The 72,089-nt window shown below is 33.9% G+C and overlaps 4 protein-coding genes and 3 pseudogenes across 4 annotated transcripts; 5 read left to right on the top strand and 2 right to left on the bottom strand.

The window, feature by feature from the left end:
* Positions 1-8,171: 8,171 nt before the first annotated feature.
* Positions 8,172-8,633, bottom strand: LOC116119264. Its single transcript, XM_031405195.1, has one exon. The coding sequence runs from the start codon at positions 8,631-8,633 to the stop codon at positions 8,172-8,174; it is 462 nt and encodes a 153-aa protein (XP_031261055.1).
* A 4,075-nt stretch (positions 8,634-12,708) lies between these two features.
* Positions 12,709-15,438, top strand: LOC116119265 (O-fucosyltransferase 31-like). Its single transcript, XM_031405196.1, has 4 exons — positions 12,709-13,192; positions 14,451-14,513; positions 15,158-15,220; positions 15,322-15,438. The coding sequence occupies exons 1-4, from the start codon at positions 13,052-13,054 to the stop codon at positions 15,436-15,438; spliced, it is 384 nt and encodes a 127-aa protein (XP_031261056.1). The 5' UTR covers positions 12,709-13,051.
* A 3,195-nt stretch (positions 15,439-18,633) lies between these two features.
* Positions 18,634-21,440, top strand: LOC116119277. Its single transcript, XM_031405206.1, has 5 exons — positions 18,634-18,923; positions 20,303-20,417; positions 20,576-20,665; positions 20,793-20,891; positions 20,984-21,440. Exons 1-5 carry the CDS (start codon positions 18,856-18,858, stop codon positions 21,083-21,085), a joined length of 474 nt encoding a protein of 157 aa, XP_031261066.1. The 5' UTR covers positions 18,634-18,855; the 3' UTR covers positions 21,086-21,440.
* A 6,192-nt stretch (positions 21,441-27,632) lies between these two features.
* On the bottom strand, positions 27,633-27,986 carry LOC116119266 (proline-rich extensin-like protein EPR1). Its single transcript, XM_031405197.1, has one exon. It carries the CDS (start codon positions 27,984-27,986, stop codon positions 27,633-27,635), a length of 354 nt encoding a protein of 117 aa, XP_031261057.1.
* A 2,686-nt stretch (positions 27,987-30,672) lies between these two features.
* LOC116119267 lies at positions 30,673-34,082 on the top strand (annotated as a pseudogene).
* Positions 34,083-45,353: 11,271 nt separating this feature from the next.
* On the top strand, positions 45,354-46,447 carry LOC116119261 (annotated as a pseudogene).
* A 16,198-nt stretch (positions 46,448-62,645) lies between these two features.
* On the top strand, positions 62,646-68,393 carry LOC116119268 (annotated as a pseudogene).
* The last annotated feature ends 3,696 nt before the right edge of the window (positions 68,394-72,089 follow it).

Below are 72,089 nucleotides of genomic sequence, written 5' to 3' on the forward strand. Positions count from 1 at the left end.
TCCCTTGCTGTAAGCTTAATTCGTGGACCTTCTCATGAACTTGGTCCTCTGTTCTATACTCGGCCTCAAACTTTGCCTGAACTCTTCCCAAGTCATTGCTACTCACATCATGATGTTTCTTCCATTAATTCCCACCAAATTTGGGCATCACCCCGAAATAGAAACTCGCATACCGGATCTTCTCCTAGTCTGACATGGGAAATAAACCCGTGGCTCGTTCTACTGACCCAAACCTTTCTTCTACTATTACTGGATCCTAGTACCCTTAAACTCTAAGGGTTGATGTTGACTGGATAGAACCATAAATCGGTTCAACTCTGCTCTGTACTGGGGGAGGTACGGTTGTCTCTTTTTGACATGCGCAACTGGCGGTGTACGGGGGTTTCAACTCTCCCTTGGGTTTCTGCCATGACTTGCTGTATAATTCCCCGAATTCTAGCTTCATCCAAGGGAGGGGGCGTAGACTCTGGTGGGTTTAGAGGTTCTCCTTCATTCACCACACCCTTACCACGATTCCGATAACTACGCCCATCTACAAAATAATCACACCAATGAACTCGAGAAACAATTACTGTAAGGAAAGAATTAACTCACACAGTCGTTTATAGCTGTCGTGGCGATGAGAATGTACACTGTTCAATCCCAAAATCTTTGCTCTGATACCAAAAATATACAACTGTTATAAACTAGTACAATGTATGCATAATACCAATAGAAAATGGACCCAAAACTTTTCTTTTATTATATGTATAAGTCTTTTATACACAAAGAGCATCATTTACAAAAGCCATTTAAAACAAAAAACAGGGGAAACAGTATAGCTATTGCTCCTCGCTTGCCAACGCCCCTCCCACTGCATCATCACCTAGATCCTGCATCCACAAAGGAAAATAACGGGGTGAGCACAAATAATGCTCAGTAAGTAAACCCTCTATCTGTTTATCCCTGTATGTATTTCTCTTAATTCTTTCCTTACACTATTTTGTTTCTACTAAACGTCATGGCCTCATCTTACCGGTCCGGGTGGCGTTCACACAGCACCATCTCACTCTTCATGACTGTCGGCTGGAGTTCACACAGCACCAACCCATTCTGTGACTATCGAGTGGAATCACGAAGCACCTACTCGGTTTGTAACTATCGGGTGGAGACCACAAAGCACCTACCCGTTCCTCATGACTTTCGGGTGACGATCACAAAGCATTAACCCTTTCTAATCACTGTCAGGTGATGATCACAAAGCATCAACCCATTTCTAATAAATATCAGTGATGATCACAAGCATCAACCCCTTTCTATATAACCGGTGATGATCACAAAGCATCCACTCGTTTCTAATACTATCGGTGATGATCACCAAGCATCAACCCATTTCTAATAACTATTCGAGTGATGATCACGAAGCATCAACGCGATTCTCATAACTGTCGGGTGATGATCACAAAGCATCAACCCATTTCTATACTCTTCTCATTCACTCTACTCTAGCACTTCTCATTCTCTCTACCCTTAGAGTAGTTGCTCCACAAAGTTCTCTACTCATAGAGCAAGTGCATACACAAAGTTTCCTACTCTTCTCAGGTCACTTCTCAATGCACATTAATGCCTAAGATGGTTTCATCTCCACTAATGCACTTATGAAATGCCAACATGCAATGTTGCAAGAATTAAGGTTCACTTCTCATACTCAAACCTCTATTAGGCATTTCATCAAACAACTCAAGTGCATAATAAAACTCTACTATAACAATAATTCTATGTCTTTCTCTAACCATCCAAAATGGGAGAAACTCCCTCACATAGCCATAATTCCTGCCAAAGAAAGACACTTCCAAAAAGGATTTCTCAATATCCTTCATTCCATCTCAACTACCTTTCCAACCCACTTTCTCACTTCTTATACTTGAAATGTATGAACATCACAAAAGCAATAATAATCTCCATTTAAGACTCAATAACATGGCATATAACATGTATATAACATACATACATAATTGCTATAAAAACCCTAATTAAGAAAATTCTCAATCTCAACTTGGGTTGGGATTTACTTACCTTGTTATGGAGAGATTTCACTAGCTCTTCCTTCTCTTTGTTTGCTTGACTTTTTCTCTACTCCTTAAAAAAATGAACAAAACCCAATATTCATATACTCAAAATCTCACAAAACTTCACATCCAAAGCAGAATCATTACCTTAGGATGTCGATAATTTTCTACCCCAACATCCTCAAAAGCCCTCTAAAAATCCTTGAACAAAAGAAAGAATTTGAGAGAAGTAAGAAAGGAGAGTGGCGATGGAGAAGAAGAATGAAGGGTTTGCAATGACTTAATTCCTTTTGATGAAATTTATGCACCAGCATTCCCATTTTGCCCTTACTCTTCCTTAGGAATTCCATCTATATCCTTTGATTCATTACAACCACACCCCCATATCAACATATTCTCCATGAAAATTCCTTACATTTTACTCCCCACTTGTCCCACTAATTGGGGTAGAATGGTCCAATTGCCCTTGGGGAAGAAAATATCTAAAACTAACAAACATTTTGGTTGGCACATCGCCGCGGAAGGAAGCTTCTGTCACCGCGTGAAACTATCGGCAGCTTCCCGTGGCTTCAACCCCTCTTCGTCGCGGCGAAGCCTGGACACTGAACTTCTTCTATTTCAACCAATTTCAGGGCAAGTATTCAACACACCACTCAATCAAAGGTCACCCAACAATATACTAATAAACCAACTCAAATAAGAGCCAAAGAAGAAACGTTAGCTACGTTGGGGCGTTACACATGAGGAGCATTATGAGTTCCTAGTCATGCCATTTGGCTTGACCAATGCCTTTTCCCACCTTCCAGCATTAATGAACTCTATATTCAACTAGTCTTAAGGAAATTTATACTGGTTTTCTTCGATGACATACTCATTTATAGTCGTGATTTAAAGACTCACTTAGAGCACCTTAGACACACCTTCCAAATCCTTAAAAGAATGAGTTGGTAGTCAACCACAAGAAATGTTTGTTTACACAACAAAGCTGGAGTATTGGGCAATTTGATTTCTTCTAATAGGGTGGAGGCTGATCCAAAGAAGTTGAAACTATGTTGTCATGGCCAGTTCCATTGACCATCAAAGGTTTGCAGGGGTTCTTAGGGCTAATAGGTTACTATAGGCAATTTGTAAAAGATTATGGATTGATAGCTCAACCTTTGACAACAGCTTTTGAAAGGCTTCCTTTGAGTGGAATGAAAAGGCATAACAACTTTTGTGTCCCTTAAAACACAATGACATCGGTTCTTGTCCTAGCAATACCAAACTTTAACCTACCATTTGAGGTTCACACAAGCATCAGGGCAGGGCAGGGTGTTGTACTGGTCCAAATTTCGTGCCCATTGCTTTTCTTAGTAAAGTCTTCTCCTATCAGTCAAAGCAGAAATCGTGTATGAAAGGAACTCATGACTATAGTTTTGTAGTCCACAAATGGAGCCATTACATTATCGGGCGTAAATTCATTTTAAAACTGATCACATAGTCTACAGTTCCTAACAAATCAGAAAGTGAAGACTCAAACAACACAAGTGGATTTCCAGTTCATAGGTTCTCTTTCGAAATCCATTATCAACCTGGCAGCTCTAACTAGGTAGTTGATGCCTTATCTATAAGAGAATAAGGAGTTGAGATGGCTGTCATTTTCATGGTAAAATTCTCAGATTTTGATGATTTAGCTTTTGAAGCACAGCAGGATCCTACCTACAACCCATTATCCAAGACTTTATTTGATCCCACCAGGCAACCTCATTATCGCCTACGCAAAGCTACCTTCTCTACAAGACAGGTTAGTCTTACCTAAAACTTCCATTTATTCCCAAATTGTTGGAAGATTACACAGTAGCCTAAAGGGGGCATTCATTTTTTTAGACCTATAAGGGTGATCATATAGTATTTTGGGGGATTAAGAAGGTTTCAAGAGTATATGCAAAAATGTATGGTATGTCAATTAAATAAGCATTCTGCCCTAAAACCATAGGTCTTCTCCCATCCTTTACCCATTCCCACACATGTTTGGAGGATGTTAATATGGATTTCATTAGGGGGTTACCTAAAGTTAGGGGATAGGACTCATTCTGTGGTATGGACATACTCATGAAACACAACCATTTCACATCCCTTGTCACCCTTATAGTGCTAAGGATGTGCTACGGTGTTGTTTTTTTACATTGTGAAGCTTCATGGATTTCCAAAGTCGATTGTATCCATAGGGAGGGGTATTTATCAGTCATTTTGGCAGGAACTTTTCAAGGTTGCCAATACACATTAAAGTTCATTTCTGCTTACCACACTCAAACCGATGGCCAAACGAGGTGGTCAACTGTGTTTGGAAGCTTACTTGTAGTGTTTTTGTTATACTCAGCCCAAGCAATGGCCATGTGGCTAACTTGGGTAAATTTTGGTACATATAACATACCACAGTTCAACCAAGATAAACACCCTTCAAGCCTTATATGAAAGGATCCCCCAACTCTAGTCTAGTTCACAACTACCCATCTTTTGTGGAAGAGGTAAACCAACAATGCACACTACTCAATTTATGAGCTAAGCATAACTTGGTTGTAGCCCAGGGGCATATGAAAGAAAATGCAAATTTACACCAAAGGATGTCATATTTTAACCAGGGATCAGGTTTTTTGAAGCTACAACCGTATAGGTTTAAGTCTTTGTGCCAATAAAATTAATAAAAATTTGAGCCCAAGGTTTTGTGTCCTTTAAACCATATTGGAGAGAGTGGACAGTTGCCTCACAACTGGATTTACCACCTACAACTAGGATTCATCCAGTTTTCCACATCTCTCACTCAAGCGCAGCTTGCACAGTTCGGTTCCCATCCAGCCTCTTCCACCTTTTCTCACCGAGGACCTAGAATTTCAAGTCCAACCGAAATCAATGTTGGCAGTCCACAATTTAGTAGATGGCTCTAAAGAGTGTTCTCATTCATGGAAGGACCTAGCTCCATTTGAGGCTACTTGGGAGTCTTACGATGTCATCAAGCTTTAATACCCTATTTCCACCTTGAGGACAAGTGGCTCTTCAAAAAGGGGGGGTGTTGTTTATTAATAGACCTTCTACTAGTAAAGTCTACCACAAAACGGCATAAGGGTAGTAGGTGTTGGTGTGTGAGTGTGCGTTTAAGAATATTTGTGTTGGTGGGGGAGGCGAAGTATTGATAGACCTTCCACTAGTAAGTCTATTAGCTAAAAGGCCAAAAAGGACAGTAGGTGTTGGTGTGTGCGTGTTGTGTTTAATAATATTTGTGCTAGTGGAATTGTTTGGAAAATATTCACTGATTGGGTTCAAGTTGTTTAGTGGAGGGAATATTCTAGTTAAGAAAGTTATATAAAGAGAGATCGTTTTAGGGAAGGTTTAGGCATATTTTTACAAAGATCATTAAAGAGGTCCCTCCTCGAACTGCTAGGAATTACTGTTCTTAGTTTTGCTTGGTTGCTAACCCCATTTCTTGTTAACAATTCTCTTATTCAATACAGTATTGTTTAATTCCATATTTGAGTTGTCCATTCTTTTGCATTTTTTGATTGTTTGTGGCTGGATTTGTTCTAATTTGACAGGGTTCCCATCAAGTGCCCATTTAGAGTTAACTAATTATTGTGATATTAATTTATGATCATCCATCCATATGCAAATATACTAGATAAAAATTATTAATGGGTATGAAACTTGCGTCAAAATTAAGGTTGACAATTTTTGGGTATGGGAACGAGTAGCGGCTTCCCTCCCGTCCCCGCCCCTGGACACCAACGTAATCCCTAAACCCATCTTCATCCCCGAATTCGGGTACTAGGGATCGGGCAAGTAAACCTACACCAAAGAGGCAAAATTTGTTCTCGTGCCCATACCCATCTCTTCCATAGAAATTTCAATATATTTTTCTTCTTTTTAATTTTTTTTAACAAAAAAAGAATAATGTTAATAATCTTTGTTTTTATGTAAACTTGGAATTTGTATGAAAAATAAAAAATTACATCCTTGGAATGGGGACTCCCTTAGGCAAACAACCTTGGCAAAGCCCAAGGAAGCAACAGAAGAAACCGAAGGGAAGCAAAAGGTTAAACACATCCTTTACAAACTAAAAACAAAAAATTCCCCCCCCCCCCCCCCCCCCCCCCCAAAAAAAAAAAAATCTTCACCAAACAACAGATTGTACAAAAAAAACACAGCCTAAACCAAGTCTAAACTCTAGTCTGCCAACAACTAGCCTAGGCGCACTGATGGGCCATTAAAAGGTAGCCACCCAAACAAAGTTTTCCAACACCGAGCCAATCTGTGATCCTCTTCCACCATAGCCCAACCCACTGAGAGAAGATAACCCCTAGTAGTAAAGCCCCAAACTAGGGGTGAAATTGAGTGGAGTATAGTCGAGTCGAGTAATTCGGTACTCGAACTCGACTCGGTTGCTATAGTACCGAGTTCGAGCCTAGTCAAGCCTAATGAATCGAGTTCAAATTCAAACTCAATAACTAAATCTCTAGTTTGAGCTCAATTAATTGAGTTTTAGTCGAGCTTTTTGAGTTTAATCGAGTTTTAGTCAAGCTTTTCAAGCTTAATCGAGTTTTTCGAGCTTTTCGTACAGTGATCGAACTTGACTTGTGGGATTAATTTAGCTACTCAACTCGACTAATGCCAAGTTGAATTCGAGCCAAAGCCGAGCTGAGCCGAGCTCGAGCCGATCGGCTCGGTTTTCACCCTTAGCCCAAACATTACAGTGGACTAAAATTTGAGTCCAAGGAGACAGGCCCAAACGGGCCCAAAATCTTAAGATACAACGGGTTGATCCAAGACGCTAAAAACAAGCCCATCTGAGGAGTCCTTATAAATCCAGAGGCGAGGCCCGGTCTCCTGTGGCCCAACAAAGAAAGATTCACAATGGGGCAGCATCTACACTATAATCCCAACCCATACCCAATAGCGTCACCATCCCACTTAAACACAACCAGATGGGGCCATTTAAAATGAGAGAATAAGGTCATCAACGAGGCCCCATCATAAGAAAAGAAAGACTCCTAATAAACCCAGGTTCGAACAGAAAGCATCCCATAGCAGTAAACACTCCATGTAAGAGGCCTTGCACTCTTGGAAACAAACCAGCTCTCATAAGTAAAGATAAATCTCCTTTCCACTCTTTTACAACCTGGAGAATAAGAATTGAAGAACTCCTCCACATAAACACAATCTATCCAAGGAAACCACTGCTCAGGGAAAAAGCCACACAAAGCATAAGTTCGTATGGCCAAGATGTTGTTAGATGCATTGCATGGCCACCTACCCAAAATAAGACCTGCACGCAAAAAAATGTTAGAAAGAATTTTGGGACCTACTGCCCACCCTTCACAGTAGAAGCCTTAAAAAAATTCCTTACGTCTTTAGTCTCCCTCCAAGGTCCATAGCCTATATAGTTTGAAAGTGGGGCTCCAAAAAAACAATGATAGATTCAACTAGAATAGACCAGCCCAACACCAGCTCAATTATAGACCCTATAGGGGCTGTGAAACACCAACCAAGGAGGCATAAGGAGAGTCTATCAGTACCACCACCCTTATCGAAGGAAACCCCATGCATCCACAAAATCACTCAAACTAGAGCCCACCTACTCCAGATCATGAAAAATGCCATTTTCTCTTGCTGTAAAGCCAAACAAAGAATGGACTTCCTTGTTTGCCATAATCATTAATCTAAATTTCTGTGCCCACTCCCAATACAACTATGGGGAAGATCCCACATGTCCACCACCTTAATCACCGCAACAATATTTTTAAACTTTACAGTTGTGGAGTCTAAGCCCAACTTCCTCTATCAAATACTGTTCCACACAATCTTGGGTCCTACGCTTACTGTTGAATAAACGCAGATTTCTCTCTTGCCATATACAATAAACCACAGCCCCAAACAAAAGACGAGGAATATAGCCCACAGACCTTTCCCTTTAAATTTCCCAACACAGTACTCAACAATGTTCTGCCAACCATTATATTGGCAATGAAATCTTCCCTTGGCTTGAACCTTTTTCTAGAGGAGATTAGTAAAAGAGCAAGCGAAGAACAAGTGGTCATGGGAGTCAGGTGGTTGTTCATCACAAAAGACACACCAAAGCTCAGTTGGGTTCATTTAGAATTGCATTTTATCTTGGGTAAGAAGCTTTTGCCGAATTGCTAGCCAAAGGATAAATGAATGCCTTGGAATGGATGTGCCAATGCACACAATTGAACTCCATGGAACCGAATTACTAGCAGGCGCAATGTCAAGCCAAGCCTGCCGAGAATAGAACCTCACATTCCTATCATCTGAAGATCTCCATACAACCACATCTTGAGGCAGGTTTGAAGGAATAATTGCGGCTTGGTTAACAACCTGGGGGAAAGCCTTCTGGATAGTTGTCGGCCACGTCCACTGCCCCTCCACAACAACGTCACTCACCTTGGCTTGATGGCTCAATCTAGATTCATAAACAATTCTAGAAGCAATAATATCATGCAAGGGGCGAAGGGGGTGCCACGTATCATGCCAAAGGGATGTTGACTTCCCATCTCCTACTCTGACCACAACATGCTTTTTGAGACTCTCGCTCATATTGAGGAGCTTTCGCCAGCTCCAACTTGTGTTCCAAGGGAGGGATGCAAACTCTCCAAAAATTAGAACCCCGAGGTGTATTTTATTATTATTGGAAAGTTTTTGGACTAATTATGGGTCATTGTAACATGAAAGGAAAAAAAAACAATTTTAAACTTTGTTATTAGAAACTAATATTATTTAAATTAAAAAACCATACCCAACATTTATGTTAAACAATTATTCAATATATTTATAACCGTTTCTTCCAATTTTGGTATATAAATGATGAAAAACTTATAGAAGTCATATGTATATAACATCTATTCAATTAACTAAATGAAAATTATTAATCTATTAATAAATTATTAACTAAGGATAGGTACGGGTATGAGTTTTCGCGTGTAGACAACTCTACTCACCCCGGTACCCGTCCTCGATATCTGGGACAAAAACCTTTCCCACCCCCACCCCAAACCCAAAATTTTTTGAGTAATCCTCATTTGATGAGAGCAGGTTTTTCCAGGTTGCCATCCCTAGTCGAACTTCCAATATAAACAATAATTAAATTAAAATAGTGAGTTTACTATTGATTAATAAAAGGTAAATGTAATTGTACAAGTGGATCATTTAAGAGGATTTATCCAACTGTCAACTTCAAAGTTCTAGGAGATTAGTTGAGGTACGCACAAACTGATTCAGACATCCTTGGTCACAAAAAAAAAAAAAATAATAGTTATAGTAATCTAGAATATGGTAACCTAATTTTTGAGTGTAAATTACTAGTTGAGATAACTTAATATTAATATTTTTGAGAGATACACAATTCTAAAATGTAACTGAAAGTGCATTAATTGGCCACCATCTCCTCCAAAATAGTCTTCAATTTCTTAAAGAGTGATTTTATTTGCTCCCCATTAACTAAAGAAGCCCCATATATATATATATATATCCATTTAAAAGTTTTAAAAACAAATTATATTCTTATAACACTCCCTAAATTTCAAGAATGTTCTTCATCTATTCTAATTTTCAAAACCTAGCTACATCTCCACTTTTTGTTATTCTCGGCCAATTATAATTAATCTCAAAACATTATTTTAGTTAAATTGAGAATTTGAAAGAATTTAAGCGCATTATAAAAATCGAGTCAACCTACATTAAATTAAGTAATTGTAAAATAAAAAAATTAAATTAAAAAAGTTTAAGAAGCTTTTAAAAACTTAATAATTTTGTAATGCTGTTAAAAACCTAATGTATCACCTTTCAAAACTTAATTCTCCATTATAAAACTCTCTTTTAGTTTCAAAACTATCAAAATATAGTTTGAATTAATAATATAACCAATTTAGGGTTTATGTAAAGATAAGTGAGTGTTTATAAAGAGGAATAAATTAAATGTAAACTTAATGATTTAATTAATCATAAAAAATATTAATGGAGCATTAATTACTAGAATCCATTCATTCATTATTCAAAATAAGAAAGAATAAGGAAATGGATAAGACTAGACAAAGGCCTATAAAATAGTAGTTAAAGTGCAGCGAGGTTTAGGCCCATTTATACTTAAAGATGTATGGGCTGGATCTATCTTTCAAGGTCCATCACCTATTAAAATGCCAATCACATAAACTAGTTTTTGTTTATAATAATAATAAATCATTCGAGTTTAAAAAATATATATTAATATTTATTTATGTAAATCATCAGGAAGCATAAACTTTTGGCATTATAAAATATAAAGCACCCTCAACCTATTAACCTTTAACCTTAAACTATGTAGAATCCAGCTCAAAAAAAGAATGCAAAAGCACTTCTCTTTTGTTTATTAAAGTAATCTTTATGACTATTTAGTTGAATAAAGTGTATGTCTTGAATTATGATATTGTTGGCATTAATCGTAGAATCTTAATCCCTCGATGTTCTTTTCAGAATTTACAGGCTTGTTTGTTACACTTTTTGAAAAACGTTATTCCTAATCAGTGTTTTAAGTTGAATTGAGTTGAACAAAATCGAATCGAATTATATTTAAATATAAAAATGTGTTTAGTAAAATATCTGAAAATTATATCAAAGTTAGATAAAATGTTGGATAGTTGTTTGATAAATTTTTTTAAAAAGGTTTTTAAGATAAAATAGTGTTTGATACATTTTACGAAAATATTTAGATTATTTTTTAACCCACTACATTTGTTTATTTAGCTAAACACCCTACAATAAAAGTTTAAAAATTAACTAAAGCACCCTGCCACCCAAAAGGACAGTTGGTCGTCGGCTGCCACCACCGAATGGTAGTTGAAGGTTGTCAGAATGATGCATGATCGGTTGGATCTAGCCGATTGTGAGTCGATATAGCCGTTTCCAATTAATCGGCACACGACTGACTAAATCTGGTTGGTCATGTGTCGTTTAAGCCATGTTGGCCAGCAGTGGTGGTCTTGAGTTGATTAATTTTCAAATTGGAATGAGAGAAACATGAGAATGAGAGAAAGAAAAATGTTTTCGTTTGAATAGAGTTAGATAATCTGAAAATAAGTCTGACTTTTTTTTCATTTTAGATAAAAAATTTTATTTGAGTTGGATTAATTTTCAGATTGGATTAACCCAATAAATAAACAAATACATATCATATTTTGTAATGCAAACAGGATAACAGAATAATAATTTAGGATGGTATAATAAACAAGGCTACAATTTCATAACTCAAAGTGAAAATGGGTATCACATTTAAAAGAATGAACATTAATTTCATAACATTAACATTGCAGCATATAACAAGTCAACATCTAATATTAGACAGGTCACGTGTTTTGTTAAAAGTTTTGCATTACGATGATTAATCAATAATGAATGATGTTTACTTGTGTCCCATATATACGAAATAAACGCCTTTAATATATCAAATATTCAAATATATCTGAAATGTATAATCATTTAGAAAAAATTAATGCAACAAAATTTGGTTAATATAAAGTATCATATCATGTTTAGGGATGATAAAGATTGCCATCCCCAACCCCACCCTCAAATTGAATAGAACCTTAAAGGTGAATGTAATCCCCACATGGATCCGATTCCCAAATATAAAAGAAAATAGGAATTAACAATCAACATAAAAAATGAAGTTAATAATTACATTAAAGATTAAGGAATATTTAGACTGATTTTGTTTAAGTTTTTATAATAGTATTATATTATTTAACCAAGTAGGGTAGGATTCTTTTGATACTGTTTTGAAAATATTTAGATTATTTTTTTAATCTCTTATATTTGTTAATTTAACTAAACATATCCACAATAAAAATTTATAAATTAACAAAAACACTTTAACATATGGTCTGTCGGTTAGCAATAGTTGAGGGTGTGGGGGTGTTTTTGTTGATGAGAAAAATAATTGTTAAATGTTTTGAATTGAATTAAATAAAAATGGATTTTGAATTGAATAATCAATATTAAAAAATTATATATATATATTATTGGATTGGATATGATAGGGTTTAAAAACTTAAACAAACGCAGTCTTAAATATCCATCGATAATCACATGTTGATACATTTTTCATATAAAGTTTACCATACAAACACATTTTAGGTATATAATTTAATTAAAAACGCAACCAAATTCATTATAATCACATATTAAAAATTGCAAACAACACAGGAACAAATGAGGCCGTCCTCGCTTGGAAAATTCACATCTCTAATCATTCTAAGTTCAAAGGGTAATTACTTATTTCATGTCCAAATACAGTTTCTATCTATAACCTTGTGAAGATATATCAAAATAATATCCGAATCCAAAGCATTAATGTAATAATATGGGGCGGATCGAATCCGAGATTTCGGGCATCCATGGCTATCCACATCACAATCCATCCACCGACTTTGATTCTTGTTCATAGAGATATGGTCCATACTCTCTCTCTATAATTTCAAGTTACTGTGACTGTCGGTGCTCAGAGAAAAGTTAAAAACTTTAATGAAAACAGGAACACGCAAATACCCAACGGCACAATTCAAGTTAAGCTCTCAACTTTACCAAAAAAATTAACCTGAAAGACTTTTTAAAAGCATGTGGGCAAAAACAACAACACAAGACAACTTCATTACCGGTTTTTTTATGCGATTATAATTCCAAGGTTAACTTACACAATCTTTAAGCTCTTGTTTTTTCCATCTGGGCCCCTTTTTGAAGTGAAATAATTAAGTGCAATTAAGGGGCCAACTGCAGTTTCACAAGTGTACTGGATGCCTTGTAACAGTGACACAAAGAGAGTTGGAAATGATGGTGGAGAGAGAGAGAGAGAGAGAGAGAGTGAGAGTCTGTTTGATACATGTGATTATTTTGGCTGTTACTTTTCTCTACCCTTAAAACCTCAATTTTCTTGGGTATATTTTGTGTTTTGACACGGTCTGAGATCTGAGGTTGAGGTTGTGACAATGAAGTTTCACTACAAGAGTTCTTATGGTTATCAGACTCAAAGAGGAGGAGCTCTTGCGGGGCTTTTTGTGCTTCTTTTTCCAGTTTTATTGCCTAGTTTGTTCAGTCCATTAAGCCATGCTTCCCCTTCTATGTTCTCGGTATGCTTTCTTTCCTTTCTCTATATTTGCTTCTTATTTTTTCTAATGCGAAATGGGTATTTTTTTTAATGTTACTTTAGCCTATTAAAGTTTGGGGAAATATTATCTCGTTTACTTTTTGTTTCTTCTTATATGATAGAAATTACGGTCCAATATCTAGTTAAGTGATGGAATGAAAGTGGAACTCTTAGGTTAAAAGTATGGATGGTTACTTGAAATACACAAAAGGGATTAGTGTCAATTGTCAACACATATGATTGGGGAGAGTTGAGCTTTTTACTTGCTGGGTGTAAATTTAGTCATAGTGTGGGACAAGTTGAGATGAGGTTTTGTTATATTTATGACAAATTGGATTTCGTTGATTGGTTACTGTGTGGGTTTGGTAAGTTGAATTGTTCGACTTTACTTGACTGGGGTCTCTTGACACCATTCTTTGATGAGATGTTGCATGAAAAGTGTGGCTTATTGTTGTCTGCAGGGCTCCTCATGTGACGCATTTTGGGGTTTTGAGTTGGTTTATGGATCATACAAGATCTTTCGTGTTCTTATGTTCTCCTGGAAATTAGAAGGCAGGAAAAGATGAGATAGATACCTAAAGAGGGAAACTTGGTAGAATGGTTGAATGACTGCTATTGCAGTGATCTTAAATGGTTATGCTAACTGTGGTTTGGAATGGTTTTTTTTTTTTTTTTTTTTTTAATATATCAAATAAGTCTAGCAACAATTAACTAAGAAGGCTATGAAGTGCCGACAAAATACCTTGGAAGCTATTTTCCCCACAAGAAGCATGACTTACATCTGGAACACCCTGAATAAGACTCAAGTTAAATTGGATCCTTGCTCCAATGGTTATAAAAGAGAATAAAGTCATTTTGGGAGGTATCTTTGCTCTGAGCATTGACATCTCAATTTGTTTATCTTTAATCCTTGCATCAAAACGATAATGACCCAACACCATAAATCCTGCAAGCTGTTTTCCTAGAAAAAATTTAATTTACATTTGAAAGTTCCTTGAAAAAGATCCGTGTCAGGAAAAAGACGATAATGTGGTTCTTGTTTTTGTGCTTAGCATTAGAATCAGAAATTATTTAGCTTTTTCTTCCTTGGAGAACTTGTGTACATTTGTATTTAATAAGATAAATATGTTGTGGAACAATGATTGCTCATTTCATGTATAACGATATGCACATTTCCATTTATTACTCTCTGATATCCAAAGTCATGCTACTTTATTTGATAAATTGGTTGTTTTATGCAGGAATGGAATGCTCCAAAACCTAGGCACTTACCTCTACTCAAGAGTGCTTTGCAGCTGCAAAAAGTGAGTGGCAGTCTACTGAGCAGATGTGTCTAGGAGTGTTGTTTAGTAACGATGCAATCATATGTTTCCATCTGATTGATTTCTTCATGCTATACTAGTATAGGAGTGTTGTTCATGAATAAGTCAGTATGCATGAGACAGCTATAAAACATGGACAAAGATAACTTGTATGATGGTAACGATGGCACTCAAGATTGTATCATCTTGGAAGCTAGTTTTCCTGCACAAACCCAAATGACATCTGGAAGTCTCTGCATATAAGTGAGTTAGAGTGGAGGTGGACCCTTGCTCCATGGGTGCAAGAGACGGCAAAGTTATTTGGGGTAGTATTTTTGCTCTGAACATATGCATCACAAAACATTTCACTTTGTAATTCCTGGAAAGCATATGGATGTACAGAACTTACCAAGCTAATGCGTTTTATTGTTGGGTTGTTCAATACAATGAAGTAATATTCACCTTCCAATTGGTCTGTATGCCACTTCTGTGCTCTCTGATGTGGCATGTGCTTTTCAAAATAATGCACATATTCATGTACATCAGAACGTGCCTGTAACTATTCTATGTTGGTTTGGTACCATATCTATGAAGTTTACTGTTTCTGGGTAGTTGTACTGCTTTAGTGAAAAGGTATTATTGTGCAGGATCCAAATGCTCCAAAGCCAAGGCACTTACCTTTGTTCAAGAGTGCTTTGCAGCGTGAATATGTAAGTCAAAGTCTTTCAAGTGGCGTCTATTTTTTCCTCATAATTTTATGTTTTCACTTGAAAAAATCCCTTCTTTGGTTCCCTTTGTGCATCTCTTTCAGGCAACTGGAAAGCAATCTGATCTTTGGGTTCCTTTGGCTGATCAAGGATGGAGACCATGTGTTGAATCTGCAAAAGCCCCTTGTAAGTTTGAAGAAATCNAACTAACAATGGTTTGAATATATATATATTGTGCAGGGAATCCATAGAGGATAATTCCCTATTATGAGAGAAGATATTTATATTGGCTCAGTTTGAAAGGAAAATATTTAGATTGACTTAGATTCCAACTAAAGTGGTTGAAGATCATGCAACTTCATAATCTTACATATTTGAATCTTACTTCAAGTATATCATGTAAATGGGTGTTATATAAACCCCATCAAAACTTGTTTTATGGGGTGGGTTAGTAATTTGTTATAGGCATTCTATTTATTTTTCTCGTAAGCTCTCTAAAACAATAAAAGAATAGTAGACGTAGGCTTAAGTTTTAACTTGCCGAACCACTTTAAAAATTGTTTGTGTTCTTTACTTTATTCCATTTTTTATTACATTGCTGATTTACATTAAATCATACACACATCGGTTTCGATTCCGTCAATATCAATCGGATCTCTCTGGTTGGTACGAGTTTTGGTATCAACACCTTAGAATACTTTATCACATTTTTCATTACATTTTGCTAGAAAGCTCTCAGATCTCTGAAGCTCGCAAAGAGGTAATTTGACTCTGAATCAAGTCGACCCAGAATTAGTATGATTCAAAGTAAGCTCGATCTAGTTGAAGCTCGTCACAGTGACCAAGTCTAACATCTGTTCGACATAATTAAAGATAAGCTTCAATCTCGGATATTTCGGAAGGAATAAGATAAACACTGTTGGCAACGCAATCTCAACGCTCAATCACGAAGATCACGGGATTGCATATCAAGTCTAATCGCAATCCCAAATTTATCTCTCTTTCTTTTTATCAAAACTTGTATAAATACCCCCCCAAACTATGAGAGTGGGGTTAGCAAATATTTTTAGGCAATTTACATTATTTGTAAGCTCTCTAAAGCAAATAAGAAAACAGTGGACGTAGGCTTGAGTCTGAAACTTACCGAACCACTTTAAAAATTGTTTGTGTTCTTTACTTTACCGCACTTTTACATTATCATCGCTGATTTACATTAAGTCACGCACACACTTGTTCCAATTCTACCAAGGTTAATTGGATCATACTGATTGATACGAGTTTTTGTATCAACAACGATAAATCAAATAATATTCTTATCATAAATCTATTCATTCATATATATATACAAGGCATTGTGGGGATATATGTGTCTTTCTAAACTCCAACCTTCAACTTAATTCAAGTAATAGGACTAAACTGTTACTTTTTGAAAGGTTGGGACTAGAAAAGGCGTGTAATTTATATCAATATAAACAAAAATGGTGAGAGAGCCAGAGAGGTATAACAGCTCATTTGTTGATAAATTGATGCGGTATCACGTGAAGACAACAACTCACATAAATCTGCATAGCATAACACAAACATTAAAGCAGATCAATGAGATGCTGCTCAACAATAATTTACGTATTTATTTATTTATTAATGAGCAATTGAATAAGTCAATATTTGCAATGGTCTGACTAAATCGCCTGCTTTATGTCGATTAAATAACCGAGTAAACGACATTTTCCTACCCAAGGTTTGCCTTAATGGTATCTCTCACCTAGAAAGTTTAAAAATACCACTTTTCCACCCATAGTTTATATTCTGTTAATATTCAAACTACATTTCACTTTCTCAGCCGGTATTCAGTGAGTTACCAAGAGCTAGGGTAAGAGTAGAGGCTGCCAGGCTGGAACCAGCTAGAAATCAGTTAAAAACAAGAAACCCTAACTTTGTAGTGGTTGACAATCAGTAAGAAATCAGGTACCGAAGTGAAAAAGGTTTTGTAGAGAGGAGACTGGAAGTTCAAATGGTGATGACAGAGAGAATTTGCATCGTCGGAATTGGCTTTGGATAGTAACAGAATATTAACTTTGAGTAGAAAAGTAGTATTTTAAAAATTTTTTGGGTAAAAATGTGTCATTAAGGCAAACCTTGTGTCGAAAAAGTAGTTAACTCCAAATAACCTCTGTCTTTATTTTTCATAATAAATTTTATCTGAATAAATTGTCTATCAATGGTTGTTTTGGAAATCCAAAGGGTCTTTAAATTTAATTTTAACACATAATTAAGTAGAGTTGTTAAAAACCTAATCAATCAAGTAGTGACATATGCACATACATCTTTAATTTAATTTTCTTTATTTTAAGATTCGTTCAACAGAATATATTTGTAGAATTCAAAGTTCGTGACAACTAATTATTAGACTAAAACATGATAGCTAATATATATATAATAATGTTATCAACCTTAGAAGCAAACTTAGGAATGTATTCAATAGCATTTGATTATTAATAAGAGTTTTATTATGAAAATAAACTATGATAATTTTTAAAAAAATATTGTTAATGATTATTAGTTCATTATAATGACTTACAAATGTGATATATAAGTATAATACAGACCATTTTCCAATAACTTTAAAACGTGTCACCTTTAGGTAAGTTGTATATGCATTTGTACTATTCACTCTAAATAAAATATCACTCTACTTATAATTATATATTAAGCATTTTTACAAGTTATATATAACAAGTAAAAAAACTCTAATTATATGATAATAAAATAAAGGAAAATGCAAGTTAAATTAAATAAATTACTGTTGAAGTTGTGTTTTATCATGCTTTAAAACTATTGAAAGTCGTTTGGTTCGTTTTTCGAAATACTATTATTAGTATTCTAAAAAAGTTAAACAGTAAAATATCATTATTTCCAAAATATTATTCTACATTTTTCAATTTCTTTTAAACCTCCTAAATTTATTAATTTAACTAAACACCCCTAAATATTTTTTTTAGAAATTGCAAAAACACTCTGGCCACTCTCTGGCAATGATGGCCGGCTGTTCGTATTTAATGGATGGATTAGGGGTATTTTTGTTAATTTTTAATATTTTATTATAGGGATATTTAGTAAATAAATAAACATAAGGGATATTTTTATTAATTTTTAAATTCTACATCGTAATACACGTCTAATTTAATTTTTTTTAAAAACTATTCTAAAAATTATAGAAGAATGAACCAAACAGACCCCAGTATATTTGTTTTCCCAAAACTCATCCTATTGGGTGCTCTTTGTTTTTTCATGAAATATACTGGGGTTGACTAAATCACTTCATATATTTGTATGCGTCAGCGTTACAGAAAAAGAATAATCTAAACCTAATAATAAGTTCACAGCAATAAGAATATCCTTAAAAACTATCAGCTAATTGCGTGTCCATCTAAACTAGTTATGTTCTCTCTCGTCTCTTTAAGACTGTAATATTTTATATTAAATGACCGATTTAAGACATCCCCTACCCAACCCCGAACACTTAACCGGAAACAAGAAACTCCATTTAAATCTTGACTTCTCAGTTCTCTCTTTCGAGGAGAACAAAGAAACCCGACCCGAGATTCACTCTTTACTTTCTGCCGTGAAAAACGACGCAAATGGGTTTCTTTTCGTTCCTCGGACGAGTCCTTTTCGCTTCTCTCTTCATTCTCTCCGCCTGGCAAATGTAAGCTCTCTCTCTCTCTCTCTCTTGTGCTTTTCTTTATTTAGATCTACTCAAGTATGAACTACTTGTAATGTTTTTAATTCGCAATCGTTTTCTAATTGTTTTAATATGTTAGATCTGCTAAGTGTTTGGTCTTGTTATATGATTTTGTGATATTTGTTTTTGTGTTGATTAATCCTTTGTTTGATTGGCGGGTTGTGCTTGCTGAGAATTTTAAATTCAGTGAAACAATTTTTTTTTTTAATTTTTTGGGTGAAGTATTGAAGTGTTTAAGTTAGCGATGGTAAAAAAATAAAATATGGGAGGTAATTGTTAATTTTTGTGATATAATTTGAATATTTACATAAGTTCTCGGTGATTGTGAAACTGGTAAAATATTTGGAATTAACGGTCGGTGACTGTTATGAAACCGTGCGTTTTAACGTTAAGGTGGTTGAGATTTACTTATCAAGGTAGTGAAGCTGGAACTTGGAAAGTTATCCGAATTATTTTATTAGTTTCTTGATGGATGAATCCACTTCCTTTAGCTTTAATGTGAAAGGAATCCTGAGAAATTGTGTGTTATTATAATGCATATCACGTGTAATAGTTGCTGGTTATCAATAGTTGTATGTGGAATACATTCTTTCATGGCTAGTGGAAATGGAATTGGTATGATATATATCTTACAACCTTGTTGCAATATAACTTTGGACGTTGCTCTTGTTGGCTAAATTCCTCTGACTAGGGCTGTCTTTGTACCATTCAACAATTTTTAGCTGATAAAGTCCTGCTTCATTGTTTGAAGTATGCAATTTTCGACAATTAGCATTTTTGAAGAATAAGAATAATGATCCAACTGTAGTTGGCTTTTTGGATTGTTGCCTTGATTGTAATGCTCTAGTTGGGAATCGTCTTTTGAGATCCATCTATTCCATATTCAATAGAATTATGGGAAGATTTTAGATTTAAAATGATTGTAAAATGACAGAATTTTCATGTAATGGATCTCTGAATATGGAATTTATTCCAGTTACTGATATAGATGAGGTTATTATTATTTTTAAACATTCCCTTTGATAATCTTCTCTGATTTTCTAAATTTTTTATTTAACTTTTTTTATCTGCAAAACTGTAGATTTACATTCTTTAATTTAAAGAAGAAAATAATGCTATTTTTTGTCTCAAATTGCATGACACTTTGCCTTGCTTGAGGACTTTTGGTTTTCCCCTTTTTTTTTCTTGTTGACATGAATGTTGGGTGGTACAAGTATATAATGGTGTTTCCATTTGATAAGCCAATCTCCAGTTGATTTACTCTTGCACAGCTTTCTTACTGAGATGGGTACACTATATTAATGTTGCGTTTTCAAAACTTACAACAAATGCTCATGTTTTAGGTTTAATGATTTTGGGGTTGATGGTGGGCCTGCGGCAAAGGAGTTGATACCCAAACTTGCCGTTGCTAGGAAGCACCTATCCTCAACATTAGGGTTAGGAATACCTGATATAGAAGTAAGTATTTTTCCTCCCATTTTTTTTTTAAATTTCAAATTTTTATTTTTTTGACATTCAACTTTTCTGGTTTTCTAAATCTGCAGGACCAGTTAGATCTTGATGTCATCTTGTTTTGTGTTAATTTGCTTAACTGATTCAGAAGTAATTTTTTACAGGTTAGACATATTGTTGCAACTACTATCTTTCTGAAAGGAATTGGAGGTATTTTATTTGTAATTGGCAACACCTTTGGAGCTTTTCTCCTGGTGAGAATTTTCTTCCTTTTGGTTCACTAATTAATTACCTCCGAACATGAAGTTACAACTGAACTTCACCTTGTAACTACTGCTGTTTCCAACAGTCAACAAACTCTAATGTCCCCTATTTTTGCAGCTTGTCCACTTGGTGCTTATCACCCCACTTCTGTTTGATTTCTACAACTATGGTCCGATGGACCCTGAATTTGTTCCTCTCTTAAATGAATTCTTGCAGGTTTGTATGAAATTCAAATTTATGGTGTTTTTCAGCATCTCTGTGCATTCAACTTTTTGGAATGTTAAATTCATTTTTTGTATTTCTGGCAGAACATTGCACTTTTTGGTGCATTGCTTTTCTTCATAGGAATGAAGAACTTAATTCCTAGGAGGCAACTCAAGAAGAAGACTCCGAAAGCAAAAACAGGTTAGGTACACCAGAGAAGCTATTTTCCACTGTTGGGATTGTTCTTTCGGGCATGCCCAAGAACTTGGGGTTACCACTGTCAATGCAGCATCAGATACTGTTTTTTGGAGTTTTTTCAAGTCAAGGACCCAAAATTTTTATATTCTTTTCCTTTTCTAGAGATTGTTATGCTGACAGTCCCTGCTCACAGGGTATATTGTCATTTTGGAAAGTGAATGGATAGCAACATATTTCATTGCTCTTAGCACAATTAGGATTTCATACTGCAATTTTCGCTGATCATGGATGATAAACTGCCATGCTTTTTATTTGTAGATTAAGATCTTAGACATTTTGTTAGTAAGTCTCGAAGCCTTTAAAGCTTGTGTGTGTTTTTAAGGAGTCATAACTCATAATCATGAAGTGAAGATCCAAAAATGTTCAAAACACCATCCAGGCTGGTATCTCTAAAAACTAAAGAGTAAGTTTACTGATCGAGATTCTTCGAGGTCTGTACATGACAGGTGAAGCTCATACTGATTCTGTTTAAAAGATGATTCTATGGCAAATGCTTATTTTTATTACATTGATATTTGCTTAAGTTTTTTTTACTAATTTATTAGCAATTTAAAGCTCTGAAATTGCTTTTTCCTAAAGTAGATAATTACATTAAGCATATAGCTATAAACATCAATAATTATTATTTTATTTACCATCTTTGGAGACTTTAAGCAAATTAAAGTAGATTGAAATCTAGAGTATGTTATTGAAGTTGGAAATTTATTTGCGATTACAATGGGAAAATAAAGAGAGATGAATCATAAACTTGTGGAAGTGTAAAAATGCTGTCGAGTAATGCAAATTAAAAGATGAACAAATTAAGACGTCCAAGCAGATAAATCTAAAAAAGTATTACAAGCCTTCATTTTACAATAGAGTTTTATATCATTGTTTTAAAAGCCGGACTTGACCGGGAACCGGTCACGTGTTCGGTTCGAGTCAACCCTAAAACTGTTATAATGCAATGGATCGTGTTAAACCGTTAAAAAATCGGATATTTTCAGCGAACCTCCGGTCCAACTGAACCGACTGATAAACCGGTCCAATTAAAAATCCCTAAACCTAATACGCGCAGCCTTCTTCTCATCGCGTTCAGTTCATCTCTTTCTCAGTTTCTTACACAAATTTCTCAGCTTCTTCTCTCTTCTCTGCAAAAATTTTTCAGCTTCGTCTTTGTTGTCTGTTCTCTGCGAAGACTTCTCTCTTAAATCCCACCCAAATCGCATCTGAACTCTCTAAAATCGACGACAATGTCTTCCTCCCTCGCCGAAAATTGACGACGACAGCTCCGTTCCTCGCTGGAAATCGACGGCGACAGCTCCATTCTTCGATCCAGGTAATAAACACGCCATTCTTCGATCCAGCTTCAATAATCAATAATTTCAATTTCATTTTTGTAGCAATGTCATCCTACAAATATTCAGAAGGTCCTATATAGGATCTGTGAACAAACGAGCAGTCTATGGACCATGTACTTCATCCTTTTGATTTTTATGCATCATATATGCCTCTGATGATTAATACATAATGTGGTATCAAATGAGTGTAGCATTATTTGTCAACTGATATCTGGAATATTTATTTTAACACATTCAAATGGCATTTTGTGTTATATGTGTAGGGATGTTACTATATATGTATATTGCTCTGCGGTTTTTATTTCATCCTTCTAGTAAAGCATGCAAGACGACTAGGGTTTGTTTGTGTTTTCATTGTTTGATTGTAGAACTGAGAATGACCATTGGTTTTACTGATGCGTATATTATGTATAGTCTAATTGTTTTTGTTTTTCTCTTTTTGGAAAGTATGATTGTTAATTTGTGGTATTAGTGTTAAAGATTGATTTTTAGCTTTCTGATTAAGTCAACGCTCAACTTCCGCTTAGTTAGGTGCCGTTACGGGGCTTAATTGTTTTTTTTATTATTATTATAATCTATATATTGTTAAATATGAGACTGATTTCATAATGTTGGGGTTGCATTTAGTTGTTAATTGAATATTTGAAAATAATTTATGATGTAGAAAGTAAAGCATTCACTCCCAACTGTATCCATCTTGAACAGCTAAAATGGAATAAGCTTGCTTATAAGGTGATACCAGTTAAGTCATAAAGTACTTTTGAAACTTACAACTGGTTTGTTCATTATGAGTTTTGTTGTTTGACCTTTACATTTTTGGATTACAAATTTTGCCTGTGGATACTTGTCTGTCAACATGCATAGATGGTGGTGATGGTTATGATGATGATGATGGTGATAAATTTTGATGCTAGTGTGTGAAGCTCAATCAACATGGAGACGGATCAAAGAAAAAACACTTGCATCAAATGTTTTGTTATTAATTAGTATGTATTTTGACATTTAATATGTAAATACAACATTATGTTTGGATTTGGACTTTGAATTGTTGTTGAATTTGAACTTTGAATCATGTTGGATTGGACAGTAATTAAGTTGCTATTGTCTTATTACAAAATAGAAATCTAAAAAAAAAAGTTTTTTTAAAAATGTGTTGACATCATCATAATGTGTGATGACATCACCAATCTAACTGGTTGGACCGGTTGAACCGTGACCTGGTCATCAGTGCGGGTTGCCCTCCGGTCTGGTTTTTAAAACAATGTTATATATACCGGCTTTTCAAAAACTATTCCTTTGTTTCACTATTTTGAATCATTTTTCTGTTATTCTATTTAGGTTAAAAAGCAGAATATATGTTTGTTTGCTTATTGGGATCATTATTCTTAAAATTAATTCAAATAAAATAAGATTTTTTCTATTGAAAATGAAAAGAGTGGGAACTTTGTTTTCTATTATCTTATTCTATTCAATTCAAAACATTTAGATTTTTTAACCCCCTATATTTGTTAATTTAGATAAACACCTTTCACAATAAAAGTTTAAAAATTGCTAAAGCACCACAACTAGCAACCACCATTGGGCGTTGGCATCGAAACGACGCATAATCAGTCGGATCAGGCTGGTTGTGCGTTGATTTTGTTGTTTTCGGCCAAATATTTGGCCGTTGACGGCGGCCAGATTTTGGCTATTGTCGACGACTAGATTACCATTGACAACAGCCAAGTTTTGGCCGTTGATGGCTACTAGATTTTGGCTGTTGACGACGGCCATATTTGATCGTCGTTGACAACTTCATTTTTGGGGGTGTTTTTGTTAATTTTTAAAGTTTTATTGTGGGGGTGTTTTTGTTAATTTTAAAAATTTCATTGTGGGAGTGTTTTTTGTTAATTTTTATNTCTCCTAATTAATTTCCTTTAAATTTTGTGATTTTAATTATTTTCAGTGCATTTAAACCTAATTATTTTGAAACAAATAATTTACGATGTGAATATATATATATTTTTTTTCTAGAGATAATCTAGAAGATGACAAAAAGGGAAGTTTAAAGGCTCAACTACCCCCAGTATATACCAATTTTTTTCTAGATTAATTTAGATCACATAATAATAATAAAATAAAAAGGAACAAAAAAATGTGGAGTGGGTGGCTGAAAAGACAAACAAATTAATACGAAAGGAATAAATAGAAAATAAAAATGTTGCTTTCTATGGGCACCTTTAATAAAAAGAACATTAAATGAAAATTTATGAACAAATCCAAATTGGATTTATTCGAATCTAAGTTTCTTCTCAATTGAATGGTCCAAAATGATATATATATATTGCCTTTTTATAAAGGGAACATTTTGGCATATTTTCTTAGACATAAAATCTGTCTATAATTTTAATTAGCTAAGAAATTTATTTTTCAACAAGGAATGCTTTAATTTAAAGCAAAATTATTGAAAAGTTTTAGAAAAAGCATCTAACAATCACTTCAATAAAAGTTAGAAGTAATTATATGCGTAAACATTAAGTTGATATAAAAAGTCAACGTAATAAAGATGTGATTTTACATATAATCACTTTTAAGAAACTGTTTTTAATCATATGAAAGATTTGATGTTGACAATATAAAGTTGTATTATTGAAGATTTATTCCTTTTACTTTTGGTGGTTGAATTAGAAAAGAAATTTTGTAACAAGAGCGTCAAAAAATAAAAGATCTCATTTCCTAAGCTAATAAATGTTCCTCTCCTTTTTGCTCATTTTGACGTAAGAAGTCTTCAATCTCCTAATTTGAGTTCATTATTTGTGACGCCTTTTTTTTTAATTATTATTTCTTATTTTGAATACCTAAAATTATGTTTTCAGCATAAATAACACAAGTTATAAAATATTTAGCATACGGAAGTTCCGATTAGGAGAGAGCCCAGATTAAGCCCGCAAAAGTCCAGCTTCCAATCACTACCGGCCTTTTGCCAATCCATAAAAAATGGGCAGGTCCATTTGTTAAGGGGAATTTTTTATGTCAACTAAACACCAACATTTTATTTATTTATTTCAAGTATATACTTTTCATGTTAAAATAAGTTAAACATTTTAATTTAATTTGGTATTTATATTTATAAGATTATATACTCAAAATATTATTTATAATCATTTAACCAAATGAACATGTAAGTTAACTGTTAATTTTCATTTTCTTTTTGTTTGTAAAAACAAATTTAACAATTCATAGTATTTAGAACTTCTGAAAACAAGATCCACAGTGACTTCACTCGAAGAAAATCAAGAGGTAAGCCTTTGAGCAAAGTAGGAGAAAACCAGACTTAAGCCTTGGGTTCCATTGTTAGGAATTGATATGAAGAGGCAAAGAGTAGCAGTTCAGGATGTTGATACTGTCAAAGTATGCTGAGAGAAGAGAAAAGAGGAAAAGATTTCTGTATTTCTTATTATGTATTTATCTATACAGTGCTAATTTATACACCTTTTGTAATTGTAAAAATGGAAAACAATGAATACAATTAAATGTAATTATTCAATCAATCACATAAATTATGGATTGATTGAATGAGAGAATTGCTCCTTGATCACAACCAGCATGAATCAAGGAATTTGTGCACTCCATATTTCGTCACTCCCCCTCAAGCTTGTGGTTTGTAAATGTCAAAAACTCTAAGCTTGCTAAGTAAATATGAATGCTGTCTGCTGCACAATGGCTTTGTGAAAATGTCTGCTGGTTGTTCTGAAGTACGAATGTGCAAAGTCTTGATTACCCCTTCTTGTATCTTGTTTCTGACAAAGTGGCAATCAATCTCTATATGTTTTGTCCTTTCATGGAATACTGTATTTGCTGCTATGTCATTTGCAGCTTTGTTATCGCAGCATAAAAGGACAGGCTTTCTTACTTGTACCTTTAGATCTTCCAATAACCCCAAAATCCAGATGATCTCACATGTTGTTTTGGCCATGGCTCTGTATTCGGCTTCTGCTGAAGATAGAGATACTGTTGATTGTTTCTTGGTCTTCCAAGAAATAAGAGCTCCCCCTAACTTGATACAAAACCCTGTAAGTGACTTTCTTGTCATTGAACATATGGCCCAGTCTGAGTCACAATGAGCTGTGACAACTAATTCTTTGTCTCGGGGAAGAAGGAGTCCTAATCCAGGACATCCTTTCAAGTACTTTAGAACCTTTATTGCTGCTTCCATATGAGATTGTTTGGGTCCATGCATGAACTGGCTAAGAATGTGGACTGCATAACTAATGTCTAGATGAGTCATGGTGAGATAGATCAATCGCCCAACAAGTCTTTGATACTTTGTAGGATCTTCCAGTGGTGGATCATTTTCGGAAGATGATATCCCACTGTCATATTCTTGAGTAGTCAGCTTTGTATTTTGTTCTACTGGAATGACACTTGGCTTGCATCCTGATAGTCCTGAATCAGAGATAAGTTCCAAGACATATTTCCGTTGGCTAAGGGATATTCCTACTGGGGATCTTGCAATTTCAATGCCTAGGAAATACTTTGGCTCTCCTAAATCCTTTATTTGGAATTGTCTGTTAAGATGCTCCTTTAAGGATTTGATACATGTTTCATCATTCCCTGTAATAAGAATGTCATCAACATATATGATGAGAGCAATAAAAGTTTTACCTTTGTTCCAAGTGAATAATGCATAGTCATGTTTGGACTGAACAAATCCTATGCCAGTGAGAGCTTTACTGAATTTCTCATTCCATTGTCGGGATGCTTGTTTTAGCCCATATAGGGATTTCTGCAGATGACATACTGTGTTCTCCCCCTGTCTACGTAATCCCGGTGGAAGATCCATGTATATTTCTTCATGAAGATCCCCATGAAGAAAGACATTATGAACGTCCATTTGATGGAGAAGCCAATCACGGACAGAAGCTACTGTAAGAAAAGTACGAACAGTGACATGTTTGGCTACTAGGGAAAAAGTGTCCTGATAATCAAAACCTTCCCGCTGAGTGTATCCCTTGGCCACTAAGCAAGTTTTGTACCATTCTATGGAGCCATCAGCATGATACTTGATTTTGTAGACCCATTTACAACCAATAGGTTTTCTATGGGAGGGACGAGGCACGAGATCCCAAGTATGATTCTGAGAGAGAACAGTAAGCTCAGCAGCCATGGCTTGACGCTAGTGAGAGTGTTGAACAACCTCTGAGTAACTAGTGGGTTCTCTTTCTGCGGAGATGTTACTGATGCAAGCTCTATATATAGGAGAGAGACGATCATAAGTCACATAGTTTGAGGTGGGATACAATGGAGTTGAAGGATCTGAAATGGTGGGACACTCATAATCTGCAACCCAGATTGGTGGTTTGGGCTGACGAGTGCTGCGGTGGACAAGAACAGTAGGAGCCTGAAGAGGAGAGCTGGGTGGAGGAATAAGGGGTTTATCCGGTGGGTCTGTTGTAGTGTTATCAGTGTTGGTTGTGTCAGGGTCAATAGTAGGAGTACTAGGCTGAAGAACTGGTGGATTAGGAACCATAGTGAACAGAGGATCTTAAAGGGCATCATTGTCAGGGAACACTAGAGGTGATGGTCATAATGATGGAACAGTGTCTTCTGTGGCAAATGAAAAAATATCTTCATGAAATACAACATCTCGGGAGATCAAAAACTTGTTTGTAACTGGATCATATAGCCTGTATCCTTTCTGAAGCGTAGGATATCCCATAAAAACACAATAGGTAGCCCGAGTACCAAACTTATCATGTGATCCAAGAGTGGCAGCATAACAAAGACAGCCAAATACTCGAAGATGATCAAGAGATGGTTGCTTCTGGAATAATACCTCATAAGAGGTCTTCCCAAGAAGGACTCTACTGGGCATGCGGTTGATCAGGTAGGTAGCAGTGATCACACATTCGCCCCAAAAAGAGATAGGTAGGTGAGCTTGGTATTTGAGGGCACGGGCGACTTCTAGGAGATGACGGTGTTTTCGTTTGACAACCCCATTTTGTTGGGGTGTATAGGTGCAAGAGCTTTCATGCAGTATCCCGAGTGATGAAAAAAGGGATGAACAATTATGATTAAAGAATTCTCTAGCATTGTCTGTTCTAATCCTTTGGACAGAAGTATGAAATTGTGTGTTGACCATGGCTAGAAAGTGTGTGATGTGGGTAAGTGTTTGAGCTTTGGATTGCATAAGAAAAGTCCATGTACCCCGGGAAAAGTCATCAACAATGGTGAGAAAAAAAAGGGAGCCATCATGATTTGGAGTGTGATAAGGTCCCCAAATATCAAGATGGATTAGGGCAAAAGGTTGTGTCGTAGTAGAAGTGCTATGTGGAAAAGTAATTCGGGCTTGTTTAGCTAACGGACAGATGGGACAGTGAGGTTGGGGAATAGTAACGCCATGACCTAACATTTGATGGAGAATAAAAGAGTTTTTATTAATTGTTGCATTACAATTGGTAATTTTATTGGGTGTGATACACGGATGAAAAAATCTAGAAGACTTTGCTGGTGCCCAATAGTATAGACCTCTATGAACCTTACCCAAGCCCATCAGTTTCCCAGTCGAAGGGTTCTGAAATTCACATGTGTTAGGACAAAATTTTACAGTGCAAGTATTGTCTTCACATAGTTTTGATACTGATATGAGGTTAAAATAAAAGGTAGGGACACATAGAACATTTTTAAGGAATAAATTTTCGGATAATTGGACAGTGCCTATGTGAGTGGCTGGGGTTATGTTTTCGTTCAGCATGCGAACAGATGTGGATGAGGTAGTGCAAACGGAGTGGAAAAATTTTGGATTACAAATGATGTGATCACTAGCCCCTGAATGAATAATCCACATGTCAGTAGTAACTAAATTGAAACAGTAGGAAGTACCTGTATAGGACGCTGTAGGTGCGATGGGAGCATTATTTAGAAGCTGAAGCAATTGATTATATTGATCCGAAGTGAGAACAGGTGCTTGCGGATTGCTGGAAGAAACTGAATCAACCTGAAAAGAAGAAGAATTGTTATTTTTGTCTTTAGGGCGTCCATGTAATTTCGAGCAATGGTCTCGATCATGATTGGTCCGTTTGCAATAGTCACAATATAATCGCCCCCGATTAAAGCGTGAATTGTCAGACCCATTGGACCCGTTTCTCGATCCGTTTGACCAAGGCTTGGGCCCAGTTGACTAGTTGGTTAGCCTGTTTGACTCTGAGTGTGACGTGGCTCGATTTGAGACATTAGATGCGTTTAAAAACGCAACCAGCTTCTGATCGTTAGATGCAGAGATGAAATCTGGGCCTTTCATCTTTGCATATAAATTCGTGCCCTTTTCCTTTGCAGGTTGCCCTACCCGCGAGCGCCCATCGTTGTTTTCCTTAAGCCCTGCAAAAACCAGAGAGTTAGTGGATGGCCGATCGGAGTTCAACTAGCGTTGGCTCTTATCCTGCACCGCCAGTTGAAAACTCCGGCGAAGGGAAGGTGGTGGGAAGTGGCCAGAACTTGGGTGCGAAAAGCATAAAAGCTTTCGTTCAACCCGAGCAAAAAATGTGACAGATGATCGCGATCGCGGATCCGTTGGTACTGGTGGAGGGTTTCCGGCGGCCCTTCAAGAGATTCCTCAGCAGTGTCCAACTCGTTCCAAACGGCAGAGAGCCGATTGAAATAAGTGGTCATCGAAGCGTTTCCTTGTTTGAGTTCGATCAATCGCTGCCGGAGGGTATACGTTTTTGCGAGATCGAGTTTCCCATACATTTCTTTGATGTATGCCCATATATCGGCGGCCATCTCTGTTGGTGGGAGTCCGGCCGAAACGTCTGTAGAGATGCAATTACTGATCCATGAGCGGACCAGTGTGTTGCAGCGGTTCCAGTGGCGTTGGAGGTGTGGCTGTGGTGGTGGTTGGAAGTTTTTGTCTAGGAAAAGCTCTTTGTCTTTTGCGATGAGAGCTCGCCGGAAATCGCGAGCCTAGGATGCGTAGTTGTCTGAACCCATAAGGGTTTGTTTGATGAGGACCAATTTTGGTCCATCGGAAACCGGCGAAAATAGAACATCGCCTGGTTCAGGGTGACCGTTGCTATTGGCTGGGATGAAGCGAAATGGATACGGGTAGGGATTTGGATCCGTACCCGTTTGTGAACCAGATTCCGGGTTGTGACCCGGTATTCCAAGAGGAGTTGGGTCGGTGCGGGTAAAAGAATCCGGGTCATAACCCGACATTCCATATGGGTAACAAGCTGGGTCAGGCCTGGTTTGTGTGTTTGGGCCAATTGGGATTGAATTGGTTGGGAGTGAACTGGTTTGGGTTGGGTCTGGGCCGGTGGAAATGGGATTTGCATTTGTTTGGTTTGCTGCAGTTGATTGAGTTTGAGTTGGGTTTGGATTATCTGCCATTTGCAGAAAAAAAACAAGATACTAAAACGAGTTTTTTGTTTGATTGCAGGAACAGAAAGGAGAGGCTTGTTTGTGCGGAAGCGTGAAGATTATGGCTCTGATACCATGGTAGGAATTGATATGAAGAGGCAAAGAGTAGCAGTTCAGGATGTTGATACTGCCAAAGTATGCTGAGAGAAGAGAAAAGAGGAAAAGATTTCTGTATTTCTTATTATGTATTTATCTATACAGTGCTAATTTATACACCTTTTGTAATTGTAAAAATGGAAAACAATGAATACAATTAAATGTAATTATTCAATCAATCACATAAATTATGGATTGATTGAATGAGAGAATTGCTCCTTGATCACAACCAGCATGAATCAAGGAATTTGTGCATTCCATATTTTGTCATCCATCTTTGAGAATAGAGCTTCTAATCATTATAATTATCTACAGGCTCAAGTATTTAACCCAAAATCTGGATCTTGTGCGGCATTCCTTGCTAACTATGACACAACATACTCGGTAAAAGTGAACTTTCTAAATATGAAATATGAACTGCCAACTTGGTCCATCAGCATCCTCCCTGACTGCAAAACTGCAGTTTACAACACTGCTCGGGTAAGGGGAAGACTATTCAACATCTTGCAATTAGTGCCTGTTTCTTAACATCTACTTAACACTTGCAATACTTTTTCTATGTTTCAATTAGTTTTCGCATGAAATCTACATTCTATTATGGAAGAAACTTCATAAAACATACTGAAGTTCAATATAGTAAAGACATAACAAATCGCTCATGCTAGAAATTCAAGAAGCGATTTTGCTACGAAAAAAACCTGAGCTTTTTATGTAGAGTCAGTGTGAGAAAATTTTCAAGGGTGAATTTGTAACAGCTTGGTTCCCAAAGCTCCGTGAAACAGATGACAACTGTCAGCAAATTTTCTTGGCAGTCATACATTGAAGAAAGTGCCTCTTCTAGTGATGATAAAACTTTTACCACTGATGGGCTGTGGGAACAATTAAATGTGACTAGAGATGCTTCGGATTATTTGTGGTATATGACAAAGTGATTAGTTTTGACTAATCACCTCTTTGCTTCCTTTACACTTTTAACTTCTTATTTTTAAAATTAGTTTTTATAATCTTTCTGAAACTGATTTTTATCAATATATGTTTTCTGTGTCCCACTCGGTGTAAATATAGACTCTAATGAAGGATTTCTGAAGAATGGACAAGATCCTCTTCTCAACATTTGGTCTGCAGGTCATGCACTGCATGTTTTCATTAATGGTCAACTATCAGGTGATAGGAAGATTGAGACACTATCATAAGTTGGCTGAGTACTAATGTCAAATGAACATCTTGTGTATCTTCACTTATCACCAACTCACTTTAGCTTTTATCATTAATTCAGGAACTGTTTATGGTGGAATTTACAATCCAAAATTAAGTTTCAGTCAAAATGTCAAAATGAGAATTGGTGAGAACCAGATTTCTTTGTTAAGTATCATCTGTGGGTCTTCAGGTCAGTTTTCTCATTTTCTGATGGGCCTCTATTCTTTGAACACTGCTGACAACTCGGAAGTATGACAGTTTACTCTTTCCATCATCAAATTCTCAGAATGTAGGCACACATTTCGAGCAATGGAGTGCTGGTATGCTAGGTCCAGTAACATTGAAGGGTCTCAATGAGGGGACGAGAGACTTGTCTAAACAGAAATGGTCTTACACGTTATGTCTATAAGTATTCAAGAGAAATATGTTACCTTGCACCATACTGAAAATTTAGGGTTCTGGTAGGTCTTTTGCTTAACTATGGCTTGAGCTATATTTTGTAGACAGGTTAGTGGGTTATTCTGGAAAAGAATTTTTGCTTGAATGCATTATTTCTACGTCCTATGAGGACTCACACCAGATCCAATTGTTAATACAATATATAAAGCCATTACTGCAGGTAGTACTACACCCTTGCTTGTGAACTATTGATTTTGTTGAACCCTTGAAATTATTAGAATGGTGTTGAATGTTGGAAAAGCAACAGTAAAATAAAGTGAGTATACTTTGTCTAAATGATGTTGAATGTTGAAAAAGCAACAGGTAATGCAGATGTAGCCAGAAAGTTGGTCATAAATGATTGAGTATTTGTCGAGTACAAGTTTTTCACAATGATATTTATCACAAGCTCGCTAAAAATGTACTGTATGATCTAAGCAGATTGGTCTGAAAGGTGAAGATTTAAGCTTTCATACCGTTAGTTGAAGCCTTTCTGTTGAATGGGTAGAACGATCATCGTTGGCCCAAAAACAACCATTGACATGGTACAAGGTGAGAACAATTTCTAATCAGTTCATTTCCACTACTGTTAAAAATTAATGGTATACCAGATATATTAATACCAAATATTTGTTCTGCAGACTACTTTCAATGCACTGGCAGGCAATGATCCTTTAGCTTTGGATATGAGTACCATGGCAAAAAGGCTGATTTGGATCAATGGCCACAGCATTGGGCGCCACTGGCCCCTGGATATATAGCATCAACAAGCATGACTAGAACATATAGGCTTGACCGTGATGAGGAGTTAGAGCCAACAATTACTTCCATCAACAGGCATGATCAAAACATATTAGCTTGATTTAACGAAGAGTTAGAGCTAACAACTACCTATATCAACATGTATAACCAAAATATATGGATTAGACCGCAAGACCCAACATATAAGCTTGATCGTGAGGAAGAGTGCTGGAGTCTCATACCGATTAGACACATTCAAGCTTACTAAGTTTATAAGATGGGATAATCCTCTAATTTAACAAGGCTTTATAGGGTAAGAAGTCAGACCTACCTCAAATTCTATTAGGAAGAAATGTCACATGAAGTATGGACAACAGTCTCAAAGATGGTGAGAACAGTGTTGCTTCTTTATTCTTGTCATCGTTCGTTTCCCCAGTTTGAATATTCACTCGGTAGATGTTACTTTAGGTATCATGTTCCACGCTCATGGCTGAATTCAACTGGAAACCTGTTGGTTGTGTTCGAAGAATGGGGTGGTGACCCAAAGGGAATTACTGTGGTCAAAAGAGCAACAGGAAGCGTATGTGCTGATATTTTTGAAGGGCAACCAACCTTAAGCAACTGGAACATAATCTCCTCTGGAAAATCAGACAAAATGCAATCCAAAGCCCATTTGTGGTGTCCTCCTGGGCAGAAAATCTCAAAAGTAAAGTTTGCTAGCTATGGATTACCGCAATGAAAAAGTTTTAGTTCCAAAACGTTCGTATAGGTAAGCCATAAGCCTTCAGCTTTACTGGTTTCAATCTTCATCTGCAAACTTCCAGTGGAAATCAATTGTATTGTCCTTGTATGTGTATGAATAAACTGGAAGTATAAATAGAAGCTTTTCAATAACATTTGGTTTCTATATTTCTTCTGTTTACATAACTATCTAACTAATACATGCATATGCGTTCATATTTTTTTGCTCAATCATAAGAATGGCAACAAAACAATACGCAAGTGTTGATGCTTGCCATGTCTTGCTTCTCCAATCTCATGGATTGATATAGTTTGAGTCCTTGGTACCTTTAAGAAGACTGAGACAAAGCAAAGCATTGTTTAAAAGTCGGATTTGACCAGCTAGTCCAACCGGTTGGACCGGGAACCGGTCACGTGTCCGGTTCGAGTCAACCCTAAAACCGTTATAATGCAATGGACCGCGTTAAAACGTTAAAAAACGGGTATTTTTCAGCGAACCGTCGGTCCAACTGGACCGAATGATAAACTGTCCGATTAAAAATCCCTAAACCTAATACACGTAGCATTCTTCCATCGCGTTCAGTTCATCTCTTTCTCAGTTTCTTACGCAAATTTCTCAGCTTCTTCTCGCAAAAATTTTTCAGCTTCGTCGCTGTTGTCTGTTCTCTGCGAAGACTTCTCTCTGAAATCTCACCCAAATCGCATCTGAACTCTCGAAATCGACGACGATGTCTTCCTCCCTCGCCGGAAATCGACGCGATAGCTCCATTCCTCGTTATCGACGGCGACAGCTCCATTCTTCGATCCAGGTAATAAACACGCCCTTCTTCGATCCAGCTTCAATAATCAATAATTTCAATTTATTTTTGTAGCAATGTCATCCTACAATATTAGGAGGTCCTATATAGGATCTGTGACAAACAGCAGTCTATGGACCGTGTACTTCATTCTTTTGATTTTATGCATCATATGCCTCTGATGATTAATACATAATGTGGTATCAATGATGTAGCATTATTTGTCAACTGATATCTGGAATATTTATTTTAACACATTCAAGTGGCATTTTGCGTTATATGTGTAGATGTTACTATATGTATATTGCCCTGTGGTTTTTATTTCATCCTTCTAGTAGCATGCAAGACTGCTAGGGTTTGTTTTTGTTTTCATTGTTTGATTGTAGACCTGAGAATGACCATTGGTTTTGCTAATGCATATATTATGTATAGTCTAATTGTTTTTGTTTTCTCTTTTTGGAAAGTATGATTGTTAATTTGTGTATTAGTGTTAAGATTGATTTTTAGCTTTCTGATTAGTCACGCTCAACTTCCGCTTAGTTAGGTGCCGTTATGGGGCTTAATTGTTTTTTTTATAATATTATTATTATAATCTATATATTGTTAAATATGAGACCGTTTCATAATGTTGGGTTCATTTAGTTGTTTATTGAATATTTGAAATTAATTTATGATGTAGAAAGTAAAGCATTCACTCCCAACTGATCCATCTTAACAACTAAAATGGAATAAGCTTGCTTATAGGGTGATACGTTAAGTCATAATCTTTTGAAACTATCAACTGGTTTGTTCATTATGAGTTTTGTTGTTTGACCTTTACCTTTTTGGATTACAAATTTTGCCTATGGATACTTAACTGTCAACATGCGTAGATGGTGGTGATGGTTATGATGATGATGATGATGATGGTGATGAATTTTGATGCTAGTGTGTGAAGCTCAATCAACATGGAGACGGATCAAAGAAAAAACACTTGTATCAAATGTTTTGTTATTAATTAGTATGTATTTTGACATTTAATATGTAAATACAACATCATGTTTGGATTTGGACTTTGAATTGTTGTCAAATACTTAAATTATGTTAGGATTGTTGTTGAATTTGAACTTTGAATCATGTTGGATTGGACAGTAATTAAGTTGCTATTATCTTATTAAAAAAATAGAAATCTATTTTAAAAATGTGTTGACGTCATCATGATGTGTGATGACATCACCGATCCAACCGGTTGGACCGGTTGAACCGTGACTCGATCATCAGAGCGGGTTGCCCTTCGGTCCGGTTTTTAAAACAATGAGCAAAAGTTTCTTGAATGAAATTTCATTGAAAACTCAAAACAACTTAATGGAAAGCTGATTGCCAGATAGAATAGTCGCTACAACAGTTTGAATGCAAATTGTCGATGCTTGATTTTGACACCAACTAATCGCATGTGGGAAATGCTGAGCTGACTCAGAAGACACACGTGTATATGGAGGGTATTTGCTTAAAGAGTGAAGAACAATGTTTAAAGTGGTTCGGATGCTTAAATAAGCGAATCCTACGTCTACTGGTATTGTATTAATGTATGAGATCAGGTCATGTTTAGTAAGCTGATTTATAGCTTAGAGAATACAAGTGAATACACGGGAGAGAGAGCGAGAGAGAGAGAGAGAGAATGTATCCTATTTCAGAGAAAAATTAGCTAATCCCACAAACGGGAGAGGAGCCCTCTATTTATAGTAGGATGAATTGAGGTAATGATTACTGAATCTGTGAGTGGGTCAGATTGCCATGCAAATCCTTCTTTATGTCCCGTTGCTCACTTGCTCGAGTGATTTTCTCAACTTGTGCAGGGATTGGACACGTGGAACAATTCCAGCCTTTCGCCATTCTGGTGCATACCCACTGCACTGGCAGAAGCATGCCGCTCACGTCATCATGCGACGCGGTTACGTCTGAAAGGCTGCAGAACCTACCTAAGCTCTGACCGCCCATGTTGACAAGGCTTTGGCGTGAGTCCTACTTTTTCAGGCATAACACAAATCAATCAGAGTAAGAATTTATCAGATAGTTTCCCATTATAACTGCCATAACTTTTGGTTCAAGTCATTAACCTTGGCATTTCCTCGATAGATTCCCATTATGAATCCTCAGTTACATCCACATAAATAAAAGGTTAAACTATTCACGATAAATGAAATGGTAAAAACAAGGCGTCTGTAGATAAATTTATTGAAGAAAAAGAAAATGACAAATTGGTCATTTTGGTTCATGAATTATGTTATGGGGATTCTTCAACATAACCTTGAAAGGTTAGGTATCACTAGCTCATAGCCTTAATACTAAACTCCAAGATGAGTTTTACCTGCAAAGAGGGATCTACTTAGACAGTGAAGTATGGTTGTGGAACCCAGTGAGGATAAGAATTTGTTTGATAGCATTGGGAAGGTAAAAATACAACCACCTTGATCTATCACACGAGTTTCATCACAAATAAGTTTACAAGTATAAATTGAGGAAGAATACACCGCCAAAGGGATTCATAACTCAGTATTCTTGACATTTGATCCCTGAAAATACAAAGACATTCCTCTCCCTTTCAGGAGAGTAAATAGCTTTAGAAATTATACCCAACTCAATGATGGCACTTTTCCAAAATGTACCGATTTTATTTAAAGAGGAAATCTAGCTATAAAATCTAGTGACTTACCAATTATATCTATAATGTTATAGATACTCATGATTTATTAATAATATATAACGCTAGATTATACAACACTTGATAGTCTAACATTTAACCATACGGTTTAACAGTCTAATTAAAATATGTTAAACCTTGCTAGATGGTGCTAGATTTGGTAAGTAGTAAGGGTAATACTATACTAACAAAACATTCTCACTAACTTTCTCTTATAATCGTGACGTGGTAGCTTGTAATTGGTCAACCCGCAATGGGTCCCGCTATCTAACAATAGATCCCGTTTGACCAATTACGAGGTGCCACGTCGCGTTTGTGAAAAAAATTAGTGAGAAGGATTTGTCAACCTATCTTTATTGTTAAGATTAATAAGGTTGATTATATATAGGAATATTTCTAAACTAGACATGGGGCTCGCGCGTTGCGCGGTTATATTTATTTAATATTTTTAAAATAGGTTGTAAACAAATTTATTCTAACAAAATAAAGTAATTAGATTAAGAGATGATAATTGTTAAATTATACGAGTTTTAGAGTAGATATAACTTCTATATATGTATAGAATTGTGTTAAGATAAAATTAATAATTGTACCTTTATATATTAATATCAATTAATATTATCATAATCAATTATTTAAACTTAAAATTTATATTGAGTTCATTTTCAGGTTTGACATTGATCGGTAAATTTTTTTCTCACAGTATAGGATTCTCTCCAGCCAAGGTTTGAAAATAGACTAACTTCCATCTTTATATGTTTTTATTTAAAATGGTTAGATTTTTGGAAAGCCTATGTAATGTATACTATTATTATTACTCATCCAATGTGTGAAGATAGAAGAATTAAATCAAAACTAACATGTCAAGATGGAGAATTTTTAGTAGATTCATCAAAGAGTAAATACAATGCGTCAATTAAAGGAAGAATTTTCAATCAATTAATGAGTAACATCAAACTCAAGATAAAATTGAATATAAAGAATAATAATTTTATTATAAAAAAAATAAGTACATTGGTTTTTCATACTGTGAAGTGGGTTTGGATGATGTAGACTTTATTTTTATTTTTCTTATAGTTGTTCAGTTCCTCTGGTACATATGCATACTCTCTTTTGTTTATCTTATAGATAATATCCATGGCAGATTCTATGATTTCTAATATCTTGTCAATGACTTCTCTGAATTTGTCTCTAGTAGTACGTAGATCATCCAGATTGGTGTCAACTTTTTTGAAAATCTCCCTCAATTTCGGCATTCCCTGAAAAATGTCTAAACCAATTGTAGAAACAATATACAATCAAATTTTATAAATATATGGAAACGGTAACATGAATGTGTAAATATAATTATGAGATGAACTCTCGACATATCAATTTTTTTTAATGGTTTTTATATTTCCGCAAACATGTATTATTGTTTTGTTTGACATTTTGCAATTTAGGATACAAAAGATGTGAAACATTTATACCTTCTGGTTGCCTCGGTGGAGAATTATTGTTGTTGAGGTCGTTGCTGATATTCGTTGTAGATTCTTTTGGTTGTGATGTTTTGTCAGCCATTTTCGAATTAAGTTTGGAGAAGAAATGAACAATTAAAGTGTATGGTATCTGAAGAAAGTTAAATGGGTGATTGATGTCAGAGCAATATTTATAGGAGAATAGGATACGAAAAGGTGGAATATGAACATACAACTAGTAATAAATAAACGTGTCGATCGAAAAATTGTTAATAATTATTTGGATAAGGTAATACGAAACGTTAGTAGACTATCTGTACAATATTAAAGAAAACCATAATAAATATTTTGTTAAGTGTGCAATATATTAGTTAGGTAGTTAATGATGGTTCGGCAAGATGTTGAGATATTATAATAAATAAACATTGTGATTTACTAATAATAAAATCTTATTGATACATTTTTAAAGGAAGGACAATAAATATTTTGTCAAGTATCAAAGTCAGAGATAATATGATGATGTCCTAATATATTTATTAATTTTTTAATTGTGGTTCGTTAATATGGTTATGAAACATGCATATAGTTCGGCTTCAATCTTGTTTGATCAATAATGCTACAGAAGTTTTTTAAAATCTGTAAGAGAAATGGTTATTTCTAGTTTTTTTTTTTAAATTAAGATTATAATATATTTGGATTGATGTTTGTTGAATATGTTTAATTTTTTAACATTTTTATAAACAGTTTTGTCTAATATTGTTATTAAATATCTATTAAAATATTAAATATTGTTTATGTTTTATCTAGTATTTTAGTTTTGTAATTAAAATTTTGTTACTTCACATTAGAATATATCTTGACTTGTTTTATCTAAATAGAAATAGGAAACAAACTGACAGAATAAATTTGAACTCATCTTTTATGCGAGAATTTTTGTCATAGTATAAAATTCCAATGGTTCCTTCACATGCATAATCCTCATATTGATTTTGAAAATGCATGTCTATGATCTATACAGTTTATTCAAAGATTTTGGGATGCAGTTGAGAACATGACAACGCAATCAATTTATGAGATACTGTATCACACAATATAAAAGTTGCTCCGGGAAAATTAACAGACATTTAGTAACAGATAGATACGTTGATTGAAAAAGTTTTGAAAACTTATTGGGCAATGAGATATGAAATGGTAACAAAATTGTTTGTAGCGCATTAAAGGAAAGCCTAATAAATAGTTAACAATGGTTCGTCAGGCGGGTTTCCAAAATATGTTGTGGTTTGGCATAGAATTTAATCTAATGAATAATGGAATGGAAATTTATTTTTATATGTTATAGGAACATTATTTAGATTTTTTTTTTTCGAACATGTTTAATTATTTGAAATTGTCATAATCATTGGTGTTTAATATTTTTATTAAATATAGTTTACATTTTACTGATCACTGTAATTTTGTGATAAGTTTTTCTTTATAAGTTATTAAATATTTGGATCAATCGTAGATAATTGAGTGAGTTTTAACTTCTATTTCAGATTAAACTAAAAAGCATTTAAATTTGTACATGTGCAAGAAATTACATAAGAAACTTACTAAAAATTAAATTTCATATAGACTATTTGGTAATCCACGTTACATCTATGACATGTGATATTTTCTAGTGACGTTGATATGGCCCAGTGTATACGATTTTGATTCTCCTTGTTACAAGTCCCAAATGTTCGTCTTTTAATGAGAATTGTGACATTTGGAGTCAATGACTTGAATTCTTCCCTGCAATATTTCAGTTTGTAGAAATGATTAGGTAGTTTTACTAATTTCATTAGAATTTGTATACCTTTGTTGTCATGTACAGTAAGCAGAGCAACGACAGTGTGATATATTGCTTGCATGTTATATTTTTGGCAAACTGCAATCAGTAGTTGTAATCCCATATATGTATCATGTTCGATGAAGAACAAATGTGTTCCCAACAGTAGCAAAGCTTGTTTATTTTCTGCTTCTGCAAGTGTCTTTAGAATTGAAAGTCTCGTTGTTGTTATTGTTGGCAGTTTTTGTCGTCGTTTCGAAATGTCCATTCTTTATAATATTTGTTTTATGTTTGCTTGTTTGTTCCGAGATTTGCACTTGTAAATTGTATGATAAGTAATGGTTTAGAAGCACAAGATTTGTAATAGTTAAAAAAAAAAAAATCCATAGTTGGGAATCACAATACCATTACCTTATGATTAAGCAATTAAGAATAAATAAGTGTGTCAAATATGACTCAGTCAAATATGGATCCTAAAACGCATTTTGTTTTTTTGTGTATTAGAAAACTATTAACAACTAAAGATGCACATGGTCCGACAAAGTCATTTGTATGGTTAACCATTATTGTTATAAGATTGCTGTGGAATAAACCACTATCTTATTGTTATTAGTTGTATGTTTAACCATTTTGTATAATATCATTTTCTCTATGACTAAGAAAATAATGAAATCAATAGATTAATGAGATATGATGGTTTTAGTAAAACTTACGTTAACTGTATTGCTTGTAAAGTGATGTCATCTTTGTTGGTTGCTTTTACAATGATTCGTTGTAAAATTTCTGATGGTAATTGTAACAGACATGTGGGTTGTTTTTTTTGTTCTTTTGTAAGGAATCATGATGTTTTGGTGCTATTTTTTGGGTGCAAGTATATGAAAATTATGTTGTCAATATGGTATCTATGGTCTATATAGTTCGCGTGTGGGTAGAGAACAATATATATATATATATATATATATATTTTGGTATTTCAGCTGCTTAGATAATGTTCTGTTAATTATTAATGAGAGTCAGCGTTGTTATCTGAATATGGTTTTTAATAGTTTTGTAAATTAATGATGGTTGTATTAATCATTTAATGTTAAGTACTACTTATATTTAAATGTAAACCGTCCGCATTCATGTAAATTTCTATGTAGGTATATTAAGCATTTGAGATATTTGATTAGTACGAATTTTTTTAAACTAGTGGGAAACGGATTGTGTTTCATCAAAATAAATGTCTTCTTTCATGAATTCCATTAATATCATATAAATATCTACATAAACAATATCATTTATTTGATCAACACTTTAACAAAAGTTGTACATTAAGAACGACATTAAATATCACAATACGAGATATCGTCAAAATATCAATCACATCAATAAAAAAGTAGTTACATTAACCCATAATTAAAACCAAATTATAATATCTTGATTTTTAATAGTAATGTATAAAAAATATCACATAATAGTACAATGCACCTATCAACAATAAATAAACACGGTCATATAATAATAATGATATCTTATTGGCACAGTTTTAAAGGAAACGATAATAAATATTTTGTTAACTATTCAAGTCAGAGAAGTTGTGATGATGTGATAATATATCAATTAATATAAAATATTTATACAGTTTGCCATTGGTCTTGTTTAATTGTTTATGTTTTATTGAGTATCTTAGTTTTTTAATTAAAATTTTGTTGATTCGCAACAGAACATATTTTGATTTGTTTTGTTTAATTAGGAATACAAAAGAAATAGATGGAATACGAATAAAGATGTTATAATACATAAACATGGTTGTTTAAGAAGAATAAAATCTAATTGGCATGAGTTTAATAGAAACGATAATAAGAATGAATTGGAAAAAGCGGTAAAATATGCATGAATATTGCATCGAATATCAAAAACATTTCTGCAAAAATAATATCGATTGTACGATTATACCATATAATATTTAGGTAGTCTTCTCAACTTGCATGAGTGACTTAATAACATCTGTGTACAATTGATATTAATAATTATTAATTTTATCTTAATATCTGGTCAATGACTTCTTTGAATTTGTGTTCGTATCACCTTAATTATGTAATTATTTATTTAAAATTTAAAATTTTTTGTTTTTTTTTTAGAATACAAAAGGTGCTTTGGGAAAACGAATAAGTGTCTAGTAATAAGTAAATACGTTGGTTGAAAAAACGTTAATAACTTTTTGGATAAGAGGATACGAAACGGTAGCAAATGTAATAAATATTTTGTTAAGTATTCAAGTCAGAAACGTCATGATGATATTATAATATATCAGTTGGATCGTGAATAATGGTTCGACAACCGTGCTCCAAATGGATGTTATCATTCAGCGTGGGATTTAATTTGGTTGATAAAAAAAATGATTTATCTTAACATCTGGTCATGACTTCTCTGAATTTGTCTTGGTATCACTTTAATATTATGTAAATTATTTATTTGTTTTTTGAGAATACAAAAGGTGCTTTGGGAAAACGAATAAATGTCTAGTAATAAGTAAACGCGTTAATTGAAAAAATGTTAATAAGTTTTTGAATAAGAGGATATGAAACAGTAGCAAACGTAATAAATATTTTGAAGTATTCAAGTCGGAAACGTCATGATGATATTATAATATATCGGTTGGATAGTGAATAATGGTTCGGCAACCGTGCTCCAAATGGATGTTATCGTTCTACGTGAGATTTAATTTGGTTAGTAATAGAATGGAAGTTTTTTTCGATGTGCGATAGGAATGTTTATTTATAGATTTTGTTAATTTACATTATAATACATTTAGATTGATGTTTGTTGAACATGTATACACAATCCAATGAGTTTTAATTTCTATTTTCAATATAAATTAAAAAGCATTTAAATTTTTACATGTGTAATAAATCATATAAGGAACTCACTAAAAATTATATTTCATACATACTATTTGGTAATCTACGTTACATCTTGGACATGTGATATTTTCTAGCGATGTTGATCTATCCCAATGTATACGATTTTGATTCTCTTTGTTGCAAATCCGAAATATTCTCCTTTTAATGAGAATTGTCGCAGTTGGAGTCATGGACTTGAAGACTTCCCTGAAATTTTTCAGTTTGTGGAATTGATTAGTTAGTTTCACTAATTTTATTAGAATTTTTACACCTTTACTGTCGTGCATAGTGATTAGAGAAACAACGGTTTGATAAATTGCTTGTTGGTTATTTTGTTTGCAAGATGCAATAAGTAGCTGTAATCCTCTATTTCTATCATGTTCCATGAAGAAAAAATGTGTTCCAAGTAGTAGTGAAGCATGCTTATTTTCTACTTCTGCAAGGATCTTCAGAATCGAAAGCCCTGCCGTTGTTATTGCTGGTAGTCTGTATCGTTGTTTGAAGATGTTTCTTCTATGTAAGACTTCCTTTATATTTGTTTGTTGGTTAGAGATTTGCACTTGCAAATTGTAAGGTAAATAATGGTTTTCAAACACAAGATCCACAATAATAATAATAAAAAAAAAGTGTTTTCCAAACAAAGATCCACCAAAAAAAAAAAAAATTGTAAATAATAGTTTCAACAGTTGGTAATCATAATATCATTACCTGTATGATCAAGAAGTCAACAATAAAAAAGTGTGAAAAATATTGTTTAGTTAAATATCGATTCTAACATGTATTTTGGTTTTTATGTATTAGAAAACTGTTAAGAACTAAAGACACAAGTGATTCGGCATAATCCGTTTCAATTGTTGGGAGTCGAAATACGGTTTTCTGTATGACTAACAAAACAATGAAATCAACAAATTAACGAAACATGATGATATTAGTAAAACTTATGTCAACCGTATTGCTTGAAGAGTAGTGTTGTTATTCTGAATTGCTTTTGCAATGATTCGTTGCACAATTTGTGATGGTAATTGTAATAGATTTGTGGGTTGTGTTTTCGTTTGTTTATAAGGAATCATGATCTTTTGGTGGCCTTTTTTTGGGTGTAAGTATATGGAAATTATAATGTTGTTATGGTCTTAGTCGTTTATATAATTTTTGGTAAGATATTGGATAGCGAACAGTTTTCTGTGTGTTTGGATTTGGTAGATAATATCATATTAATTATTAATGAGAGTTATTGTTGTTATTTGATTCTCTTTTTTAGTATTTTTGTAAATTAATGATGGTATTTTTATTTTGTTGAACATTAATTATTCGATTTTGTTATATATATCAGATATCGTTGTTTCATTGTTGATTTTACCGAGAAAAATCGATTATTCTATTCAACGAATATAAATTTTCTTGGTCATAATCATTTAATGTTAAGTATTAATTTATCTTAAATGTAAACAGTTTGCATTCATCTATATCTCTACATAGGTATATTAAGTATTTGATCATTCGATTAGTACGAATTTTTTAAATTCACATAAATTAATGTATTGAATGATATTTTGTGCATATTGTACATGGATTATGTGGATATCTTATTCAAGTGTGTTGATGCTCTGAAAGTTCTATGAGATAATTAGGCAATCGGTCAAATGAAAGATGGTGCCTCTGTTATAAGAAGATGGGAGGATCTAGACACTGACATATTGGTGAAAATCTTCCTGTCTTTTGATCTCTTCCAGTTGACTTCAGGGATTGGTCACATTTGTAATTCATGATGTTTAGCTTGTTGTGATCCTTTGCTTTGGAAAACTCTTGATTTGTCAATGTTGAAATCAAATTTCATCAAAATCCCATTAGAGCCATATGTTTATGTTGATTAGTGTTCTGATAAGACATTGACTCGTTTGTTGAAGATTTCGTTGAGTCTCAGTCGGGGATACATAAGAACCTTGATTTTTCACTTCAATTTGTATGTAGAGGACAAATAATTTACTTATATTGCTGAAAGACAATTTTTTTATGTTTCTGTTTAAAACCTTGTTGAAAGGTAATTTTTTTTATTCTCCTGTTTATTGACTGAGTCTTTGGCATTGCCTTTGGTACCAGTGATAATCATCTTTAATTTTCTTTTTGGTACAGTGAATTGGGAAGTAACCCACCATATATTGTTGTCTACAGGTGCCCCTAGTTGAGGCGTCTCGTTATGCCAGCTTGGAACAAAATAAAGAAGGATGTAATTTGCAAGGCCATTCGTACATGGAGATGTCTTGAATCCCTGACAATGCCTAGTATAGTAAATCTGCTTTATCTTATAGAGGAAATAGCCATAACTTGCAAGAACTTTAGTGAACTCAAGGTCATGGGTCCTTTTAACATTCTCTTTGCTTCTACGATAGCCAAATTTCTTCCAAATTTGAAGATTTTGAGCTTGAGATGCTCAATGATAGTTAAGGATGCTCTAATGCTTATATTGGAAGACCTACCAACCCTGGAAGTCTTCAACATATCACATTGCCTTCTTATAGAAGGTCCACTGCTTCCTCCACTGATGCCCGAAAAAATTATTAAGAAGCTAGATAAAATTATCTTGCAGAAGGCTGCTCGATTACATGAGTTCTTAACATGTACTGAGCACTCGTGCATCATATGCCAGCGTACTCAAAGTGATGAAGGCTTTATGAGGTGGTACAAGTATGAGGAAGGCCTATGGAAAATGGATGAGGCGAGTTCTCTTGCTCTTTGATTAGAACACTATAGAGACTGTAATTTTAACATTTTGTTTTGCTTGTATGTAATATCTACATAATATGTTGTTGAATAAGCATATATAGAATGGTCTATTGTGTTTTAGGTTGTCATCCTCCTAACGCTTTTGTTTTAGGTCGTGAACATTGTAATACTTGCATGATCATCTTCTCCCATGGGAAAAGTATTATCTATTTGCATAATTATGTACATATGGTAAAATTTCACTTTCTGTTGCTTCAAGTTGATCTTTTGTTGTCCATTAATGTTATTTCAAAATGAAATGGTTTCAAAGTAATACACAATTGAGTATTTTATCTGTCATTTATGTCATTACAATTAAATTATAAGGATTTCTCTATTTTCAATATAATGTTTCCAATTCATGTTATTTTATGTATGGAATCATTATTTCTTTTATTATTAATTTTGAAATTCTATTGATTTTGTAATTGTTAGTGTCAAATTCATTTCTATTGTCAGGTTTAGTATTTGATAGTGAGATTTTGAAGGAATCTTTGATTTTCCCTTCTTTTATACTTTTATATTAAGTTATAGTGACATTGTCCGACTGAAATGGTAATATTAAAGTTTTACAGTGCGCTATCATTTTGGCTTTGTAAAATTTGTAAGTGATGAAAAACATTGTCGTTTAAAATGCTGTTGATATTCAAAGTAAATAAGCGGATTTAATGTTTATTATTTTACTTGAAGTAAATTTGAGGATTTAGGGTTTTATCTGCTAGTTTTGGCATTAAAGGCATTTGTCCCAGTCCGTTTGTCACGTTTTCCATGTCCGTCTTTTCTTGTTGACTGAAGTTGAGATAAGTAAAGTAAATTTTCTTTAGTTACAGTGACAATGTCATTTTTTATTTTACATTGGTCTAATTAATTTGTCATCAATTTTAACTTTGATTAAAGTGCATGTTATTCTTACAGAGTTCTAAGATTTGTTATTATTGTTATAAGAAGTTGTTGTTAGATGGTTGTGCTGATAATTTGTTATGCTCAAGTTGTTTATTGGTTTCTCTGGTAGTCGTGTTGTGGATTATTTTCTTGGTATTACTCCTAAAATTGGTGTCTTTCTTATTACGATTTTGTTTGTTCAGGTTAGGTTGTTTATTTGTTGTTCTGGTAGTCGCGTTGCACATTATTTTCTCGGTAAATCTACTGCTGAAATTGGTGTTTTTTTCTTTACAATTTTATTTATTATCTTGTTGTATTTAGTGTATATTGTAATACTATTGTTGTTTTATGAATTGATGTTATGAAATGCCAGTGGTATAAATGCTTCAGAAGTTACCATTATTGTTATCATCTAATTATCTATTTATTTTTCGGAACACTTGCCAAGGTTTTGGTGTTCTCTGTAGTATGTCTGAGATATTGTTGTTTTAATGAGAATTGTAGTAGTTGGAGTCATATACGGTGAGTATACCAATAGCAGTTTGATATAGTGCTTGCATGTTATTCTATTTTTGAATCAGAATCACCAGTTGTAATATTGTGTCTCTATCACATATCATGAAGAATAAATGTCTCCCAAGTAATAACAGAGTCTTACAATTTCTATTAAGTTGACTGATTGTTTGTTTTCTCTATTTTTTTTATTTGATGATATTTTTTTTTTCATTGTAGTAATGGCTCCCAAAAACTTGATGAAATTTATTCGAAGATTGATTCTGAAGTTCTGTATAAAGGAGGATCAAGTAGTGATTCCAAGTCAAAATTGTTAACGCTTTTATAGACTCTCGTTTTACCTGCTTCAGTCTCCAATTTTGTGAAACCTGATTCTGGTTTCTTGTAATGACTTCTTTCTACTAATATGCTCATAAAATATACTTAATAAAAATACATGTATAATTAATAGAAAGTAGTTGGGCCCAAATTTTTTATTTACTTAATATATACATTCTTTACATAGTACAAAATAACATGTACAAAAAAACTATCAAAATGGTGGACAGTGTAGCCGTTTCTCTCCGCTTGCCGACATCCATTCAACGGCATCCTCACCTATTTCCTGCAAAAACATAGAAACAACGGGGTGAGCACAAAAATGCTCAGTAAGTAAAACCTCTACACTGCTATCCCTGTGTATCACTCTTTAATTCTTTCCTTACTCTACTCTTTTTCTTCTTTTTCTTTCTCTCATGTTCTTTCTATTTTCTTCTTTGCACAGTACCCTTCTACTAATTCTCTCTCTCTATTCTTTCTTTCTTTCTCTCTTATTCTTACTAATCATGATAGAAGTCATGATAACAATGCATGAATGAAATGCACATGCAATATTCTGTTTTCTATTTTTATGCATTTCTTTTCTTTCTTTTCTCATGCTTTCTCATTGTTATTCTTTCTTATTCTATGCCAATCGGACTCAGTTGATGCATGGATTCGGAACCCTTGGCCATGTGAGTGTATTCTCTCTCTCGGGTATAGCCCTCATCCGCATGCACTCTCATGGGCTATACCAATTCTTCTTCTCATTCTCAGGCCGCTCACTGAAGGCGGCGTACATACGGGAATATTCTGCTCATCACTCACGGGCTCCCCATCGCACTGATGCGTTGTTACTACAACATGCATAAATAGCAAGTGCACTAGTCGCACAAAGTAATAAAGTGATGAGTGAGTATCGTTCCCATGAGGATTGGCTGCTAAGCACTAAGTTGACTACTGTTTTCAAGTTGGAGCAATCGAATTTGTTTGGATTAATGGGAGAAAATTAAACTTACAACTAAAACAAAAATTGCTAATATTCAAAGCTAAATTATGCAAGCAAGATTAAAAAAACAAGATAGTATCAATTTAAACAAACGGGTAGGGTTTTGACTTCATTCGGATTCTATGGATTAAACCTCCGGATTATGCTATTTCCATATTCACATGCATTGATTGTAAATTGAATTCTCTAAATTGTAAAACATACCTTCTCAGGCTGTGTTTTCCTACTTTTCCCAATTAAACTTCCGCACCAACAATTAAAGCACATAGAATTCTAGATTGATTTCATTGATTCTCAAATCTATCTCTAGCATTCAATATTGCAATGCTGATTACCCAAGAAGCTTAACATGACTCATTTCTCAATCTCATCATGTTCATCAATTAAAAGCAATAAAATCAGAATAACCACCCAATCCATGCAATAGCATATGAAAATAACAAAAATCAATTGCTCAATCCATGGAAATCCGAATTACATCTAAACCCTAACTCAAAGTGGGTTAGTTCATAGCTAAATCAAAATACACAACAAGAAAAACGATAAACACAAGGTTCAACATATTGAAATGAGAGAAAAGACAAGAGATCTCCCCTAGTTGAAGGATCCACCAGATTCAATCCCAAATCTTCTCACTTTTCCACCCAAAATTCGTCAAATCTAAACTAAGCAAAATGAAAATAAACTGCTCTAGACTAAAAACGACCCACTTCTCAAAATGACAAAGTTTTGCTTTTATACTTAGCCCAAAAACCTAAGACTTTGCCTAAAAATGAAACTGTGCGTTTTAAAGAAACTAAAATTTGCAGACTTTGCCATGGCAAAGAAGGAATCTCGCCGTAGCGACGAAGTAAAATTAACTCTCGTGCGTAACTCATTTCGCCGTGGCGAAGAACAAACTTCGCCGTGGCGAATCTTCATGAAGAATTCTAAAATTACAGAATTGCCCTCCGCTTGCTTCTTTGCTTGAATCTTCGATCTTCGATGCTCTCCCATGGGAACAAGCTTCATAGTGCTTCACTCTGCTTCAGAACTCTCCCAACTTCTAAGGTCTGCTTACTTCTGAGTCCAGAAACTCCAATTCGCTCATTATTTGCTCAAAATGTCCATTTTGGCCTGAAACACAAAATGTAAAGAATTAAGTAGCAATTCAGGCATAAATGAACTAAGAAGTATCTAAAATCCGGCCTAAAAGCCTAAATAAAATAGTATAATCCTCGGATTATCACGCACAACCTATTCTTTTCTCTTCTTTAGCACTTTTCTTTCTTTTATTTTCTAGTGCTTATTCTTTCTTTTCATGATTCTTTCTTAAGTTATTCCACATATGTAAAAATATACATATGGATGGCTTATGCTTAGAATTCTTTCTTAAATGCACTCATGAAATGAAAATATGCAATGTTGCATAAAATTAAGGTTCTCTACTCATACTCATGCTTCTCTTAGGCATTTCATCAAACAACTAATGTGCATACATAAACTCTAAGTTAACTATAATTCTACTTATCTCTTAAACCACCCAAAATGGGAGTAAAACTCCCTTGTATCATCACAATCCACTCCCAAAAGTTTTCTCAAACTCTTCCAATTTCAACCAAACTTCAATCCATCATCATACAATCAAAACACTTCTCATAACCCAAATATATTCAGCAACAAGCATAAATAAACACCAATCTCATCTCAATTTCTCAACAATCATAGCATATACATACATAAAGAAATCTCTACTCAATTGATTTCTTAAACCTTAACTTGGGTTGGATTTACTTACCTTATACTTGAGTATTCTTCACTAAGGCTCTTTACTCTTGTTTGACTCAAACTTTCTCTTATTTCCTAAGCATAAACTTAATAAGAATTCAACTCTTGCACAAATAAAACTCATAACTAGAGCAAGGATTCTTACCTCTTGTTGCTTAGGATCAATTCCTTGTCAAAAACCATTCAAAAGCCCTAAAAAATCCTTGGAAAATTGAGTGAAGGATTGAGAGAAAATGAAGGATGGCAATAGCGGTGGAAGAAGAGTAATGAGGAGGTTCATAAGACTAAACCCTTAATATCTCCTATCATCAAGCATCCTTTCCCATTTTGCCCTTACACTTTCTTAGAAATTCCATCTTTGCCCTTTAATTCCTTTGCAATCACAACCCCAACTCTAATGTATTCTCCACGAAATTTTCTTACATTTCACTCCCCACTTTTCCTGCTAATTAGGGGTAGAATGGTCACTTTGCCCCTAAGGAAAACATTCTCTAGAAACTTCATCAAGAAGTACAGCCGACTCTTTGCCGTGGCGAAGACTTTATCTTCACCCCGGCGAAAAATTACAGAACCTCGTTGCCTCGGCGAAGATTCTTCTTCGCCCCGGCGAAGTCTGTAACTCCAAGATTTCACCAAGTCTTCACCAAATTCAGGGCAACCACTTAATCAAAACAACATATCAATTTAAATAGGAGCCAACCAAGCAATATCAACAACATACAAGTTTAAGTAAGGGCAAACAATCAACACTAAGGGCAAAATGAACATATATTAGCTACGTACCTCAAGTGGGCGTTTCATTCCTGCCATGTTCATTGATTGAAGAAGAAGATAATCAGTCAAAAGAAATTCCATTACGTAAATTGGTGAAACTGTAGAAAACCTATCAGCAAGAGGGTTCAAATACGAATTCTAAACGAAAATGGAAAAATCTTTCTAAAGAAGAGCTAGACAGCAAAACATTTGGCCTAAGGAAAAGGGTAATGTTTTTTCACTTTATCATGTGAATATATACTTTATTTGCCGCAACGATGTTAATGTGGTTTCATTGTTTTTGAAATAGGCTTATGAAGGTTTCTTAGAAATCAGAGAATGTTGGCTTGTTTTAGAAGATGTGATTTTCGAGGTTCGCAAATTGGAAGAACAATTGAAAATATCAAAGGAGGCATTTGAAAAGGTCAAAACCGAATTGAAACTTTGTCAAGAATCATTTAGAAATGCTTAATAGTCTTTTGCAAATGAGCTGCAGCAAAAGGAAGTTTTTAAAAAGAAAAGTAATGAATTGTCTGAAGAAAATGATAACATCAAATCTTTAATTGCACAAGCTGAGAAAGATAAAGAAGAGGCTTATGATTCAGTGTCAGAAATGTTTTTGGCCACCAGAAAAGCTTGTGTCAAAGAATTTAAGCATAGATTCCCAAATGAAGATTCTAGTTTTTTAGAGACAATTGTGTTGAAAAATGAGAAGATGCTGCCTAATAGAGATTATATTGACTGCAATGTTGTTGTACCTTTCTCTAGTCCACTTAATGCCACTTGTAAATTTTTAAACTGTTTGTTAAATATTTTGACAGTATTTGCCAATATTTTGATAATATTTGTCATGCAAGTGTTGATAGTTGTGTTATTAGTACGGATGTGGATGTATTTAGTTGATGCTAATTTATGTGTATGTGAAAAAAAGTCTCCAGCCCATGTAATGTTATTTCTGTAAATATTTAAACTGTTTAATTGTAATATTGATGTTAAATATCTTGACGATGTCTGTTGTGTAAGAGTTTGTGGTTGAGTTGTGTATGTAAAAAATATGTATTTATAACACATAATACATATAATGTAGCATTCACTGTATTTGACAATAATAATATAAAACGTATAAATATCTTTGTATCAAGGAATTTATGTTTTTGTATATATTTAAACATTTAATGTGACCTTTTCATTTTCATATAAATATCTTTAATTTTTCACATTAATCTCTCATAAACAATGTCTTATATTATATACAATGTATCAATCATTTTTGTTATAAACTGTAATACTCTCTCTCTAGCTAGTATACTCGGAAATAACAGTAAAACTCACAAAATATATATAAGAAAATATCCATGTAGATGAGTATAAAATAATGGGCCCATAACTAATCTTTCTTTAGATACAAATCTTTATAAAATATAATAAAGTCACAAAACATCAACTCGACAGTGTTGCCCAACCCTTCCGCTGCGTGACGTTCCAAGCGACCGCATCTCACCTATTACCTGCAAAAACATTGAAAACAACGGGGTGAGAACTAATTGCTCAGTAAGTAAACCCGCTATGCTACTCTTCTCTCTCCGTTGCTTAAATTCTGAATTTCTTTCCTTACATCACACCTTTCTATTCTTCTCTATTCTTTGTTCTTTCTCTATTCTTTCTCTGTTCTTTCTCTATTCTTTCTCTATTTCTAATTTCTCACTACCCATGATAATAGGCATGGTATCATGCATAGGTATCATGCAAATGCACAAATGCATAGAATGTGCATTTTCTTTTCTGTTTCTTTTCTGTGTATTTCTTTCTTTTCTAGTCTTTCTTTCTTTCTTTCTTTTTCTATTGTTTCTTTTCTCTTCTTTTCTTTCTTATTCTCTTCTTTCTATTCTTTTCTTTCTTATTCTTTTCTTTTCTTTCTTATTCTTTTCTTTTCTTTCTTATTCTTTGCCGATTGGACTCGGTTGAGGCATGGATTCGGAACCCTGGCCGTGTGAGTGAGTACAGTCCTCATCTACATGCACTCTTACGGATTATACAAATTCTTCTTCTTCTTAGGCCGCTCACTAAAGGTGGCGTGTATGTAGAAATATTCTTCTGGGTACAGTCCTCATCCACATGTACTCTTACGGACTGTACAAATTCTCCTTCTTCTTAGGCCGCTTACTAAAGGCAGCGTACATGTGGGAATATTCTTCTTCTTGCCGCTCATGGGTTCCTCATCGCAACAACCTTCTTTTCTTTTATCTTTTTATACTTCTTTAGATAAAATTCAGATTTGAACTTCTTTAATATTCTTATTTCTTTCTATTTACTCTTTAACATTCTTTAGTGCTTTTTCATGCTCTTATGAGTATGTATGCATGTAGATGGTTTCATGCGTATACTTCTTTCTAAATTCACATGTTTAGATGCAATAATGCAATATGGAATGCAAATAGGTCATTCTCTACTATCTACAAACTCGTCTCAATATAAAACATAATTATACTCATACATGCACTTCTCTTTGACATTTCATCAAACAACTTATGTGCACAAAGCAACTCTAATTTGGCTACACTTCTATCTCTTTTCTAAGCCACCAAAAATTTGGTATAAAATCCTCCATATTTAATGCCAAACCTGTCCAAAATGTATACTCCAAAATTTCTACTCCAATTCTTCCATAATTCATCCAAACTCTCATCAAACATCAAGTACACAAACACTACTTCTCATGGATAAATTCTAACCATCATTCAATATCCATTCCATCAACAATTCTTCATATATAAGCATATACATGCATAAAAGAAATTCTCTACAATTCATCCAAACTCTCTCTCTCTTTGTTCTTTAATGTTCTCATATATGTGTATGTGCATGGAAATATGCTCATTCTTTGCTATTCTTTCTAAATGCAAATGTGAGAATGCATTATGGCATATAAAGATATCATTATGGAACTAGTATTGTCTACCAACAACATTCCCATACTTGAAATCAATCATAGATTATTAGACTAAAAATAACTAATAAATTGGAGGTACTTTTGAGGTAGTCATTCTGCGCAGGTCATATTCAAGAAGGCATATCTCAAGCTATACACATCGGATTGCTATGATCTTGGTCTCATTTTAAAGCTTAGAGAAAGGGCTACAACTTTTTTGTTTAGGTCTCAACCCAGTTCGAAGGGTAAGATTCTAAAAAATCACTCATAAGGTCACAGATTTGACAGGGCAACCATAGTAACATGTTTTCTCTTAGGATTTTCATCAAACAATTCATATGGACATGCTACTACCATGTTGGCTGCACTTCAAAAACTCTCTAATTCAACCAAATTGTGAGCCAAAAACTCACTAAATTGAGTATCAAACCTGGCTGAATTTATCACTTCTCTACACTCCAAAAATCTGAACACCAAATCTATCACAACTTCATCAAATCATCACATAACCATACACTACTTCTCATGACTAGAATTTATACATCAATAAACATAAAAAACAGCCCATAATTCTCTCATACCATCACATACAAACATGCAAAAAAATTCATTCAACAAATTCTTGCTCAAATTAAGGTTCAAATTAGGTTTACTTACCTTGAATTTGAGCAACTCCAACACTATACTCTCTCTTTGGTAGAATTCCCTCCTTCTCAAACCCTAAGCATATACAACCATAAGAATTCAAAAATTTAAAATTTAATCTCACTTCTTGGTGCAAGAATCTTACCTTTGGATGCTTAGGATTGAAAATCTATCAAAAGTTAGCCAAAATCCTATGAATTTCCTTGGAAATTTAATGAAGAAATTTGAGAGAATTTGGGTAGAGAATGGCTTGAATGGAGGGTAGAGTGGCTAGGGTTTCTCTTCTTCAACTCTTAATATCATAAAATAATTTATATAGATTCCCATTTTACCCTTGCACTTTCTAAAAATTTCATCTATGTCGTCCCTTAGTCAATTACAAGAAAGCCCTCATTTTTATCATCTTCTCCATGTTATTCTATTTCTTTTCACTCCCCACTTTTTCAACTAATTATGAGTGAAAAGACCATTTTACCCCTAATGAAGGTTTAAGGAATTTTCTTCACACTTGTTCAAGGTAACTTTAATAAAATTCAACTAAGGGTATTAGGGCATAAATAAAGCTACATACCTTGATGTGGGCGTTACATAAACAATGCTTTATATTATATACAACATATCAATCCTTTCAGTTAAACACTTCTTTGAAAACAATATTTGTAAATGTCTCTGCCGGTTCATCTTGTTGCAGGGCTAGCAGAATCTTGATACCTTGTCTCGAGGTTACTCTTGATAGTGCGACATATAATTGACCATGTGTAAAGACCTAATGTTTCATATACAATCCTATTGTTTTGAGTGATTGACCCTGGCTTTTGTTTATTGTCATACAGAAGCTAACTATCACAAGTAACTGCCTTCTCTTCAACCTGAAAGGGCACTTCATATTTGCATTCGACATTATTATTCTTGGAATTGTAACAATATCCCCAATATTTGACCTGGTAATAAACACTACTTGTATGGACCACTTTCCTAAATGGGTTATAATCAATCTGGTTCCATTGCAAAGACCATCATATTGGTTCAAATTACGTAGCAACATAATTGGAATGCCAATTTTCAGATGCAATTCATGTTTAGGCATGCCGAAGCACATTAGAGAATTAAGAAATTCAATCGGATAGAGAATGTTATCATCGTTTGAGATACCTGCTGCTTTGCAGGTGCTAACTGAGCTGAAATATGTCTTTCCATTTGTTGGCAAACTCTAGGTGATATAGTCGTTCAATCTATGTACTGTCTCATTTTTGGGTGTTAATATTGCTTTCTCTCTCTCTCTCTCTCTCTCTCTCTCTCATATAGTCAATATTATTTATCTGAGTAGATAAATATGGAAAACAGCATTTACAATTGTTTCTTCGTGACTGGTATGTTGATCAATTTTCAAGTCTTCAGGTATTTGGATGTAACTCCTATCTTCTGCAACGTCCCTTCCTTCTCCAATATCAAGTAACCATTTGTCAAAAGTTTTCAAGTTATCCAATTCTGTTGGGTTTACCAAGTTTGTCTTCAATCTCATGTTCTCTATAAGTCTCAACACTGTTACATGTTTCCAAAGGGTAAATGATGATAAATAGGCTTGGATTATGTCATGTTTTTTCCCTTTTGGTATAATTGGTAGAATCTGTCTGAAATCACCACCCAGGGCAACAGTGAGGCCTCCAAATATTCTATCTGCATTTGATTGACCTTTTTCAGACAAAATATCTTTCAGAGTTATGTTAAGAGCTTCAAAGCAATACATATTTGCCATGGGTGCTTCATCCCAAATGATCAAACCTATTTGCTCGAGTAGTTTTGCCAATTGTGTCCCTTTTTTTATATCACATGTGTAACAACTGCTGTAAACTAGTACAATGCATGCATAATAATAATAGAAAATGGGCCCAAAACTTTTCTTTTTATTATATGTAATAAGTCTTTTATACACAAAGAGCATCATTTACAAAAAAGCCATTTAAAAAGACAAAAACAGGAGAAACAGTGTAGCTATTGCTCCTCGCTTACCGACGCCCCTCCGACTGCATCATCACCTAGATCCTGCATCCACAAAGGAAAATAACGGGGTGAGCACAAAATAATGCTCAGTAAGTAAACCCTCTATCTGTTTATCCCCGTATGTATTTCTCTTAATTCTTTCCTCACACCTTCTTTTGTTTTCTACTAAACGTCATGGCCTTATCTTACCGGAGGTACAGCCGGATGGTGTTCACACAACACCATCTCACTCTTCATGACTATTGGGTGGAGTTCATACAGCACCAACCCGCTCTTAGTGACTACCAAGTGGGGATCACGAAGCACCTACCCGGTTTTCATAACTATCAGGTGGAGACCACAAAGCACCTACCCGTTCCTCATGACTTTCGAGTGACGATCACAAAGCATCAACCCGTTTCTAATAACTGTCGGGTGATGATCACAAAGCATCAACCCATTTCTAATAACTGTCGGGTGATGATCACAAAGCATCAACCCGTTTCTAATAACTGTCGGGTGATGATCACAAAGCATCAACCCGATTCTCATAACTGTCGGGTGATGATCACAAAGCATCAACCCATTTCTAATACTTTTCTCATTCACTCTACTCTAGCACTTCTCATTCTCTCTACCCTTAGAGTAGTTGCATCCACAAGGTTCTCTACTCATAGAGCAAGTACATACACAAAGTTTCCTACTCTTTCTTAAGTCACTTCTCAATGCACCATTAATGCTTATGGGTGGTTCATCTTCACTAATGCACTTATGAGATGCCAACATGCAATGTTGCAAGAATTAAGGTTCACTACTCATATTCAAACATCTATTAGGCATTTCATCAAACAACTCAAGTGCATAACAAAACTCTACTATAACAATAATTCTCTGTCTTTCTCTAACCATCCAAAATAGGGGAAAACTCCCTCACATAGCCATAATTCCTGCCATAGAATAGCACTTCCAAAAAGGATTTCTCAATATCCTTCAATTCCATCTCAAACTACATTTCCAACCCATATCTCACTTCTCACAATTGAAGTGTATGAACAACCACAAGCAATAATAATCTCCATTTAAAACTCAATAACATAGCATATAACATGTATATAACATACATACATAATTGCTATTAAAACCCTAATCAAGAAAATTCTCAAATCTCAACTTGGGTTGGGATTTACTTACCTTGTTATGGAGAGATCTCATTAGCTCTTCCTTTCTCTTGGTTTGCTTGATTTTTCTCTACTCTTTAAACAAATGAACCAAAAGACCTCAATATTCAAAAATACATAAAAACTCACAAAGCTTCACATCCAAAGCAAGAATCCTTACCTTAGGATGCCTTAGATTGATTTTCTACCCCAAAACACTCCAAAAGCCCTCTAAAAATCCTTGAACAAATGAAAGAGAAAAATGAGAGGAAGTAAGAAAGGAGAGTGGGGATGGAGAAGAAGAATGAAGGGTTTGCAATGACTTAATTCCTCTTAATGAAATTTATGCACAAGCATTCCCATTTTGCCCTTACTCTTCCTTAGGAATTCCATCTATATCCTTTGATTCATTACCAACACACCCCCATATCAACATATTCTCCATGAAAATTCCTTACATTTTACTCCCCACTTTTCCTACTAATTAGGGGTAGAATGGTCAAATTGCCCTTAGGGAAGATAATATCTAAAACTTAACAAACATTTTGGTCGGCCCGTCGCCGCGGCGAAACTGTCCAGCAGTTTCCCGTGGCTTCAACACCTCTTCGCCGCAGTGAAGATTCTTCTTCGCCCCGGCGAAGCCTGGAACACTGAACTTCTTCTATTTCAACCAATTTCAGGGCAAGTATTCAACATATCACTCACTCAAAGTCAACCAAACAATAATACTAATAAACCAACTCAAATAAGAGCAAAAGAAGAAACATTATCTAAGTACCTCAAGTGGGGCGTTACAACATGTACTTTCCTTAGTGATATCTTAAGGAATTAAAAAATGTGAATGTGATGTTCTTCCAACGGATAGCAGCAATGCAGCAATTCTTGATGTAGCTATAGACAGTATAATTTTACCGTCAGATCTTAATTTGGCCATGATTGTTGACCATTGGAAGGCTTTGCCTGTTCCACCATGTCCGTAAACAAAAAATGGTGTTCCACTTTGATTGTTGACGAAATCAAGGATTGAATCGTATATTCGTCTCTGGCCATTGTAGAGACCCTTGAATAAATCATTGTGTAGTGTTTTGATGTTGTCGATATCATAATCTAATTCCTCAACAATTAATCTATTATGTGAATTCTAAAAAATGGAACAGTTTGGAATTGGCATTCCAGGGAAATCAACCAAGGATTTTCCTGTCTTTTTCATCAGCTCTTCAACCTCAAACAATGCATGATTCTGAATCTGTTCCTCAGTGTATCTCAATTCTATCGTCCACATTTTTTGTTTAAGAATGTAGGGAATGTCTTTAGATAGATGTTCTGCATTTGTTCTCCACAAGTCTCTTGGAGTCACCACTTCATTATATACAAGAATAGTTACAAAAAGTTGTCTTAACTGTCTTCCGGTAGCCTACGTTGATGCTTCATCCAAGCAATTAGTCCACTCTTTATCATCATCCAACAATCCTAATGCGCAACATGCATCTTTGAATGTACTGAATATTTCTCCATTGACAGTTTGAATATCTTCAAATGATGTTGCTCCTCTTACTAAGTTCAGAAGCATTCGCAAATAATATTTCTCACCACTACCTGGAAATGCAAAATACACCCTACCAATACACCTTTATTTTTGTCGTGGGGACCATTTTCTTTCTGTATCCTTCCAAACCCATTTGCTTGGAAAATCAAGATAAGTCAATGATCTTGTGGAATGGTATCATTGATTACACTTCATCCATTTAGTCAATTTCGTTTGCGTAACAACCTTGCTTTCCAAAAGTTTAACCAAACACTTACTTGGATTGAAAATAATTGTTTGTTCATTCTCTAAGTAGAATGGCAATCTTTCAACAACCGGTTCTTTATAATACATGTCAAACTAAAATATCCTCCAGCAGGCTTCCATAGAAAGATATATCTGTAATGTTTTTTATTGAATCAATTAATATTATATTTATAACAAACATGAACAAACAATATAAAAACGTTATATTTGATGTATTTTGTACATACCTACAGTCCAGATTTGCCTTTATTTCATCTTTGTTCTGTAAAATCTCACATTGATTGTTCTGTTGACCATTGTTTTCAATTTCCATAGAAACTCTTGTTTTGTCCGGCCCTTTGTTGATATACTTGAATAGATACTTGATTGATCTATGTTGATTACATATTTCAATATTTATGTGAGCATCAAACTTAACCAAAAGATTTCTATTATAAGGAACAACAAAATGGTTATCAAGTTTGATTCCCTTTTTCTCTACAAATACTCCATTATTCCGTCTTCTGTACATTGGGTATCCATTGTCATCCACAGATGTTTGATTGAAAAATTTCTTTGGAAAATGTTTTTTTACATTTTCCTCTCTCTATACATGGTGAATTCTTGTTAACATCACCGCACGAACCATGGATCATGTGATTCTCGACAACTGCAAAGGCAACACAATCAGTTTCCTTATTTGGTATTTCAGTAGAAACTATTTCATCTATTTTGGATGCCAAAGGATTCTTATATTCGGAATGTAGAAAAACCAATATATGAGCATGTGGGAGGCCTTTCTTTTGGAACTCGATAGTGTAGATAACTGACAAAAATAATCATAACGTGTTTAGCAATAGTTGGTATAATATAATTTCATATCATAAATTATCAATGAACCAGATTTTTTAAAGAAAGTAGAAATATTATTCATTGGATTACTTACTTGCCACTGTTTCACCAAAATATTCATCTTTTTTAATCTCTCGCATTAGCTTAAGCAATTTGATCTCAAAACTCTGCAAACTGCAGTTACTCTACTTTCTTGATCACATTGTCCAATACAATTTTGTAGATATTGTATCTCTAGCCACTTGGGATTACAAGTAAACGTCAGAAAAATATCTGGATATCCAAAACATCTACAAATCGCCATTGCATCTTGATAATTCTGAACACAATATCGAGGACTACTAGTGTGAGATGAAAGGAGCAACGTAGATTTCCCTAGATACTATACATTAACATCATCTTTTAAAATGGCATCAACCTACTGTACAAATCACTCCTCAATTTTTTCTGAATGTTTCTAATCCAACAAAATCTTTCCTCTTCGACAGCCATATATGCATCCACAGTATATTGCTACAATAATTTACTTGATCTCATCAGAGTATGCCCCTCATGTAATCTATACTGCAACCAAAATGCATAATATTCTCTCATGCTCAGCCTGTTTCTCTTTGAAGACTTTTTGTCAAGAAACTCTTTATGGTTAATGTCAATTCTATATCCATCTTTTCCATATGGGAATAATATTGGATAACTTAATTCCATAAGGCTTGGATGCAAGTTAGAAATTCTTTGAAGACCCTTTTTTGAATGGTGAACAATGATATCTTTTCCAGTTTCTGAAATTCCAATATCACCAACAATTAAACCCGCAATTTCAAATGCAATTGGAAAATTGTATTGTCTTCCATCTTTTTCCCTTTTCATTTTTAACCGCAAATGCATATTTCTAATGTCATTCCAATGCATATGGTTCCTGATAGAACAAAAACTTTTAACCCATTCATTGTTCGCATCAAACATCAATTGCAGTTCTTGCACTAACTCCCTATCAACAGTACCATTGGCTGTATTATCTTGTATAGAATTTAATCTATGACTGGTTTCATACCCTGTGTCATAAATAAAAAGTTGTACAAACTAAGGTTTCCTTCCTTCAGGTGGAAATAACGATCCAATTCAGTGATAATTCTGTCCGCAAAGTTTGAAAACGTATGGACCACCCCCTTGGTTAATCTCATGGTCAACATGCCCTCTCATCGATGTAAATGAGAACAATGAATGGTATATCCTTATTTTACTTCTGAAACTAATCCCCTTGTTACCACTGCCCAAAACCAATAAACCTTTTAATGGTCCTAGAGATTCTTTCAATAACGGTAACTGAACTTTGCCATCCATACAACATAATGAAAACAAAGGGATGGCTGGCTCTTGGTTCTTAACAATTCGCTCTTCGTACCACATGACTGATCTACAATGAATGCACTTGTAGGATGGTTCACCAAATTCCAGGACTCTTTTTCCACTGTGCAAAGAAATAACGTGATATTTTTAGAAAGTAATAAAGTTAATACTTAGATGTGTTCTATTAATTTGGAAACTCACAATGACATTTTTTTTTTTCCAAGTAACTTTAATATTTGAGTTAACATCTAAATATGTCTAAGTAACAATATGACATTGTTACCTCTTTCTGTTGAGCGAGATTTTGAACCTTTATTTGTCTTTGATAAAGATTTCTTTTGTTTTTTCAATGTTTGACCTGGAAATGAAAATAATAAAAAAGATCATCACAATATGCAACAACACTTGCAATGTTATAAATGGTTCGACAAAGTTCCACACCGTTATTTTTACAATGTAATGAAATAACATTATGTTTTTAAAATATAACAAACTAAATATTTAAACGTATGTTGTCAGATTCAAAACTCACGATTGTGTTGTTCTGCATTAGTAATTGGAATCTTATAATCAGGATCTACACATGGAGAAGCACCTGAAAAACATAGATTTAGTCAGCCAATTTAACTTATCATAATCTAAAAAACATAGGTAACCACTCATATGATATTTTTTACCTCTCTTCCTTTTTAATTTAGATATCCTCTATGTTATATTTTCCTCACGTATCTCATTTACATTTACAGAAGTATTTGAAGAACTCGTTGAACCCTTCTCTATGTTTGATACACATTGTTTCTGTTTTTTATATCTCTCATCTGGATTTCAAAATAATAATATTAGAATTAATACTATACCATGTAACAAATTATATAATAGAAGAGCTTAACAAAAAGGCAAAAATAGTAATTAAATATCTCATTTATATTTATAGAAGTATTTAAATAAATTATTATGACATTTGTTACCTCTTTCTGTTGAGCGAGATTTTGAACCTCTATTTGTCTCTGATAAAGATTTCTTTTATTTTTTCAATGTCTGACCTGAGAATGAAAATAATAAAAAAAAGGTCATCACAATATTCAACAACACTTGCAATGTTAAAAATGGTTCGACAAAGTTCCACACCTTTATTTTTACAATGTAATGAAATAATATTATGTTTTAAAAAATAACAAACTGAATTTTTGAATTTATGTTGTCATATTCAAAATTCACGATTGTATTGTTCTGCATTAGTAATTGGAATATTAGAATCAGGATCTGCACATGGAGAAGCACCTAAAAAATATAGATTTAGTCAGTCAATTTAACTTATCATAATCTAAAAAACATAGGTAACCACTAATATGATATTTTTTTACCTCTCTTCCTTTTTAATTTAGACATCCTCTCCGTTCTATTTTCCTCACGTATCTCATTTACATTTATAGAAGCATTTGAGGAACTTGTTGAACATTTCTCTGTGTTTGATACACATTGTTTTTGTTTTTTAGATCTCTCGTCTGCATTTCAAAATAAAGAAAATAGAATTAATACTATACCATGCAACAAATTATATCATAGAAAATCTTACCCAAAAGGCAAAAACAGTAATTAAATATCTCATTTATATTTATAGAAGTATTTAAAGAAATTATTGGATCTTTCTTTGTCTTCATTACACATTGTTTTTGTTTTTCAGATGTGTCACCTGGAATTCAAAATAATAATAATAATATGATTGAGACTATATTACACAACAAATTATATCATTCAAGAAAACATAAACTAATTCACTCAACAATTATTTCATATCTATCTAAAAAGTATTGACAACCATGTAATATACAAAATAATTGTATGACTATACGAAAATAAATAAGCTAGTTATTTTTTGTCGGAAGTTTATTATGGATCATTTTGCTATGAAGTTCATACGTCAAAACACCAATTTATAGTTGATAAAAAAACTAAAACAACAAAGATATAGACTAAACTCGTTTACTCTCTAGATAATAAATTATATGAAGTTCTAATATTAAATATTTTTTTCTTTTTTGGAGATTGAGTTTCTGATTGGCTTTGGAAATTTAGGTCTTTTTTTGTTCCATATAAACATTCTCAATTTTCTATTCTCCTTGCATACTTTTGTTCTCAAATCAACAATACTTATTTTTCCAGAATCATATTCCAATCTGTAGTTTTCAATCACTTGCAAATATAATTCCCAAATATATGACTGTATAGTTGTTGCATCTTGATCCGTAAGAACCATCTTACAATCTTGTACCTAACCAAAACAAAAAAATATATTTTGTTAATTGTATTCTTTTTTTCAGCTTTGTCGAGTCCAAATTATTATAATTGTATGCAAAAATTGATAACAAATGATTTACTACAGTTTTTTATGTAAATTTATGGATCGACAAATGTTTTATTAAAACTTTATAGGATAGAATATTATGGTTTTGCAGCAAGATTTGAACTGAAACAGAGCTTCATCTGTTACAGCCATGCATTAAAATGTTCGGCAACAAAGAAAATTTCCAAAAAAAGGAGACATTATTATTATAACTATGAATAAATTGTTGGTTGGACAATGGTCTACCAAAAGTATATCATGTATTTATTGATTTGACAACTGAGAATAACTTCGACTCTAACATTATAACCAAAAGATACTTGTATCTATTACAATTATACTTATATTATGGTATTCTAATTAACTCGTCACAATTCTACATGCCCATTATATATAAATAAATGGTTCATCAATTAAATTTTGATCTCATGGAAATCTTAATCGATTACAATTCTAATTAAAAATTATGATGAACCGCGAAGTTTTCAATTTGTACTTTGTAGGTTTTCCAAGAATTTATATAAATATTTTCAAACTTAAAATCGTCAAACTTACCTGTATTAAAAAACTTGAGTAATTTGAATTTGATATCACAATCAATATTCAATTTAACAATTGTACAAAAATAGTTCACTGAAAGAATATATTCATTAGCTTTAATAGGAACTACATTGTATCTATAAGGAGCAATCGTTTCATCTACTTGTATATATCTATATTAACGAACAATAAAATAAAGATGTAAGAGAAATACATCAGTAGGAAGCATATAAATATTATTATGCATAAATTATTTAAGAAATGAAAGTAGTACGATATAAAGAAAAAAGAAAATCTAAACCTTAAAGTAGATCAAATACACCATACAGAAGATAATAGCAGTCTAACGTTCAGATAAATCTGTTTGTCTGTCTGTCTGTCTATCTGTCTGTCTGTCTGTCTGTCTCTCTCTCTCTCTCTATATATATATATATATATATATAGCAATGTTATTAATTTCAATAACCAGTCAAACACAATATTCTATAACATATACAATGTATGAGTCCATTGAAATTCACATAACTATATATATATATTTATAAATGCCATGCATTATACCTCACCATTTATTTATAGGATCAAATTCATCTCACTTGCAATTTATTAAGAGCAATACATTAATGAGCAAATTAATTTTTACAAAATAAATCATTAGGAAATTAATAGTTCGATATATTTTTATATCATGAAATCTTTATATTTTTTTTAAACAATAATGAAAAAATGAAGTTCATAATTAATTATAGTTGTTAAATTATTAAATATTTTGTTTATGTTTTAAATGACTACAATAAGTTTTTTATCAGGTGTAATTATATTCGGAGTTGGATATCTTTCGCTTGATTAAAATGTTACTGTTTAATATGTTCATCGTCTTTAAAAGCAAATTAGGGATTAAGGCATTTTTTCCGTTGATTCTGTAATCACAGTTGCACTTTTAAAGCTTTCGTATGTATCAACAAACTGAATTATATTACTTCATTGACTAAATTTATTATTTTTATCGACTCACATCACTGTTCAACTCTGTTTTTACCTGCATTAACCAACAATTTGTGGGTAATTTTAGTTTTTCTTACTGGGTTTTATTTGCATCTCATTTTTTTGTCTGACAATGTCGCTTATAGAAATTCCTAGCATAATTACCTGTGTTGATCTTTTGCAATTATGAAAACAGTACAATATTGGCGACGATTTTGATTTATTACCATGCGACGGTTTTAAATTTTTTGTAGATTCACAACCACCACCTAGGTTTTTCACATTTTTTGAAATTTTTCTCCAGTGTGGTCTTGCTCCTCCTTTCTCTTCATTTGTCAAAGAAGTTATGATTTCTTATAACGTTACACCCAGTCAGCTCCATCCTAATGCTTGGAAAATAGTTTAGGGTTTTGAAGCTCTGTGTTTGATGCATGATATTCTACCTATTTTTTATATTTTTAACTACTTCTATGCATTGAAAAAGAGGTTGAATAGTCCATTCTATTTTATCGAGGGTAGAAAAGGTCGAGAATTGTTAACTGGATTATCAAATAAAATGCGTGAATGGAATGATAGATATTTTCTGTTGGGTTGCAAAAAAGGTTAGGGTGGATTACCCACAGAATGGACAAAAGCTAAAATACCCCACCACAATCTCGATAAAATAGATGTGAACGAATCTGGCATCTAGACATTGGCGAATTTTATTCGCAATCAACGAACATTTGATGTTTTCGATATGTTAGAGAAATACTCGATTCTTCAATTCAAAAAAGGTATTGCAATTTTTTATATGATCAGTTTTCATTTATTTATTAACTGTTTCTCATGTAGCTTTTTTTTTTTCCCCTGGTAGTGTATATCGAAAAAGCTTCCCCAAATTCAACAACTTCGGTATCAACTTCTATGCCCAAATTGATAGGCCCTATTTCTGCGGCACCATCTATATTTGAAATTGAACATAAAGATGAAGATATAGAAGAGTTGCCACTGATCAGGCGAAGCAAGCGTAAAAAGGTGTGTGATGAGGAAGCTCAAGTTTCAATTCCTCCCAATAGTTTAAAGACAATGTCTAAAAAAGACCTTGAAGAACTTACATCAAAAGAGGTGAATTCTGTGATTTAAAATTGATGAATTTGGTTTACTTTTAGTTTATTAATTTTTTTTATATTATTGTTGTTGTTGTTGACATGTTTGTGGAATAGAGAGTTATGGCTTATTTGGAAATCAGGAGGCGATGGTTGGCCTCCGATAAAGTCATTGCAAATTTGAAAACAAACAAAAAAAGATTTATTGTTCACAGGGCCAAAATCACAGAGGAAATAAGGGATTTATGGAAACAGATGGTAGAAGCTATGAATGAATCAGGGTTTCATAAGAAGAAATTATCAGTTATTGAACAATCATGTTCAAATGCAAAGTTAGAAAATGATGTTCTTGAAAGAAAGAGAAAGAAATGTTGGACTGCAACAGCAAGCTAAAATCTACCTTTGTTGCAGTTGAAAAGGAAAGAGATAGAGCTTTTAATGTTGTCTCACGCATGTTCTTGAACACTCGAGAAGTCTGTTGTGATGCATTTAAGTCCAGATTTCCTGATGAAGATTTCAATTTCTTAGAGAGTTTGATTCTGCAAGACGAAGAGAGAGATCTAGTAAAAAAGGATTGAAACGTTGACGTTTGTGGTAACAGCGGTAACTCAGTTCAAACCTTGAGGTTTCATGTTACTTATGCTATGTTTTGAGAGATGTGGAATGATAATCTCAAAGAGGAATTTGCTTTAATTCGTGAAATTGTTGATAAGTATAATTACATAGCCATGGATACTGAGTTTCCTAGCGTTGTTTTGCGTCTGGTTGGGACTTTCAAGAATATAAACAATTATAACTACCAGATGTTGAAAGATATGTCGATATGTTGAAATTGATTCAATTAGGGCTAACGTTTTCGGACGAGAATGGAAATTTTCCTAGTTATGGTTTGCAAGTGATTCTGTGGAGTTGTTGCGCCCATGCGGGATTGACTTTAAGAAGAATAATGAGAAGGGTATTGATGTGAATCGGTTTGGTGAGCTTTTGATGTCAACAGGGATTGTGTTGAATGATGGTGTTCACTGGGTTACGTTTCATAGTGGTGTATGTTTGTATTTGTAAAAATATTCCCTGATATATTATTACTGAACTATGTGTGGAGCTATTGTACTGCTATACTTGGTTAATGACTGGTACACTCTTACGAACATTAATTTGGATTGTATCAGCAAATATTGAAATACTGGTATTACAATATTGCGAATCTATTGTTTAACCAATACAAAATAATTTCAAACAACAAACAAAAAAAAAAAGAAAAAAAACAATTTATATGGGAATAGAGATTTATTTAATATATTTTAATATCAAAAAACATGTGTGTATTGCTTTATATATTTGTCAAGGTTCAGCAAATGGTGTAGGTCCAGGTTCTGTAATCATCTAATTAGAACATTCTGATTTGAGATCGATCGAATACTCCCATGTCTTAAGATCAGCAACAATAAGCTTAACATCGTCCACGATTTCAAATAAAGCATTAATCATATCGTTGCATTTTTCTCTTGTACCATTTAGATTTTCTATGTTGCTACGAACATTGGGTAGTATCTGTTCGAACTCCTTTTGTCTGTCACCCATTGCCGCACCAACAGGTTTAAAAAAACAATGAATTTCAATAAATATTTAAACATGCTAGAAATACAAATTGCATTATAACTGTATATATATATAAAAATAATAGGATAATATAAAGTTGAATTCCAAATAAATAAGTCAACAAATAACAGAGAATTTATAATATTTTTTGTTTAGTTTTATATTACACAAAAATTGTATTACCTTCTCTCTTGATGCCTTCCCATTGCAAGTCGCTTGCAGAAAGCAAAGTATCATTTGCTTTCAAATCTGAAACAATAGCGACTATAAAATTCATGACCTTAACCAGCAAATGCATGCCTTCTTTGATTTTTGTTTTCGCAGTATTTATATCGGTAACATTGTGGTCGATGTTGCTCAAAATCCATTTCAGGTCTCCTCTTTCTCCATCCATTATCGAACCAATTAAAGGTAAAAGAGATAAAGAGAGTCTACAAACGTATAAAAGTTATATGAAAAAAAGTTGAGATTGATACTTATATATACATACAGTTTCGAGAAGGGCTTAAATAAGAAGAGAAAACAAACATATGGAAAACAAACAGAAGTGTTCTATTAAATGAATGCAATGATTGAAGAACCCGAAAATATCAAAAACCCAAACGAGGTGATACGTGTAAGTAAGTGATTAGGTTTGCACAGCAAAACAAGCATAATATTAAAATGAAAAGATCACTTACTCGAACCAATATCCGAGTACAGATTATAACCTTTTTCATGCATAAACTAAAACATAAAATAAAATATGTTTAAAGCAAATACATAAAAGGATTTAATTCATACCGACGTTTGGAGGCTCCTTCGAATATCTCTGACTTCGCTCACGAATACTGATCACTGGCTACTATTCACCAGTTACTATTCATCGACCCTTCACCAGACACTGTTCACCGACTATTCACCAGATACTATTCACCGACACTGTTCACTAATCGATCCAATGTAGGATCGCACTCACAAAAATCCACACGAAGATAATCCGAAGAACCGACAATTGTTTTGCAAGAACAATTGCCGGCATCAAGAATCAAGAACAATCAAAAGGAAAAATTTCTTTTTCACTCAAAGAGTGAAAAACGTGAGAGAGAGAGAGGGTGGCTAAGGTTTTGGTTTTATAAAAGTATATATTGTGTTTTAATTAAGTTGCACTTATATAGTGCAACTAATTAAAACCCTATTCCAATAAGGAATACCCATGGGCACCAACCCAAGCTTACCATTGCAACCAAACACCATGTAATTGATATTTTAAATTAATTAATTATTATTATAATTAAAATCAATTAATATATATATAATAATATATTAACATTTAATTAATAATAACAATTCATTTATATATATGCATGCATATATTTAAATATAATCTCACGTATTTAATTTTAATATCAAATTAAATATAGGCAATAGCCTCAGCAAATTTAATTGCACTGCGAGATTAATACCCTTTCATCCTAAAAGACAAAAATACCCTTCTCACAAAATGATTCTTAAATTATCTTCTAAGTGTGTAACCCGTAGGCTCCTTATCATATCGGTAGTGTGTAGTATTGCGATTAACACCAATTAATCGTCTCACGATACACAGACCAAGATTGGCCCTTAGTAAGACATCATGGCCACCCAATAGATTCAAATTCAGTGAAACAGCAACCTGTCAACGGTATGGTTACCATGCAATCAAATCCTTTCATCAACTGTTATCTCATCGAGACTAAGGTATAGAAATAGTGTCAACCTTAGATATCTTTGAAATGTTTGCATTCAGTTACTGGACCAATGACTGGAATATCAAATTGGATTTAGCAACAACTCAATCCCACTATGGCCACAAATTTAGTGTCATTGCCATTTACTGAATTACTCAATGAGATAACTTCTCCTGTACCCAGGAGTGATGAATCCTTTGTCGATCCACCATAGTCTCGATACACTTCTTAATGTAGCCAATCACTACCGTATTGATAGCTCTAAATAGAATTACTTTGGGCTAGTGTCAAACTACACCAATTGGTGCACAAGGCGCTCCAGTGATCTCAAGTCTAAGGATCACATGCACCACCATCCGTTACAGGATTTATTCCATAGCCACTGGGGTTACCATCCATATGGAATCCTTTGGTGGGTCTGTCCAGTGAACTTGCCTCTAGCAAGCACCCATGCGTTGCATCAGTTTGTCGACAAACAACTTTAACAAGTGAGATCAGTCACTGCCTTTCAACGGGGTCGTTTAACACTATGATAGCCTTACCATATTATATGTGTCCTTGGTCAAAATAATATTGGGGCTACGAACATTTCTAGAATGGCCACCATATGTGATCATAGGGTTCTCACTGTCAAGATTTGAAACACTTGATACCCTCGTCACGATTTTACCATCCCAATGACATATATCAATACATATAATATGATTTACATGATATAGTGGATAATGCCTTTTATTGATTAATAAATATTATTACAAAGAGTCAATTCCACAATAATTAATTGGCTCTAGGGCACCTACTCCAATAATATGCACTGACTTGAAACGTTTCATTGATTTAATAAATGATTACATCTGGAAAACCAACAAAGAAATAGTAATAAATAAGTATAATGATTAAAAAAAAAAAAATTGTTCGGATAGTTTCAAAAGAAACAATAATATATATTTAGTTAAAGTCCATTGTATCATACAGTAGTTACAGCTTGATATTNCACAAAATGATTCTTAAATTATCTTCTAAGTGTGTGACCCATAGGCTCTTTATCATATCGGTAGTGTGTAGTATTGCGATTAACACCAATTAATCGTCTCACTACACAAAGACCAAGATTGACCCTTAGCAAGACATCATGACCACCCAATAGATTCGGATTCAACGAAACAGCAACCTGCAATAGTATGGTTACCGTGCAATCAAATCATTTCATCAACTGTTATCTCATTGAGACTGAGGTACAGAAATAGTGTCAACCTTAGATATCCTCGACATGTTTGTATTCAATTACTGGACCAATGACTGGAATATCAAATTGGATTGAACAACAACTCAATCCCACTGTGGCCATAGATTTAGTGTCATTGCCATTTACTGAATTACTCAATGAGATAACTTCTCCCATACCTATGAGTAATGAATCCTTTGTCGATCCACCATAGTCTTGATACAC

Source organism: Pistacia vera, unplaced genomic scaffold (genome assembly GCF_008641045.1).
Source record: "Pistacia vera cultivar Batoury unplaced genomic scaffold, PisVer_v2 Contig88, whole genome shotgun sequence".
In the NCBI taxonomy this organism is placed as follows: Eukaryota; Viridiplantae; Streptophyta; class Magnoliopsida; order Sapindales; family Anacardiaceae; genus Pistacia; species Pistacia vera.

Bases quoted from the DNA above. Each gene is read 5' to 3' on its own strand.
- LOC116119264 (XM_031405195.1), bottom strand. From the start codon at position 8,633: ATGAGCGAGAGTCTCAAAAAGCATGTTGTGGTCAGAGTAGGAGATGGG.
- LOC116119277 (XM_031405206.1), top strand. From the start codon at position 18,856: ATGGGTTTCTTTTCGTTCCTCGGACGAGTCCTTTTCGCTTCTCTCTTC. The intron at 20,418-20,575 runs GTAAGTATTTTT...AATTTTTTACAG, and splicing joins TAGGAATACCTGATATAGAA to GTTAGACATATTGTTGCAAC. The intron at 20,666-20,792 runs GTGAGAATTTTC...CTATTTTTGCAG, and splicing joins CCTTTGGAGCTTTTCTCCTG to CTTGTCCACTTGGTGCTTAT.
- LOC116119266 (XM_031405197.1), bottom strand. From the start codon at position 27,986: ATGGTTCCTAATCCACCAGTTCTTCAGCCTAGTACTCCTACTATTGAC.